General features: G+C 35.0%; 1 pseudogene; it reads left to right on the top strand.

The window, feature by feature from the left end:
- The first annotated feature begins 59,789 nt into the window (after nt 1–59,789).
- LOC149251588 (1-aminocyclopropane-1-carboxylate synthase 7-like) lies at nt 59,790–67,764 on the top strand (annotated as a pseudogene).
- The last annotated feature ends 4,325 nt before the right edge of the window (nt 67,765–72,089 follow it).

The following is a 72,089-nucleotide window of genomic DNA, read 5'->3' as shown; positions in this document are numbered from 1 at the left end:
CATGTGTGATTTCATCCATAGAATGTTTTTTTTCTTTGTTTTAAATGTAGACTACACATAGATAGGTCTAAATTCTTTTGGAGATGCTCTCTTTACAACTTCTTATAGACTAGTATAAAAATAGGAAGTGAATTTTATGGATTTGATTTTTTTCTTTTAAACTAGCAAGAGCATATTAAGAGAAATTCGCCATAACCAGCTCAAATTTAAATTGGAGGTTATTAGTATGAAGATTCCTAGCTAAATCTCCATGCAAATTAAAACTTAAACCATGAAAAGTAAAACAAGATGAGGTACTAGATACATGCTAAAGTACAACAAGATGAAGTACAGTCTTTGTGCTAAAGTGTTGTAATATTTTCAAAATTATAGCTTTTCAGCATGATAAGCTATTTGCTAGAGTGCCCAAATAAATTTTTTTAATTATTAAATTGGAGGGGATTATTACTTTAGAAATTACATATATATTTCCAAAATCTTAACCAAAAATAAACAAGAAAATTGTTTTGGCTATCTGTGTCAATTTTATCTCTTTCTCAAAATTTAGCCTCAAACAAGAAAGAGTCTAGAAACCAAAAATAAATAATAAATAAAAATTTGAAACTAAACAACAGCATGAAATTTCAGCCTTAGTCTTTAAAAAATAAAAATTAAATAAAAGTAGTAAAACAAATTACACTTATTCTAAGAACAAATTATCAAACACACACAAAGAATTCAAGATGGATCCAAAATCCTCATTCGTATATTAATGCACTAGCAAGCAGGTATGCCCATTAGGCCCTAGTGTTGTAGCTCGCATTCATACCATATGTAAGATCCCTCGACTGCCAACTAGGTCTATAACTAATTTTTCCCAAAATAGATGATTTTTTTAACTTAATGACAATTAATTTGTAGATAATTATATATATATATATATATATATATATATATATATATATATATATATATATATATATATATATATATAGATATATATATATATATATCTAATTAATATACGTAAGTTTTCAATTAAATCATATATTTCTTAAGAAATGTTTGAAGATATAACTAAATTGTCTCAAATCCACCTATAATATTAAATGTTAATTTTAAATCATAAAATATGACCTCACACATAAAACCCATCCATGTTTCATACAAACATTCAAAATAGATCCATATTATTTCTATATGTTAACAATACTCTATATAGACGTTGTATCATGCTTTGTCCTTTCATAATACATGAAAAGTAAAAACATTAATCCTCACTAAAATTATAAGTCTTTCAAAAATGAATAAGAACTCATCTATCCAAAAACATTCATTCCATGTAACATAAATTTTAGGTATTAACATTTAATCCATTCATTTGAAGAATCTTTCTTTGCAACAATAACCTATATTTTAAACATAAAATGTGCAATTTTAGAAATATTTGATACCATTATGAAACAATTAAATGATCACAACACGAAGATTCACTTCCATTTCCTCTTCTCAACAACTTACTTACTGGCATCATTGTCAGATATTTTTAGTCGCCATGGAAATTCTTTTGCCTCTTGATGCAGCCATATGACTGTCACACCCTAAACACCTTATTGGGACTATTTCACCCTTATAAGCTTTTAAAGCTCCAAGCCCACATATACATATCAGAAGCGTAGTTTGGTGCTTTTTATTTAAAATTTGGACCACTTATACTTATCGGGGCCATTACACTATCGGAAGTGTTTTATTATCTCTTTAGCCTTGAAAACCCCAAGAAAAACCTTTTATCAGATACACAGAAACATGAGAAAACCAAAGAAAACCCACTCTGAATGCTTTATCCAGATCTCAAATTTCATACATCCGCAACCATAAATATCGGCGGATCCATCTTTTGGTCCATCGCTCTTCTGTTGTCATTCCATATCTTTGATCTCCGATCCACTGATCTCCGTCGTCCGATTCTTCTCCAATATAACGGTCAACATTGATTCTGAACATTTAAACTGGTGCATCAATCCTCCATCGTAAATTTACGTGTAGTGGATCCGATGGTCCACATTTATTTCAGGCAAACAATTAACACAGGAATTAACTGCCTGATAAAGTGGTTTCCCTATTCACCCTCGTGCTACATGTCAAATGGTGAATGGGATCAGGGTCTAACCTTTGATATAGCTTACGGCCTTTCACTCACCCAAAGACCACTTCCACTATTGCGAAACTGCTTCCGTGATCTAACGGCTGTAATTTATTTACGATCCAATGACCATGATTGAATTGGACAATTGCAAGTCCACCTTCCAGGCTCCTTCTACTTCAATGCGCTGATCCAATCATTCCTATGGACCCGATATGGATATAAGCCACCCTTTATAAACTTTCAAGTCCGGATTTCAGATACGACTGTGTTTTGCGCTGATTCTTAGTGTAATTCGGGTTTTTCGCTTGCAGGACCAAAACTATGTAAATAGAATTCACCAACATGACATCAACAATGATATTTAAAATAAAGTCATGACTTTTATCAATCATACGATTTTGGTGTTAAACATAACAAAACAAAGGGATAATCACCCGGCCCAAAGAATCTGAAAGCATACAAGGGTTTTTGCAAGCTTGATAATCAATCATAAACATAGCATCATTCATCCACAAAAAAATAATTACAGAGGCTCAGCCTTGGCGTGATTACACAAATAAAGGACCTCTATTTCAAATACAATCCGCACACTATTATTGTTCTCACTAACTCACTTCCTCTCTTGAATCCTTCCTCTCTGGCCTAATTCTACAAATTAGTGGTCTCTATTCCTAATCTGCCCGTAGGCTTACAAGTCCATTGTGAATCCTATCTCTCTGTTCCTCCCCTTCAAAAAATAAAGGAAACACATATATGCTCTGTCTAACCATCTCCTTCCACAAATGAAGGACTTCACAATATTTTTAGAAATCACATCCTACTCTAACTAATCAATATAGCTAATTGGCTTGATCTCCACGCAGGGAGGATCACTTGCCATTTTATTCCCAATTCTATTCAGAATTAGGCAACAATTAACTACTTACATAATTTGAAATTAATACAAATTAAATAACCAATTCTTCCTCCAAACATTCATTAGCCACAACATGTGACCACACCATCACATTGCTGGCTAGGTCTATATGCTCCTACATCACTCATATGTTGTTGACCCAACTATAATACTTTCTCCTTAAATATGTTGTATTATAACTTGAATAATCTTTCTAATTTCGAATCCATTTATCTTACTTCCCCATTGGTTTCATATTTACCCCAAACACCCAAAATTAATCTATGTATGTACTCTAAGAATATTTCATCAATACCATAGCTTTACATGCAAAATACTACAAGGGATATATATATATATATATATATATATATATATATAAGAAAAATCCAACATAATTCTTATTTCAATTTTTAAAAAGTAAGATACAATTTCCAATACTTAATAAATCACATACGATTTTACCTTAATATTATGGTAAGATTCATATTACTTTAAAAGCATAAAAAGAATACGATGCCATCGAATCTCAAGATTAGTAAAATAAATCCAATTTAATATTCAAATAAAATCCACATCCCTATCAAGGAAGGATACTAGAGTATGGTGTCCATAATCGATTGGTCATAATTACCAAAATCTGTAACATTTGAACTAAATATCATTATTATGACAATTGCATTTTTCATGAGACAAAATAAAGGTTTATCTTTCAAACCTATAGAAAGACTCAGAAGTATTCATTTCAAAGAGTGTCTAAACAAACAAAACAGAGATTTCTTTCACATTGTGCAAACAGAATTACTCTGTGTGGAAGTTCATGTACTCATATCTGGTGTCATGTAGAGTGCAACATTAAAATAATAGTAAATGATTTAAAACCCTTTCTAAAATCAACTATTGGTAAAATAACCAAAGATCCTAGTGTATAAAACATTTAATAGTGAACATTGTAAAATATTACAAATCTTATCTGCAATCTAATATTTTTGACAAAATAAAAACTTTAAACTACATAATGCAAATGGATAAATCATAAAGTCTCACTTTCTAAGAATGCATATAAATATTACTAAGGTTATAAAAGATTACCAATATTATAAAATATTACCAAGGCTAACCTCCTCTAGAAACTAATAGTTTTGGTAATAATGAAAACTTCAAACAATATATTGCAAAGAGAAGAATCATAAACTTTTTATAGAAAAATTTACAGAGGACTACCGCACTAATTTATCTCGTAACATTTTCTAGTAAAAGTTACAAACACTACTCACTAATTTATGTTTACCAGTAAAAGGTACAAAGTTTACCACACTAATTTATCTCAAAAACTAGTAGATATATCACACATTGACAAAGGTAAATGTAACACACCAATATATACACCCATCAAACTAAAAGAAGTATCTACCATTGCATTTAATGATACGACGTTGTGAATTAGCACATTGACATTGATAAAAAAATGAATTAAGCATAGATATATGTACATTGATAAAAAAATGAATTAAGGAGAGATATATGTTTTTCTTTTCAGCGAAATGAATAAGCATTAAATTTCAAATAATGCTTAATTTTCTACAAAAATCATAAATTCTATATTTCAAGAGAGCATTCTTTCCTGGAAAAAGAATAAGGTTTATATTTCAAAGAAGACAAGCAAAAGCAATCTACATGGTGTCTTCAAGACAATTATTTCTAAACTCTAAAACAAGACTTATGCAGAACACTATTATTAGATAAAAGAAAAACATATAACCTTTAAGGAAACCAACTAACCAAAGGAGGATTCGATAGAATACGAATATGAAAATCATCTCTTCCAATTATAATTTACATGACATGGTTTGGTTTTCTTTTTTCTCCTAACATTTTGTTTCTCGAAGCCGTAAATTACAAGCTTAAATTGTAATCATTTTTCTTTCTTTCTCAACAAAAATTAGCAATAATAACTCGTCTTCAATATATTCTTTCATAACAAAAAATGTAAAATAAAGTAGAGAACTACAAACTAAAAATAACAATACTAAAATTGTAAAGGATAGAATACATAAGGACTACAATTAACACCACCATGTTGTAGGCTCACAACCCATTTAAATGAAATAATTACTAATTGGAGCCATTATTCACCCATTAGTTAAAACAAAAGCAATGATCAGATATTTTAGAATGACAAGAACTATTTAAAAGGTAAACTAGCTACATATTTATCCAAGAAAAGTTAATTAAAGAAAAATATAACAAAATGGAAATTTTACCTCCTATTGAGTTACCTGATTTGTTCAGCAGTTCTTCTTGCCAACACCAAGAGACCACATAGTTTGACCACCCAACCATATCAAAGGGAAACATTTTTCCCTAGAAACCCCAACATTTATGAGATCACAAATAGTACCAAATTCAACAATAGTGAGAAACATTGGGCAAACTAAGGAAGTTATCTTATCTTCCTCTCACACCACTAAGTTTCCATCAACAAGGAAAATGTATTGGTATTTTTAATTTAGGAATTATAGTCATTTTGACAACATCTCCCTACTCTTCATCGGATCACCCTCCATGGCAATTTTTTTTTCAATATTTATAAGCATTGACTGGAGCAACACCTCACCACCTTCATGCAAAAATTAACTTATTCTTAATTTATTATAATTCATATTATTCACCACCCTCTCTCAAGTGGAAATCTCTCATTTTTTCTTAATTATTTAGTTACTTTAATCATCTAATATTCATCCCCCCATGTGTCATTTCTAGAAAACTTCCTATTATTGATTTTTGAAAAATAAGGAATTAATATTTCAAAATAATTTTCATCCAAATGACCCTCCAAAGTGGGTAAATTGGAATTATTTCAAGTGAAATTTTAACTTAGATTAATTCCCCTAGTTGATGTACTCTCTTAAGTGGTGCTTATTTTCAGTCATAGAAAATGGGTCCCACACACCTATTGTTCATCTCTCTTAACTTGTTAAGACTCTGCATAATTTCCCTCTACCGAAGATTCCATGTCCTAGTAGAATCAAGACTCCACGGCTTGATCTATTGCAAATATTGAAGATTCCATTTCGTGGTCTTTCAGAAAGTTAGGACTCCACGCCCTAATCTTTTCCATATATTCAAATCTATGCTTATTTGAAGCTCCATGCTTTTCCTCAAGGTATTGGTTGTCCGCTCATATCCATTTGATGATCTATTGGCAAGGGCTTGTTTCCCCATACATGCATGCTTCATAACCTTGTTTATTAAACACAAAAACTAAAATTCATAATGAATCAATTCAACCACATTTTAACCAACCGTATACATGACCTCCATGGTGATTTGATATCTGAGCACAATTGTATACATACTTCCATGGTCATTTATTATCTAAGCATCCCTCTACACAAGTAACTAAGCTCCCTGCCAATTCTTGCTAAATACATGGTTAAGTATACATAATCATGTAATTCATAGATCATCGGCAAGATTATGCTCAGTTAACTATTCCACATAGTAGTGTTTTTTTCATGTGTCATAATCATATACCATCATTCATGTCATGTACCAAATTAAAAATAGGATTCCAAAAGAGAAACATGTATAATATGTACTTAACCAAAATACACAACCATAAATATTATCATAAGCATGAAAAAACCATGTGACTCAAACCAGATCTATAGTGTACAAACATATACATAACTCTGGCATATATAATATTTATACACTCCCTCAAAATAACCCGCCAAATTCACCAAAACTAACCAAGAAGGGACACTACATACTCCCCTTCTTCTACACAAGTAACTAAGCTCCCTGCCAATTCCTGTTAAATACATGGTTAAGTATACATAATCATGTAATTCATAGATCATCAACAAGATTATGCTTAGTTAACTACTCCACATAGTAGCGTTATTTTCATGTGTCACAATCATAAACCATCATTCATGCCATGTACCAAATTAAAAATAGGGTTCCAAAAGAGAAACATGTATAATATGCACTTAACCAAAATACAAAACCATAGATATTATCATAAGCATGCAAAATCCATGTGACTCAAACTAGGTCTATAGTGTACAAACATATACCTAAGTCTGACATATATAATCTATATACACTCCATCAAAATAACCCTCCAAATGTCACCATAACTAACCAAGAAGGGACACTACATACTCCCCCTCTTCGGCTAAACATGGCCCTAAGTTTTCCTACAATTATAAGATACGTCGTTATTTTTAATTCTCTTGTCATAAAGGTTTCAACCTTATGTATAAGTATTTGATATGTTTTTCTTCATGTCAGTTCATAACTCAATGCTTTGGTAAAGAGAAAGAATCTCCATGAAAACCAAAACATACAATTCTTAATCAAGCAAGAAATATATCCATACTATATTAGATATGTTTCAACATATAAAATGCCAAATATTTCTATATCAAAACCAACCGTACAATTTATAATACCATAACAAGATAAGATTTTATGTAATTGATATGGCATCTACTTAAGTTATCTATAATATCTTGACATTCCACATGTTTTTCTTCTCATAGTTCTCATTAATGCTTCATGTATCATATTTTTGGTTCTAAAGTATATTTATCTTTCCAAGCTATAAATAGCTCCGACATTAGTTGTATAAAAACATTGATGGTCCATCGTATCATATAATCAAACTTTCACGACAAGAGGTATCAAATCATACATATACAATTGCATGTAAATCTAGTTACCAAACATGATGTCATGTTTATAACTAATGACTTATGTTTTCTCACTCTAAATTTACCCTTTTCATTTCACAAGGCATAGATGCAATCACAAATCTTAGGAACCAATTACTATTTTTACCAAAATTTTAATGAAATATGTTTTCTCACTCTAAATTTACCCTTTTCATTTCACAAGACATAGATGCAATCACAAACCTTAGGAACCAATTACTATTTTTACCAAAATTTTAATCCTAAGAATAAAAACAATTTGCACCTAAAATCACAATTATTTAAACTTCTCAGGGTAAAGTTGTAACACCTACTTTGTGCCACTCACTTTTCTTTCAATTCCACAACCATTGATGTTATTCATTTTTGTTACTTGAGAACCATATCAATCTTGGTTTAGACAAATTTTATTCCAACATATCAATTTGCAACCTTTCAATCGAAGACAACTCATAAAGTAGGTTACCTATAACATTATATGAACACCCATTTCACAATTACTCATTATTTCTATTCAATAGCTAGTTAATTAATTTTGTTTTAGACCTTATTTATTAACATTAATACATAAAATAAAATAAAAAACTAAAACTAAAACTAAAAAACCTTAAACAAATCTATGTAAACCATACATTTCTCAAAATATGAATAATCATGTTAAATAATCATGTTGATTTTACAAAATATTTACACTACCACAATGGCATTTCTAGGCTTCATTTATTTTTTTATTTCTCTATTTGTTTTTTTTAAATAATAATTAGTAACCTCTTAACATATTAAAACCTTTTTCAAGGCTACTCACTACTCATACGACTATACATCCTTGAACAAATGCCTAAATCCAACAATTTCTTCCATTCCACATATAATACAATCATATTAGGCTTCTAAATCATGCAACAATTCCAATTCATCCAAAAATGTTATGAAACCAGCTCACAAAAGATAGAAAAGATAGATCAACGCCTTAGAATTCAACCTCTTTGAGGGGGAAACCTCCTTTACGTTACATAAATGAACATTCTTGGATGACTCAAATGACAAAACCTCCTTTCTATATATAGGATTCCAAGGGGTCACAATATAACCAAGCCGACCTAATAATAATAATATAAAGGCACTAAAATAACAATAGAGGGATTCTATGGGGCATAGTAATAACAATATGGGGACAATAGGGGCATAACAATATTAATAAGGGATACAACTACGATAGTAATGGGGGCATCATTAGTATTTTAAGGACCTAACATGCCCCTCTCCTTCAAAAAATTGTTGTCCTCAATGCTTGAGTAGTTCTGGATGATTCTTTATAAAATTCTCATCCTCCCATGTGGAATCTTCAGCGGATAAGTTCTTCCACTTGATGAGATACTCCGAAATGGATCGATTACGTAGTTGTCGAGTTCTTGTTTCCATGACTACTTCCAATTCCAATATAATTTTTCCTTCCTCATCAAGTTCTAGCAATATTGTTTGAACTAGGAGCTTGTCGCCTATAACCTTCTTTAAACATGAAACATGGAAAACTGGGTGCACTCGAGAAGCTACAGGAAGCTCCAATTTGTATGCCATAGTACCAATCTTTTGCAACACCTTATACGAACCATAATACTTTGGTGATAATTTATTATCCCTCTTAACTTGCTTGAGGGACATTTGTTTATATGGTTGTAGCCGGAGGAATACCCAGTCACCTACATCAAAGCTTCTTTCACTGCGATGTTGATCTGCTTGTTGCTTCAATCTACTCTGCATAAACACGAGGTTATCCTTTAAGAGTTGGAGAACCTGTTGTTGATGCTCGATGTGATGTTCCACTGCTTGAACCTTAGAATTTTCTCTTAAATATGATGTGATGGATGGTGGCTGATATCCATAAAGTGCCATTAATGGGGTCAATTTTGTTGCAGTATGGAAGGAAGTGTTATACCACCATTCAACCAGAGGCAACCATTTGACACATTGTGTCTGCTTATCAGATAGAAAGCAACAAAGATATCCTTCCAAACCTTTGTTTACTATCTCAGTTTGTCCATCATATTGAGGATGATAATATGAGCTATGAGCTAACTGAGTACCAAGACAAGAAAATAATTCTGTCAAAAAATTTCCTATAAAAATGGGATCTCTGTCACTTACAATAATCTTTGGGTTTCCATGTAGCTTTTGAATTGTTTCCATAAATGCAGTAGAAACTGTACTGGCTTTAAATGGATGTGATAATGCACAAAAGTGTGCATGCTTGGTAAGTCTGTCAACTACAACCATGATGACACTCTTTCCCTCAGACTTGGGTAAACCTATGATAAAATCCATTCAAACCTCCTCCCGACGTTGTCTTGGAATGGATAAAGGTTGTAATAGACCTGGTGTCTTAATTGTTTCAGCTTTATTTTGTTGGCAAACCAAACATTCTATCACAAACTTTTGAATATCTGATTTAAGGCCCTCCCAAAAAAATTCCTTCTTAACCTTGTGGTGAGTTTTTAAAAATCCTGAGTGCCCTCCTTGGGGAGAAGCATGCAATTCTAGAAGAATCTTTTGTTTGAGTTGGGAATTCTTATAGAGGTATAAGCGATCTTTGTACCATAACAAATCAATTTTCCAGCTAAATGTCTCAGATGTACTGGAATTGTGTTGTAACTTTTGAATAAGTGCCCACACTTTTTTGTCATTCTTCAATTCCCTCTTTGCTTCATTTGTTCAATCTGGTTGGATAATAGAAATGGCACACAACAATGCTTCCACATCCTCATCCTTTCTTGAGAGTGCATCTGCCACAACATTTTTCTTCCCCTTTTTGTAGATAATTTCAAAGTCATAACCCAACATCTTTGTGACCCATTTTTGTTGTTCTTCAGAGGATAATCTTTGTTCTAAAAAGTATTTAAGGCTATCATGATCCATTTTTACCTTAAAGTGTTTTCCCATTAGGTAGGGTCGCAATTTCTTAAGTGCATGTAGTATTGCCAACCTTTCCTTCCCATAAATAGCTTTGTGTAAATACTTTCCCTTGATTGGACGACTATTGAAAGCAATGGGTCTTTCAACTTGCATTAAAACAGCACCAATTCCATTTCTTGAAGTATCACATTCCACAATAAAGGTTTTTGTGAAGTCTAGTGTAGCTAAGACTGGTGCTTGGCGCATTGCCTCTTTAAGATGTTCGGAGGCCTTTGTTGCTTCTGGAGTCCATGAAAATGCATCTTTCTTCAATAATGTTGTTAGAGGTGCTGTTATTTTCTGATAATTCTTAACAAACTTTCGATAATACCCTGTCAACCTGAGAAATCCTCGCAAATGCTTTATGGATGTGGGGATTTTCCATTCCTTAATGGATTTAATTTTGCTAGGGTCTACCTTAACTCCTTCATGCGATATAATATGACCTAGATATTCCACCTCTTGTACTCCAAAGAAACATTTGGATCTTTTTGTATATAATTGTTTCTCCTCCAATAGTTGTAGCACCCTATCAACATGTTCAACATGATCCTTCCAATACTTGTTGTAGATTATTATATCATCAAAAATACTAACACAAATTTTCTAAGGAAGGGTTTGAAAATGGAATTCATCAAACCTTGAAATGTAGAAGGTGCATTGGTAAGGCCAAAAGGCATGACCAAAAATTCATTGTGACCATCATGAGTTCTAAATGCTATTTTCGGAATGTCTTCAATATTCATTCTCATTTGATGATATCCTGAATGAAGGTCCAACTTGGTGAAGTAAATTGATCTATGCAATTCATCCAATAATTTGTCAATGACAGGAATGGGAAACTTATCATTAATAGTGAGCTTATTGAGCTCCCTATAATCTATACACATGTGCCATGATCCATCCTTCTTGTGCACTAATACTACTGGAGTAGAGAAAGAACTTTGGCTAGGTTGAATTATACCAGCCTCTAGCATTTCTACAACCATACATTCAATTTCACTCTTTTGGGAATAGGGATATCTTTACGGCCTCATGTTTGGAGGAACACTTCCTAGAATCAAATGAATAGCATGACCGTGATCATCAATAGGTGGAAGAACTTTGGGAGTCTCAAATACCTTGGAATGATTGTCGAAGACTTTTTGGAGATCTAGAGAAATAGATGATTTCAATGTGGAAACATCTAGCGAACATAATTATGCAATTACACCTCGTTGTCCCAATTTTAGAATCTTTGTCATACCATTAGAGCTGATTATCTTTCCTAGTTTCCCTGCAATACCCCTTAATTAAACTTCCTTTCCTTCCGCATAAAATTTCATGAAAAGTTCTTGAAAGTTAAAAGCTATTGTACCCAAGGATTGTAGCCATTGAACTCCTAGTACAACATCAACACCTCCCATTGGAATGGAAAGCATTGGGCTATTCAATATATATTCTCCCATGGATAGCTTGATATTATGGCACCTTCCAGAGTAATTTATCATTCCTCCACTTCCAACCATCACTTGACACTCTGGTGGTGGATATAGGAATCAATTCAATTCTTTTGCTATCTTACAATGAATAAAATTTTGGGTACTTCTTGAATCAATCAACACTATTACCTTTTTATTCTTGATATGTCCTTCTATCTTGATGGTTTGAAGAGTGGTAATTCCAGCCAATACATTACAAGATATGGTCGGATTCATTTCTTCTTTATCTAGGCTTTGTTCCTGGAGTATATCCTCTTGTTTTAACCTTTCTTGTTCCCTTTCTTCTTCCTCTTCACAATCTATGTAGAATAATTTCTTCTCAACACACATATGACCATTAGTGTATTTTCTATCACAACTGTAACAAAGCCCTTTTGCTCTTTTTTCTTCCAATTGTTGTGGTGTGAACCTTATAGGTTGTGGAAGGCTATGGGAAACAACACTTCCATCTTTATAGTTGTGAGTGGTAGGCTTCGTGGTTGCCACAATTTTTCTTTCCATTTTTCTTGCTAACCTAAATACCTTCTCCAATGAATTAGGTTCCCAAAGGTGAACATCATGTTCGATATTCTCCTTTAAAGTCCCTATGAACACATCAATCCTATGCTCCTCTGGAATATCTTTTAACCTTATGTTCAATTTTTGGAATTCCTCAATGTGCTCCATCATTGAACCCTTTTGTTTGAGACTTATCAATTGGCTAAAAAAGGTGTTTCTTTTTGTATCCTCATAATCTGCTATCATTTCTTCTGTAAAAATTGCCCAAGTGACAATTTGTTTACAAGAGCAAAGCCATTCATACCATACAAACTGATTTGGTTCCAAATATAAAGTTGCAATACGTACCTTTTTTGTGTTTTGCACATTATTGAGATCGAAAAATTGCTCCATTTGTAGTATCCATGTTACGGGATCCTTGCCATCAAACTTCCTCATATCGATTTTTGGAATATGGTGGGTCTTCGATCCAACATTAGAGTCTATGAGATCATGATTAACATTTCTATTGTTCTCATCATGAGTTTCCTTTACTACCCTTTCACCATTAGTGACCATTTCTTGTAGCAACTTATTCAAATTTATCTTCAATTCTTCTATCTTATCGTCCATGCCATTCATCTTAGTGTCCATGCCATTCATCTTAGTGTCCATGCCATTCATCTTAGCTTCCATCTTAGTGTCTGTGCCATCCATCTTAGCATCCATTGCATTCGTTTTAGCTTCCATGCCATTGATCTTAGTTTCCACACCATTCATCTTAGCTTCCACATGATTCATCTTAGCTTCCATGCCTTTTATCTTAGATTCCATGCCATTTATCTTAGCTTCTATTAGCTTTTGTGAGAGTGACATTTGTTGCACTTGGTCTCGTAATTTTGATATATCGTGTAGCATTTCTTCCTCTTCTTCATGAGTGATGCTAGAGCTTTCAGGTTGTTTACTAGGTGTTTCCATTTTCTTTCTTTGAGGCATCAATTACCGATAATAATGCTTCATTATTCCCTTTGAATTCCTTCAAACTAATTTTTCAAACCAAGCTTATGAAAATATTTTAAAAAATACACACCTTTTTTCACTTTCTAGGTGCTCGATATTGAATCTGATGTTTCTCTGTAATTTCAAATCTTCCATATCTAAAACTGCAACTTGTAGTAGCCCTCTATGTCCTCTTTCCAATGCCACTAGTCTGATCGAGTTTAGATTCTCCAAGAAAGAGTTATGCATAATCTCCCAAGATAGCCTGATTATATACCTTTTCAGAAGAGCAAACTTGTATGAAGTGCCACGTGTCACTGTTTTGACCTTCGGGTCTAAAAAATATACACAATAAACTATAGTCTGTCCTCTTTCTGTAACTTCTTACAAAATTACAATCTGATGCTCAAAACAAAAGTTATGGCGATTTTCCCAAGGTCACCTCTTTGGAATGTAATTCAGGAGTCTGCAAAAAGACCAACTTCCTCAGATCATATCTCCGCAAATATAGCGAAAAAAATCTGAAATTTGGATCCGAGGTTCGGCGCGATTTTGTCTCAAATGGGTTTTTTTTCGCTTCTAAAACGTCGCAGAAAAAAAGTTATAGTGAAAATGCCACGATGACCTATTTGGTGCAGTGAAACCCTAGAATCCAAAGCTCTGATAGCAAATGTTATGAAACCAGCTCACAAAAGATAGAAAATATAGATCAACACCTTAGCATTCAGCCTCTTCAAGGGGGCAACCTCCTTTACATTACATAAATGAACAATTCTTGGATGATTCAAATGACAAAACCTGTTTTCTATATATAGGAGTCTAAGGGGTCACAATATAACCAAGCCGATCTATCAATAACAATATAACGGCATAAAAATAACAATAGAGGGATTCTATGGGGCATAGTAATAACAATATATTAATAAGGGATACAACTACAATAGTAATGGTGGCATCATTAGTATTATAGGGACCTAACAAAATGTCATTTCAATCTTCTTCAAATTTTCCCTCAAAAATATCACAAGCACATATTCTTGTAAAATAAGAACTCAAATCAACTTGTTAGTAATCTCATACCTTATTCTTTAATATTAAATAATAATGAAAAATTCAATCAGTAAAAAAGGTTTATCTCTAAACATATTGTTCTCTTAACCATTACATGCTAATCAAATTTCAGGAAAGTAATTCATCGTGTTCATAAACAACATGAATTTTAAATATATCAACTAACTAAAAATAGGTTTGAGAAGTTTATGAGTTAAATCCTCATAAGTTCTGTAATTAATTCAGTTAAATACAATTCAATCAATATGCAATCCATAAATTAATTAAAGAGACTATTATGAATTTCTTAGGCACAATAATATGAAATCTTCTTTAAATATGCTAGATTTCATTTTTCATAAGCAAACAAAAAATATATTTCATCAACGTGTTACAATAATATCTTTCTACATTTTCAAACATTTAAAAATCAATTTAACCCTACCTCAATCAAGCACATACAAAAAGAATTACAATACTCGAGTATTAATACCTAGTCCACATTTGACTACATATATCAAGATAAGCTATTATAGAAATTCTAAACCACCTAATGGTGTACACAATACGAATATTCTTTTATTCATTTGTAATCAAAGGAAAATAATTCATTTAAATCTCAATCAAATTCTTGTTACAAACATTTGTTCCACTAAATTCAAAGTATGCATAATCAACCCTTCTTAATCATGTCATTGAGATTTCCTCAAAATCAATTCTTAATTATATACACAAATAATTAATTAACTTATAGACATAAGTTAATATACATTCTACCCTCATACATATCAAATAAATTAAATCCTTCAACATTCCCTAAAATGGTTTCCATAACCATTCACACGTACAAGTCTTTGGAGCCCATTCTTTATTAGGCATGGCGTACCTCAACCTAGTCCTACAATAATTTCAAGTTATCTCATGAAGAAAAACAACCCATAATCAACACTCAACAATATCACAAATTATATAAAAAAAACCACAAAAACTTCATTATTAACCATTAAGAAGGTCTTCATAAAACATATTTTAACTCTCTAATGTCTGTGCATTAGTTATGAACTGACGTTCAAGTTTAAAATGACTTGTTGTGGATAAATTACATTGAGTTCTAATTATTGTTGATAATTTCATACTCAAGATTAGTATGATGAACTCAATCATTACAGTAATGAAATTTCTGCCTGATACTTCTTACACAATACCAATCCATACACACTAAGTCTCCAATCCATACTAAGGCATATTTTTTCTTGGCATGTGTGATTTCATCCATAAAATGTGGTTTTTTTTTGTTTTTTTTTTAAATGTAGTCTACACAGATAGGTCTAAATTCTTCTGCAGATGATATCTTTCCAACTTCTTATAGACTAGTATAAAAATAGGAAGTGAACTTTATGGATTTCATTTTTTTCTTTTATACTAGAGAGAGCATATTAAGAGAAATTCACCATTACTAGCTCAAATTTAACTTCAAGGCTATTAATTTGAAGATTACAAGTTAAATCTCCATGCAAACTAAAACTCAAGCCATGAAAAGCACAACAAGATGAGGTACTAGCTTAATGCTAAAGTACAACAAGATGACATACTAGCTCAATGAAAAAGTACAACAAGATGAAGTACAATCTTTGTGTTAAAGTGTGTAATATTTTTAAAATTATAGCTTTTTAGCAAGATAAACTATTTGCTAGAGTGCCCTACCATTTTTTTTGTAAGTATTAAATTGGAGGGGATTATTATTTTAGACATTACCTATATATTTCCAAAGTCTTAACCAAAAATAAACAAAAAAATTATTTGGAAGGTCTGTGTCAATTTTATCTCTTTCTCAAAATTTAGCCTCAAACAAGAAAGAGTCTTGCAAGCTAAAATAAATAAAAACTAAACAGCAACATGAAATTTCAACCTTAACCTTTAAAAATAAAAATAAAATAAAAATAGTAAAACAAATTACACTTATTCTAAGAACAAATTATCAAACACACACATAACAATTCAACGTGGATCCAAAATCCTCATTCATATATTAATACACTAGTAAGCAATTATTCTCATTAGGCCCTAGTGTTGTAGCCCATATGTAAGATCCCTCAACTGCCAACTAGATCTATAACTAATATTTCCCAAAATAGGAGATTTTTTTTTCAACTCCAATTCAATTAATTTGTATATATATATATATTCATAAGTACACCATATATATATCTAATTAATATATGTAAGTTTTCAATTAAATCATATAAATTCTTAAGAAATGTTTGAAGATATAATTAAATTGTCTCAAATCCACCTATAATATTAAATATTAATTTTAAATCATAAAATATGACTTCATACATAAAACCAATTCATGTTTCATACAAACATTGAAAATAGATTCATATTATTTCTATATGTTAATAATACTCTATATAGACTTTATATCATGCTTTGGTCTTTCTTAATATATGAGAACTAAAGACATTAATCCTCAGTAAAATTATAAGTCCTCCAAAAATGAAAAAGAACTCATCTATCGAAAAACATTCATTCCATCTAACATAAAGTTTATATATTAACATTTGATCCATTCATTTGAAGAATCTTTCTTTGCAACAATACCCTATATTTTAAATATAAAATCTGTCATTTTAGAAATATTTGACACCATTATGAGACCATTAAATGATCACAACATGAGGATTCATTTCCATTTCCTCTTCTCAATAACTTACTTACTCACATCATTGTCAGTCGTGATGGAAATTATTTTGGCTCATATGTTGTTGACCCAACTATAAAACTTTGTCCTTAAATATCAAGTATTATAACGTGAACAATCTTTCTAATTTCAAATCCATTTATCTTAATTCCCAATTTGTTTTCATATTTACCCCAAACACCTAAAATTAATCTCTTTATTTACTCTAAGAATCTTTCATCAATACCATAGCATCAATATCATAGCTTTACATGCAAAATATTACAAGGATATTTTATATATATATATATATATATATATATATATATATATATATATATATAGATATATATATTCTAAAAGGAAAAATCCGACATAATTCTAATTTCAGAGTAAGATACAATTTCCAATACTTAATAAATCACATATGATTTCAATCACTTAATATTATGGTAGTTTATATTACTTTAAAAGAATAAAAAAGAAGATTATGTCAGTAAATCTCAAGCTTAGTAAAATAAATCCAATTTAATATTCAAATAGCATCCACATCCCTGTTAAGGAAGGATAGCAAAGTATGGTGTCCATAATTGATTGGTCATAATTACCAAAATACCATTTTAACTAAAGATCCTTATTATTACAATTGCATGTTACATTAGACAAAATCAAAGTTTATATTTCCAACCTATAGAAAGACTTAGAATTATTCATTTCAATGAGTGTCTAAATAAACAAAACAGAGTTTTCTTTCACATTGTCCAAACAAATTTACTCTGTGTGGAAGTTCACGTACTCATATTTCGTTTCATGTAGAGTGAAAGATTAAAATAATAATAAATGATTTAAAATCCTTTCCAAAATAAAATATTGGTAAAATAACCAAAGATCCTAGTGTATAAAAGATTTAATAGTAAATGCTGTAAAATATTACCAAGTTTAGCTGCAGTTGAAAAAATAAAAACTTTAAAATACATAATGCAAATGGATAAATCATAAAGTCTCATTTTCCAAGAATGCATATAAATATTACTAAGGCTATAAAATATTACCAAGGTTAACCTCTATCAGAAGCTAATACTTTTGGCAATAATGAAAACTTCAAACTATATATTGAAAAAGGATGAATCATAAAAATTTTATATAAAAGTTACATAGGATTACCACACTAATTTATCTTGTAACATTTTCTAGTAAAATTTAAAAAGATTACTGCACTAATTTATGTTTTCTAGTAAAAGTTACAAACTTTACCACACTAATTGATCTCACAAACTAGTAGGTATATCACACATTGATAAGGAAAATGTGACACACAATTATATACACCCATCAAACTAAAATCAGTATCCACCATTGCATTTAATGATACGATGCTGTGAATTAGCACATTGACATTGGTAAAAAAAGGAATTAAACAAAGATATATGTTTTTATTTTCAGCAAAATGAATAAGCGTTAAATTTCAAATAATGCTTTCTTTTCTACAAAAAGGATAAATACTATATTTCAAGAGAACTGTATTCTGTGCAAAAAGAATAATTGTTATATTTCAAAGAAAACAAGCAGAAACAAATTGCATGGTGTCTTCAAAACAATGACTTATAAACTCTGAAACAAGACTTTTGCATAACACTATTATGAGATAAAATATAAACATATAACCTTTAAGGAAACCAACTAACTAGAGGATGATTCCATAGAATACGAATATGAAAACCATCTCTTTCAATTATAATTTACATGACATGGTTTGTTTGTCTCTTTTCTGCTACCTTTTTTTTCTCAGCGTGGTAAATTACAAGCTTAAATTGTAGTCCTTTTTCTTTCTTTCTCAACAAAATTAACAATAATAAATCGTCTTCAATATATGCTTTCATAAAAAAAATGTACAAAAATCAGAGAACTACAAACTAAAAATAAGAACACTACACTTGTAAAGGATAGAATACATAGGGACTACAATTAACACTACCATGTTGTAGGCTCACAACCCATTTAAATGAAAGAATTACTAATTGGAGACATTGTCCACCCATTAGTTAAAACATAAAAATGATCAGATATTTTAGAATGACAAGAACTATTTAAAAGGTAAACTAGATACACCTTTATCCAAGAAAGGTTAATTAAAGAAAAATATAAGAAAAATGGAAATTTTAATTGATACTGAGTTACCTGATTTGATTTGTTCAACAGTTCCACTTGCCAACTCCAACAGACCAGTCAGTTTTACCACCCAACCATATCAAAGGGAAGCATTTTCCCTAGAACCCTCGAGCCTTATGAGCTCACAAACAGTACCAAATTCAGTAATAGTGAGAAACATTGTGAAAACTAAGGAAGTTATCTTATCTTCCTCTCACACTGCTAAGTTTCCATCAACAGGGAAAATGTACTGGTATTTTTAATTTAGGAGTTTAGTATTCATTTCGGCAGAATATCCCTACTCTTTTTCGGATCCCCCTCCATGGGGAAAATTTGTTTAATATTTATAAGAAATGAGTGGAACAACACCTCACCACCTTCATGCAAAAATTAACTTAATTTTAGTTTATTATAATTCATATTATTTACCACCATCTCTGAGGTGGAAAGCTCTCATTTTCTCTTAATTATATAATTACTTTAATTATATAATATTCATCCCCCCATGTGTCCTTTCTAAAAAACTTTCTATTATTGATTTTTCAAAAATAAGGAATTAATATTTTAAAATATTTTTTATTCAAATGACCCTCTAAAGTGGGTAAATTGGAATTAATTCAAGTGAAAGTTTAACTTAGATTAATTCACCTAGTCGATGTACTCACTTAGGTGATGCTTATTTTGAGTTATAGAATAGGGATTCCACACCCCTATTGTGCATCTCTCTCGACTTTTTAGGACTCTGCGTCCTTGCCCTATACCTAATATTCCACATCCTAGTAGAATCAAGACTCCATGCCTTGATCTATTGCAAACATCCAAGACTGCATGCCTTAAAGCTCCATGATTTTCCTCAAATTATTGATTGTGATCTCATATGCATCTGATGATCTATTGGCAGGGGCTTGTTTCCTAGGACCTTATTTATTAAACACAACAACTAAAATTTATAATGAATTAATTCAATCACATTCCAACCAACTGCATATATGACCTCGATGGTCATTTCTTATCTGAGCATAATTATATACATGACCTCCATGGTCGCTTATTATCTGAGCATCCTTCTCCACAAGTAACTAAGTTCCCTGCCAATTCCTCCTAAATACATAGTTTCTAAATAGATAGTTAAGCATACATAATCATGTAATTCATAGATCATCAACAAGATTATGCTTAGTTAAATACTCCACATAGTAGCATTTTTTTCATGTGTCGTAATCATAGACCATCATTCATGTCATGCACGAAATTCAAAATAAGATCCCAAAAGAGAAACATGTATAATATGCACTTAACCAAAATACACAACCATAGATATTATCATAAGCATGCAAAAACCATACCCAAACTAGGTCTATAGTGCACAAACATATACATAAGTCTGACATATATAATATTTATACAGTCCATCATAATAAGTCCATCATAATAACCCTCCAAGTGTCACCAAAACTAACCAAGAAGGGTCACTACATACTCCCCCTCTTCGGATAAACTTGGCCCTAATTTTTCCTACAGTTATAAGATACTTGGTTATTTTTAATTGTCCTGTCATAAAGGTTTTAACCTTATGTATAAGTATTTGATATATTTTTCTTCATTCCTTTTCACAACTCAATGCTTTGGTAAAGTGGAAGCATCTCCATGAAAACCAAAACATACCATTCTTAATCAAGAAGGAAATATATCCATACTAGATTAGATATGTTTCAATATATAAAATGCCAAATATTTCTATATAAAAACCAACCGTAAAATTTACAATACCATAACAAGATAAGATTTTATGTAATTGATATGACATCTACTTAAGTTATCTTTAATATCTTGACATTCCACATTTTTTTCTTCTCATAGTTCTCATTAATCCTTCATGTGTCATATTTTTGGTTCTAAAGTATATTGATCTTTCCAAGTTATAAACAGCTCTACATTAGTTGTATAAAACATTGATGGTCCATCCTATCATATAATCAAACTTGCACGACAAGAGGTATCAAATCATAAATATACAATTGCATGTCAATCTAGTTACCAAACATGATGTCGTATTTATAAGTAATGACTTATGTTTTCTCACTCTAAATTTACCCTTTTCATTTCACAAAGCATAGATGCAACCACAAATCTTAGGAACCAATTACTATTTTTACCAAAATTTTAATGACATGTGTTTTCTCACTCTAAATTTACCCTTTTTATTTTACAAGACATAGATGTAATCACAAATCTTAGGAACCAATTACTATTTTTACCAAAAGTTTAATCCTAAGAATAAAAACAATTTTCACCTAAAAGCAAAATTATTTAAACTTCTCACGATATAGTTGTAACACCTACTTTGTGCCACTCACTTTTCTTTGAATTCCACAACCATTGATGTTATTTACTTTCATTACTTTAGAACCAATTCAATCTTGGTTTAGATAGATTTTATTCCAACATATCAATTTACAATCTTTCAATCGAAGACAACTCGTAAAGTAAGTTACCTATAACATTATATCAACACCCATTTCACAATTACTCATGATTTTGATTCAATAGCTAAGTAATTCATTTGGTTTTAGACCTTATTTCTTAACATTAATACATAAGAAAAAAAGAAAAAAAACAAAACAAAAAAAAACAAAAAACCTTAAACAAATCTATGAAAACCATACATTTCTCAAACTATGAATAATCATGCTCATTTTGCGTAACATTTGCACTACCACGATGGCATTTCTAGCGTAAATCTAAGCTTCATTTGTTTTTTTACTTCTCTCTTTATTTTTTTTAAATAAGAATAAGTAACCTCTCAAATATTTGAACTTTTTCCAGGGCTATTCACTACTCCTGCAACTATACATCCTAGCAAAAATTCGTAAATCCAACAATTTCTTCCGTTCCGTATACAATACAATCATATTAGGTTTCTAAATCTTGCAACAATTCCAATTCATCCAAAAATGTGATCTCAATCTTCTTCAAATTTTCCCTTAAAAATATCACAAGAACATATTCTTGTAAAAAAAAAAACTCAAATCAACTTTTCGTTTATCTCATACCTTATCCTTTAATCTTAAATAATAATAAAAAATCCAATCGCAAGGTTTATCTCTAAACATGTTATTCTCTTAAAAATTACGTGCTAATCAAATTTCAAGAAATTAATTCATCGTGTTCATAAACAATATGAATTTTAAATATATCAACTAACTAAAAATAGGTTTGACAAGCTCATCAGTTAAATTCTCATAATTTCTCTAATTAATTTAGTTAAATACAATTCAATCAATATGCAATCCTTAAATTCATTAAGGAGACTATTATGAATATTTTAGGCACAACAATATGAAATCCTCTTTAGATATGCTAGACTTCATTTGTCTTAAGAAAACAAAAAAGAAATTTCATAAATTTATTACAATAATCTATTTCTACATTTAAAAACATTTAAAAATCAATTTAAGCCCACCTCAATCAAGCACATACAAAAAGAACGACAATACTCGAGTATAAATACCATGTCCACATTTGAATACATATATCAAGATAAGATATTACAAACATTCTAAACCACCTAATGGTGTACACTATACCAATCTTCCTTTCTTCATTTGTAATCAAAGGAAAATAATGCATTTAAATCTCAAACAAATACTTGTTATGAACATTTATTCCACTAAATTCAAAGTATGCATAATCAACCCTTCTTAATCATGTCCATGGGATTTCGTCAAAATCAATTCTTCATTATAAACACAAATAATTACTTGCCTTACATATATAAGTTAATATACATTCTACCCTCATACATAGCATAGAAAGTAAATCCTTCAACTTTCCCTTAAATGGTTTCCATAACCATTCTCACCTACAAGTCTTTTGAACCCCTTCTTTATTAGGCATGGCATACCTCAACCTAGTCCTAAAAATTCAAGTTGTGAATAATTTAAAGCTATCTCATGAAGAAAACAACCCATAATCAACATTTAAGAATATCACAAATTAGATAAAAGAAACCACGAAAAAATCATATTTAACCATTAAGAAGGTCTTCATAAAACGTACTTTAACTCTCTAATGGTTGTGCATTAGTTATGAACCTACATTCAAGTTAAAAATGACTTGTTGGGGATAAATTACATTGAGTTCTAATTAGCGTGGATAATTTCATAATCAGGATTAGTATTATGAACTCAATCATTACACTAATTAAATTTCTTCCTCATACATCTTATAGAATACCAACCCATACACACTAACTTTTGATTTCATCTGAAAAATGTGGTTTTTTTTTTTAAATGGAGACTACACACAGATGGGTCTAAATTCTTGTGCAAATGATCTCTTTACAACTTCTTATAGACTAGTATAAAAATAGGAAGTGAATTTTGTGGATTTCGTTCTTTCTTTTAAACTAGCCACAGCATATTAAGAGAAATTCACCCTAACTAGCTCAAATTTAACTTCTAGGTTATTAGTATGAATATTCCAAGCTAAATCTCCATGCAAATTAAAACTTAAACACTGAAAAGTACAACAAGATGACGTACTAGCTCAATGCTAAAGTACAACAAGATGAAGTACAAGCTTTGTGCTAAAGTGTTTTTACATTTTTAAAGTTATAGCTTTTAAGCACGATAAACTATTTGCTAGAGTGCCTTAACATTTTTTTTAATTATTAAACTGGAGGGGATTATTAGTTTAGAAATTACCTATATATTTTCAAAATCTTAACCAAAAATAAACAAGAAAACTATTTCGAAGGTTTGTATCAATTTTTTGTCTTTTTCTCAAATTTTAGACTCAAACCAGAAAGAGTCTAGAAATCAAAAAAAAATTGAAACTAAACAACAACATGAAATTTCAACCCTAAGACTTAAAAATAGATATAAAATATACATAGTAATCCAAATTACATTTATTCTAAGAACAAATAATCAAACACACACACAACAATTCAACATAGATCCCAAATCCTCATTCATATATTAATACACTAGCAAGAAAGTATTCCCATTAGGCCCAAGTGTTGTATCTCACTCTAGTGCCATATGTAAGATCCATCGGCTGCCAACTAGGTCTATAACTATTATTTCCCAAAATAGGTGATTTTTTTTAACTCCATTAAAATTAATTTGTATATATATTCATAAGTACACCACATATATATCTAATTAATATATGTAAGTTTTTAAATAAATCATATACATTCTTAAGAAACGTTTGAAGATATAATTAAATTGTCTCAAATCCAACTATAACATTAAATGTTAATTTTAAATCATAAAATATTACTTCACACATAGAACCCATCCATGTTTCATACAAACATTGAAAATAGATCCATATTATTCTATATGTTAACAACACTCTATATAGACTTTGTATTATGCTTTTTCCTTTCATAACACAAAAGAACTAAAAACATTAATCCTCACTAAAATTATAATTCTTCCAGAAATGAAGAAGAAATCATCTATCCAAAAACATTCATTCCATGTAACATAAAGTTGAGATATTAACATTTGATCCATTCATTTGAAGAATCTTTCTTTTCAACAATATCCTATATTTTAAATATAAGATAGCCCATTTTAGAAATATTTGATACCATTATGAAACCATTAAATGATCACAGCATGAGGATTCATTTTCATTTCCTCTTCTGAGTAACTTACTTACTAACATCATTGTCAGATATTTTTAGTCATGACATAATTTTTTTTAGCTCATATATTGTTGACCCCACAATAATACTTTGTCCTTAAATATCGAGTATTATAACTTGAATAATATTTCTAATTTCAAATCCATTTATCATACTTCCAAATTTGTTTTCATATTTACCCCAAACACCTAAAATTAATCTCTTTATGTGCTCTAAGAATATTTCATCAATACCATATATTTAATTGAATATATAGATATAGATATAGATATATATAGATATGAAAAATCCAACACAATTCTTATTTCAATTTTTGAAAAGTAAGATACAATTTCCAATACTTAATAAATCACATACAATTTCAATTACTTAATATTATGGTAATATTTGTATTACTTTAAGAGAATGAAAAAGAAGCCGATGTCATTGAACCTCAAGATTAGTAAAATAAATCCAATTTAATATTCAAATAACATCCACATGCATATCAAGGAAATATACCAAAGTATGGTATATATAATTGATTTTCATAATTACCAAAATCCGTACTATTTCATATACATATCCTTATTATTACAATTGCATGTTGAATGAGATAAAATCAAAGTATATCCTTCCAAACTACGAAAAGACTTAGAAGTATTCATTTCAATGAGAGTCTAAACGAAAAAAAACGAAGTTTTCTTTCATATTGTTTAAACAAAATTTCTCCGTGTGGAAGTTCACGTACTCAAATTTGGTGTCATGTAAAGTGCAACATTAAAATAATAATAAATTATTTAAAACCCATTCCAAAATCATCTATTGGTAAAATAACCAAATATCCTAGTGTATAAAACTTATAATAGTAAATGTTGTAAAATATCACAAAGCTTATGTGCAATCTAATATTTTTGACAAAATAAAAACTTTAAACTAAATAATGCAAATGGATAAATCATAGAGTCTCATTTTCCAGGAATGCATATAAATATTACTAAGCTTATAGAATATTACCAACATTATAAAATATTACCAAGGTTAACCTCTTTCAGAAACCAATACTTTTGGAAATTATGAAAACTTCAAACTATATATTGCAAAGGAAGGAATCATAAACTTTTTATAGTAAAAGATATAGAGGATTACCACACTAATTTGTCTCGTACCATTTTCTAGTAATAGTTACAAAGATTACCACACTAATTTATGTTTTCTATTAAAAGTTACAATGTGTACCACACTAATTTATCTCACAAACTAGCAAGTATATCACATAGTGAGCAAGGGAAACGTAACACACCAATATATACACCAATCAAACTAAAAGCGATATCCACCATTGCATAAAATGATACGACATTGTGAGTTAGCACATTGACATTGGTAAAAAAAAGAATTAAGCAGAGATATATGTTTTTGTTTTCAGCAAAATGAATAAGTATTAAATTTCAAATAATGATATATTTTCTACAAAAAAGGATAAATTCTATATTTCAAGAGAACTTTCTTTCCTGCAAAAAGACTAAGTGTTATATTTCAAAGAAAACAAGAAGAAACAATGTGTAGTGGTGTCTTCAAAATAATGACCTCTAATCTCTGAAACAAGACTTATGCATAACACTATTATTAGATAAAAGATAAACATATAACCTTTAAGGAAACCAACTAACCGAGGGAGGATTCCATAGAATACGAATATCAAAATCATCTCTTCCAACTATAATTTACATGACATGGTTTTGTTTTTTTTCTCCTACCTTTTTTTCTCTCAGAGGGGTAAATTACAAGCTTAAATTGTAATCCTTCTTCTTTCTTTCTCAACAAAAATTTACAATAATAGCTCTTCATCAATATAGTCGTTCATAAGAAAAAATGTGCAATAAAGCACAGAGATGCAAACTGAAAATAAGAACACTACACTTTTAATGGATAGAAGACATAGGGACTAGAATTAACACTACCAAGTTGTAGGATCAAAACCCATTTAAATGAAAGAAATACTAATTGGAGCCGTTATTCACCCATTAGTTAAAACAAAAACAATGATGAGATCTTTTAGAATGACAAGAACTATTTAAAAGGTAAATTAGCTACATCTTTATCCAAGAAAGGTTAATTAAAGCAAAATATAACAAAATGGAAATTTTACCTGATAATGAGTTACCTGATACTCAATCATCTTTGTTCAACAATTCTGCTTGCCAACTCCAATAGACCAGTCAGTTTTACCACCCAACCATATCCAAGGGAAACATTTTTCCTTGGAACCCCGAGCCTTATGAGCAGTACCAAATTAAGCAATAGTGAGAAACATTGGGCAAACTAAGGAAGTTATCTTATCTTCCTCTCACACCACTCAGTTTCCATCAACTAGGAAAATTTATTGGGATTTTTAATTTAGGAATTTAGTAGTCATTTCGGCAACATCTCCCTACTCTTCCTTGGATCCCCCTCCATACGGAAAATTCATTCAATATTTATAAGCATTGACTGGAGCAACACCTCATCACCTTCATGCAAAAATTAACTTAGTTTTAATTTATTGTAATTCATATTATTCACTACCCTCTATGAGGTGGAAAGCTCTCATTTTTTCTTAATTATTTAATTACTTTAATTATCTAATATTCATCCCCCCATGTTCCCTCTCTAGAAAATTTTATATTATTGATTTTTCAAAGATAAGGAATTAATATTTTAAAATATTTTTATTCAAATGACCCTCTAAAGTGGGTAAATTGGAATTAATTCAAGTGAAAGTTTAACTTAGATTAATTCACCTGGTTGATGTACTCCCTTAAGTGGTGTTTATTTTCAGTCAAAGAATAGGGATTCCACACCCCTATTGTGCACCTCTCTCGACTTGTTAGGATGACATGCCCTTTCCCTCCACCTAAGACTCCATGTCCTAGTAGAATCAACACTCCACGCCTTGATAATTTTCAAAGATCCAAGACTCTGCGGCTTTATCTTCCAAAAAGTTAGAATTCCATGCCCTAATATTTTCCATATATTCTCAACTATGCTTCTTTGAGGATCCATGCTTTTGCTGAAGGTATTGGTTGTGAGCTCATATGCATCTGATGATGTGTTGGCAAGGTATTGTTTTCCCATACCTACATGCATCATAACCTTGTTTATAAAACACAATAACTAAAATTCAAAATGAATTGATTCAATCACATTTTAACGAACTGTATAGATGACCTCCACAATCATTTATTATCTGAGCATAAATGTATACATGACCTCCATGTTCATTTATTATCTGAGCATCCTTCTCCATAAGTAACTAAGTTCCCTACCAATTCCTGCTAAATACATGGTTAAGCATACATAATCATGTAATTCATAGATCATCAACAAGATTATGCTCAGTTAACTACTCCACATAGTATCTTTTTTGCATGTGTCATAGTCATAAACCATCATTCATGTCATGCACCAAATTCAAAATAGGATGCCAAAAGAGAAACATTTATAATATGCACTTCACCAATATACATAGCCATAGATGTTATCATAAGCATGCAAAAACCATGTGACCCAAACCAGGTCTATAGTGTACAAACATATACATATGTCTGACATATATAATATTTATACACTCCATCAAAATCACCCTCTATCTATCACCAAAACTAACCAAGAAGGAACATTACAAAATGCATCTAACTTAAAAAAAAAAAAAAAAATGTTCAAATCATAGGAATAAAAAAGATTACCTCAAATTCTAGTCCATGTGGTTATACATAGTGACTCTCCTCCACATGATTGTTATGAGGTGGAGGTGGAGGTGGAGGAGAATCGATGAAAACATGCACTGGAAAAGGCTACTATAGTTGATCAACTTCCCCCTCAAATGACCTCAGAAGCTCATCCATGTAGTCGGGTTATGTATACATGTTATCATGAACTTATTAGTGTAAATGTAATCTAATACGAACTAAATTGATATAAATATTTATCTAGAATTTGACACTAAGAGTCAAAATTTTGGTATATATATACATGGTCAGTGTCACGTGGGCTATGCACCCTCCAAGTGTTATGAACTAAATTAATATAAATAATTATGTATAATTTGAAGCTAAGAGTATATATCTATATATATGTATATATATATATATATATATATATATATATATATATATATATATATATATATATATATATATATATATATATATATCCATCCATATATATATATATATATATATATATATATATATATATACATGGCCTATTTCATGCAGGCTATGCACCCTCCAAGTGTCACGGATGGCATCATGACACATACATGCATCTGACAAACGTTGGTCAATAGGAACTAGCATGTCACGAGCCAATAGTGGTGGTCGGCACACCTCTCCAAACAATGCGACATGTGCACTGGCCAATGTCATCCACATGTTATATGCAATGGTATGCTTGGTCTCAGCACCGAGTTATGATGAATCGTCTAGCTCTCTCAGTAATACCACACTTTGTGAGAGTAGTTGAAGCAATCTCAGAGGTGGTGGAACATGCCCTAGGTCCCTATGAGCCTTGACATGATCATATCTACAGCCCATATCAGGTCCATAAAACTGAGATCGGTGTTGGTGTGATTTATCCTCATATGTAGCACAAATTCCTGATATATATGTTTTGCAAAGTAAATGGGGATCTAATCATGGTGGGGAAACTGCCCCCAAGCTCCAATGTATTGATCATAAAAAAAGGGATCGCATCAACATTCTTAAAATATTTGAGTAGAATTGGAACTCGATGTCTTACATGGCATTCAGGAGGGATATTGAACAACTCACCACAATCATCAATTTCCTTGGTGGTGTATTTCATCACCTCCCAAGTATATGGGCCTCTAACCTCAATCCTCCTAATCCTTGTATGGAATGCAAGAGGTGGCCCTATGGGTCTTCCCTGTGGTATGTCTTGATCAACCTATTAATGTTGTTCAACATCAAAGTAAAACTACGCCTAGTAGACAAGATAGAAGGGATTTAACCTAGCTCTCATTTGATCCATGTATGTTAGTACCTAAAATCCTCTGGTGTGATATTGGCTATAGCATTCTCCCATGGAGGGATCAATGTTGCACTATGATCCTCAGCTTCGCCCTAATGAGAGTGTGCAAATAATAAACATAATTTAACATATATAATGTCAACTAAGAATAATAAAATATATATTAAATTCAAACACATCAATTAAAGATGAATTTAAAATGAAAGAAAATTTCAAGACATAAACACATAAAATCTAAAGAGGATTCAAAAATACACTTGTAGCAAGTGATGATGCTCAATTATCTAGAACATGATTGTCACATAAATAGAAACAATGCCCATGACACTCTAACTGGTGTCAGAGCTAGGATCTACAAGTTGAATGCACACTCTGGTTGGGCTACATGATCTATGACAAGCCCAACCATGTATAACATATACCCCCATACTCTGGCAACACGTGTTTGGGGGTTTTATAGCAGATGGTTGTGCATATTACATATAATATATATAACACACATAAACTAATCTAATAAAAAGATTTTGACTAAACTATTACATATAATACAAACCTATTACATATTATACATATAAACTAATCCAAGAAAAAAATGTTGACTTAGAAAGAATGTTGACAAGAAAACTATTTATAAACTCAAGTAGAATAATCTAACCTAAAGTCCTAAACTTTAGACTCCCCTTTTTTATAATTCATCAACAAAAATATTGATTTTCGTGTAAACACAATCAAAATAAGTGATCAAATCTACCTTCACGCTTTTTCCCTTTTCTAAATAATGCATTTGATTCATAGAACATAAATATGTAAATATATGTAAAAAACTGAAATAAAACTATTTGTAATACTAATAAAATCTCATGCCAATCAAATATTTTATCAGACTATAAGTTCTTATAATGTTTGAATTTCACACATGACATGTACTAGGTGCAAGCACATGAAGACAATATTTCTAGTATAATGCACTAAAAAATGAAACAATATGGTAAAAATTAGTAAAGAAGAAAAATGCTTTTATTTACTTTAAATGTACTTTTCATCATGGATTTAATATATGTAAATGATGCATTGTTGAAAATTGAATATATATATATATATATATATATATATATATATATATATATATAATCTAGTTATGTTAGGTTAAATGTTATATAAAACTATAATTAAATGTCATAGTTATAGTTATATTATGTTATAGTTACATGTTATGTTATGTTATGTTATGTTATGTTATATGTTTATAGTTATGTTGTAGTGGCTACAACCACCCTAAAAAATGTTGGCTCGCATGCAAATTTCAAAGACTACCCTGGATCCTATGATCGATCATCCTTGGTGACTTGTTGGTAAGTTGATGATTTCAAGCTCCTCTCCTTGATATTAAGAGTTTTCTATGTTCCCATCTTTATGCAACATGTTTCATATTTGGGCATAAGGATTGTTATTTGTCATGCAAAGGGAATGTTGTTTTGCTTCAAGGGAAAGCATGTGCACATGAGTGGCTTTCATCACATAGACATGTTTCACACTCACTTCATGCACTCTTGTCTCGAAAATTGTTGCATCAAGCAAAGTATGGCTTATGCATTCTAGACGGTCTACGTTGTGTCACTAAGTGTCCGTGTGTGATCAAAGTCAAGTCCTATCAATGTTTACATATGTTTCACTGGTATCACACTTCGCCACTTTCCTAAACAACCTAGCCTCATCCAGCTTCTTAGAACTATGTGCTTTGCTTCTACAACCATCAAGCTTCCTCCCTTGCCTATTGAAACACTACACTGTGTAGAGACCCTAGCCAATACTACTCTCCAAAAATGCACAGAGAAACATAGGCAGCCAGCACTGCTCTCCAAAAATGTACATAGCAGTCTGGTTGCACTACACTCAGAAATTGCGCAGAGGTTTCCTCCAAAGACCCCCATCCCATAGCAATGTCTTGTGCTTCAAAACTATGCAGTTTTTTCCAAGCTCCCCTATCTGTCTTGCATGCAGTAACTGCATAGATGGGCCTCCGAAGGCCTCATTCCAACAACATTCATTGTCCGTTGAAATTATGCAGATCTACCTCTCAGTGACTACAAAAAAAGGTGACATGTTGAGATCACTCCCAAGGAGTTGAGGAGAAGGACCAAGGAACCAAGTGATGGAAAAGATCAGGACCACATGTAAACTAAGTCAGATGCATGATCACTTGGAGGGTAAGTATGGTACGTAAAGAACACCTTTCGAAGTACACCTCTTAGTTAATTTTGTAGGACTACTTGTCATTATCATATCATCATGGGCTGAGTAACATGCATGTGTGCTAACACAAAGCATCATTTCATGTGTTTCCTCTACATGTCTCGCTTTCTTTTTGCTTGTTTTACCAACTGTTGTCTTCGGCATGTTGATTGTTATGTCATGCTTGCGACCTCATTTTGGTGATGTTGAATGTTATGTTTGCATTGTGTACGCTATGTAAACATCTATCACACTCACACACGATGTTGTAAGTACTTTCACACAAGTGTCATCACAGTCATCCAAATGTCTATCCGAAGTATCGCACTTATCGCTCTCACCATTAGACAGTCAAGGAGTCAGCCACACTAAGCATATCTTGTCTTGTTGGTTTGAGGTGTCTTATCGCCGAGTCATGTTGAGTGTGAAATTGCAAGGTCATGTATTCATGAATTCCCTCGCTCACATACTTAGTCATTTTGTTGAAACTTTGTCAACCAGATCACCCTCCAACAGTTGCCTCTCCATTAGGTTGTACTGCACAATCTCATCCCTTAGTGATCATGTACTCCTTCCCAGAATTAAGAAGATCTTGACATTGCCTCCCAGGCAGTCTGCAATGCGCAATCTTGGAATCAACCCAACTGACTGTCACCGAGAATAGTGCAAAAGTTTCTCAGCAAGTCATTGTTCGGTTGTGTTATATTCTTTCCATGACTAGCCCACGTAGTTAACCGGGGGGTTAGAAGGGGGGCGGAGCCCCCCTTTCATTGTGCCGATTGCGTAGCGGGGGGAGTCACTGGGGGTTTGAGGGGTGCAGGTAACCCCACTGTATGGGGTGTAGGGCAGCGTGCCATAAAATTTTGGTTTTGGACCCTATGTTAGGTTGGGCGAACCCACCTATGGTTTTGTGCATGATTTTAGCAAATGGTTTTGGATGCGATGGTTTTCGATCCATGGTTTTGGATATGATGGTTTTTCGGTCCATGGTATTAGATGCTTCTGCATGTATAAATATGTATTGTAACATTGAAAGGAACATAATGAAAAATCAAGCTGGTAGTCACGGTTTTGGGATCTAGGGGAAAATCTTTGTGTATATGTGTTCTATGTGTTATGCTCTCACATTGTTTATTTTCTGTGTTTTAGAATTCGTATGCAAGTAATTCCTATATGGGGTTAAAACCTACATTTGGTATTCGAGTTGTTTTGGCTTCAAGGGGACGCCTTTGTTGCTGAGGATTTTCGCTCGGGCCTGCTGTAGACCCTGTTCAGTGCGAGATCTGCAAGATCGATTCTAGTTGTGAAATAATATGGCGAGCAGTGGAAAGATAGAGATCGACAAATTTAATGGACAGAGTTTTGAGTTGTGGAAACTCAAGATGGAGGATCTTTTGGTGGATGAAGATCAGTGGATTGCGGTAGATCTGAGTACTAAGCCAACGGGAGTGTCCGATGAAGAATGGAAGAAGTTGGATCAGAAGGCAAAGAGCACAATACAATCGTGTGTCTCAGATTCAGTATTACTGAATGTATCAGGGGAAGCTACAATGAAGGATTTGTGGGACAAGCTAGGGACTTTGTACTAGTCTAAGTCTCTTGTGAATAAACTATTCCTACGGAAAAAGCTGTATAACCTGAGGATGAAAGATGGAGACTTGGTGACAAAGCATCTGAATGCATTGAATACTGTGGTAAGTAAGTTAGCATCTGTTGATATTAAAATTTTATATGAAGATAAGTGCATCAGTTTTTTGTGTTCTCTACTAGATTCGTGGGATAGACTGGTTATTGCAACAAGTAGCAATGCAAAGCCTTGCAGTTTGATGAAATAGTCTCATCCTTGTTGACAGAGGAGATGAGACGGAAAAATATGGAGAGCCGGAATGGTGATGCCTTGTCTGTATGAGGACGGTCCCAGAACAGAAACAAAAATAAGTCATCGAGTCGGAGATCTAAATCTAGAGGGAGATCTAAATCTCTAGGAAAAGTTGTAAAGGTGGTGTGCTGGAAATGCGGAAAGGAAGGGCACTACAAAAGGGACTGTAAATCTAAATCTCCTGATAAAGGAAAGGCATCTGATGATGCTCCTTCTGCAGAGGCGAAAGCCACCTCAGATGAAGGTGGGGATGTGTACTTGGCTTCTTCAAGTACACATGTAGATCATGAGGCATGGTTGATTGACTCAGGTGCATCCTTTCACTTCACTCCCCATAGAGAGTGGTTCTGCAAGTATGAGAAATATGATGGTGGTGATGTCTTCTTGGGGGATGATAGGAAGGCTAGAATCATTGGTGGCGCAAAATTAAAGTTGAAGTTGCAAGGTGGAAGGGTTTGAACACTTCCAGACGTTCTGCATATTCTTGCATTAGCCAGAAATCTGATTTCTGTAAGCAAGTTGGATGATGCAAGTGTAAAAACAGTGTTTGAGAAGGATACCTGTAAAATGGTTCGAGGAGCACTGGTATTGATGCGGGGAGTTTGGATTGGAACTCTGTACAAGCTACAAGGTAGCATTGTTATTGATGGGTGCAATAGTTCTGTGGTTCCTGAAAGTGGAGCAGAAAATCTAGTGGTCTCTGGGGAGAAGACCATGTTGTGCCATCACAGGCTTGGATATATTGGAGAAAAGGGCCTTCGAATACTTCAGAAAGGTTTAAGTAATAGCTCTCTGGATTTTGATTTTTGTGAAATAGATATTAGAGTTTTTGCACAGTGATGTGTTTGGACCTGTGAAGGTTCCATCACTAGGTAAGTTTGTGTAACTGTGTATCATTTATAGATGACTTCTCAAGGAATACATGGATATATTTCCTTAAGAAGAAATCTGAAGTCTTTGACAGGTTTAAATAATTTAAGGCTCTGTTAGAAAACCAAACAGAGAAGAAGATAAAGGTGTTGAGGACAGACAACGATGGAGATTTTTACAGTAAGGAATTTGAAGAATTCTATAAGAAGTGTGGTATAGCACAGCAGAAGACTACTCCATATACACCTCAGCAAAATGGAGTTGCAAAAAAAATGAACAAGACATTGATGGAAAGGGTAAGAAGCATGCTCAGTGGTGCCAGGTTAGGACAGGAATTTTGGGTAGAGGTGGTGGAGACAGCATGTTACTTGGTCAACAGATCACCTTCATCAGCGTTGGAGGATAAGACTCCATAAGAGGTATTGACTGGTAAGAAACCCTCTCTTTCACATCTGAGGGTATATGGATGTGATGCATATGTACATGTTCCAAAGGAGAAACAAACCAAGTTGGATACTAAATCTGAAAAGTGCATATTTATTGGGTATAAGGATGGTTTAAAGGGTTATAAGCTTTGGAACCCAGTAACAAGGAAGGTTGCATACAGTCGAGATGTGGTGTTCAGAGAGGTGAAATATGTTATTAGACATGAAGTCTAACCAAAGGAACCTGAGAAGATAGAGTTTGAGCGAAAGGAGGAAGAATCAAACTCTACAACGGAGGAGGAATCAGAAGATGAAAAGCCACAAACTCCATGTGTGAGAAGATCAGTTCGAGAAAGAAGGCAGCCAGAAAGGTATAGTCCATCTGCTTTCTATTCAAATTTTGCTTTATCTATTATTGATGATCCCAGAACTGTGAAGGAAGCATTAGATTCAGAGGATGGCAAACTCTGGAAAGAGGCCATGGTTGATGAAATGGCATCTTTGCACAAAAATGAGGCTTGGGATCTAGTGGAGTTGCCAGCTAGAAGGAAACCCATTGGCAGCAAATGGGTGTTCAAGAAGAAGACAAATGCAAAAGGGAAGGTGTTGGGAATTGATATTGGTGATATTTTTTCTCCTGTTGCCAAGGTAGCTTCTATTAGATTATTGTTATATGTTGTTGTTGCCTTTGATTATGAGGTAGAATAGATGGATGTGAAGACAGCATTTCTTCATGGGGATCTGGAAGAGGAGATCTATATGAAGCAACCTGAAGGTTTTGTGGTGAAGGGTAAGAAAGAATTGGTATGCAAGTTAAAGAAGTCTTTGTATGGTTTAAAACAATCACCAAGGATGTGGTATTAGAAATTTGATACATTTATATGGGGACTTGGCTTCACCAGAAGAAAATAGATCACTGTGTGTATTTTAAATTAATTGGTGACTGTGTTATTTATCTGGTCTTGTATGGGGATGATATGTTGCTGGTTGGAAATGACAAAGAAATTATCCAAGATTTGAAGACCCATTTTTCCTCCAAATTTGACATGAAAGATCTTGGTGTTGAAAACTATATTTTTGGCATGGAAATTAAAAGAGATCTGACAAAGAGGAAACTTTGGTTAAACCAAAGGAAGTATGTCGAGACAATATTGTGGAGGTTTAATATGCACGATAGTAAACCGGTGAAGGTTCCTATTCCTGTAGGTGTAAAGTTATCTGCTGAACAGTGTCCCAAGATACAAGAAGAGGAAGAGGACATGTATCGTGTTCCATATACAGGTGCAGTTGGTAGCTTGATGTATGTAATGGTCTGTACTAGACTAGACATTGCACATGCAGTGGGAGTATTGAGCAGGTTTATGTCAAAACCAGGAATGGAGCACTGGACAGTAGTGAAGTGGGTTTTTAGGTATTTTCATGGCACTAGTGATTATGGTTTGTGCTACCAAGGAAGACCAGGATTGGACAGAGTGTTGGATATTTGTGGTTTTTTTGATGCATACTAGGTTGGAGATCTGGATCAAAGAAGATCTACAAGTGGGTATGTGTTTAACCTCTTTGGAGATGCAGTCAGTTGGATGAGTAAGAAACAATCTGTAGTGGCACTATCAACTACAGAGGTAGAATACATGGCAGCCACTCATGCAAGCAAGGAAGTAGTTTCATTGCAGAGATTGTGTTCAAGTATGGGGTTAGTACAGGGAGCTATAAGGATATACTATGACAGCCAAAGTCCAATTTTCTTGGCAAATAACCCTACATATCATTCAAAGAAAAAGCACATTGATGTTCAGTATCAGTTTGTAAGGGATATGATAAAAGACAGAAAGGTGTAACTGGTAAAGGTGGACACTTTGAAGAATATTGCAGATGCATTGACAAAATCTATGAGCTTTGAGAAGTTCTCTTGGTGTAGAGAAACAATGTGTGTTGTAGGGCTGGACAAATCACTAAGCTCTCTTGTGGCCCCCTGTGGAAAGAAAACAACAAGTGGGAGAATGTTGGGTTGTGTTATATTCTTTCCACGACTAGCCCACATAGTTAACCGGGGGGTTAGAAGGGGGGTGGAGGCCCCCCTCATTGCACCGATTTCATAATGGGGGTAGTCACAAGGGGTTTGAGGGATGTAGATAACGCCACTCTATGGGTTTAGGGGCAGCGCCCCAGAAAATTTTGGTTTTGGACCCTATGTTAGGTTGGGCAAACCCACCTATGGTTTTGTGCATGATTTTCACACATGGTTTTGGACATGATGGTTTTCGGTCCATGGATATGGGCGGCATGGTTTTTCGATCCATGGTATTGGATGCTTCGGCATGTATAAATATGTATTGTAACATTGAAAGGAACATAATGAAAAATCAAGCTGGTAGTCCCAGTCTTAGGATCCAGGGGAAAATCTCTATGTATAAGTGTTTTATGTGTTATGCTCTTGCATTGTTTATTTTCTGTGTTTTAGAATTCGTATGCAGGTAATTTTTGTATGGGGTTAAAACCTACAGTCATCTCAATCTTCACTTCCCGTAAGCAAATGTATCAAGCTTCCCTCTGGTCAACAAGAGAGTTTGATCGAGTAGTGACCCCAGGTTTCACTCCTCTAGAAAATTGTGTAGAATCTACCAGCATGACCACTTACATTGACTGAATAAACTACGCAGACATGAAGTACAGTGGCCCACTGCCTATCACTACACTGTCCTTGAAATTCATGTAGTTCTGTCAGCTAGTGACCCTGTCAGGTAGCTTGTTGCTCCTCCTGAAAATTGTTCAGTTTTCATGGGATGTCCTCTAGCTACTCGACACCGCGCTCAACCCAAAAACTACATAGATATGTCCTACATGCCAGCCTCCCAGTTCTACGTAGTTTTGGAAACTAATCTCCCTCAGCCCTCTTCTAGCCTCCTTGGAGAATCTGTGCAGTTTTCACGCCAATTCCCTCCCTACTCCTTGTATCTCCTCGCTATGTTATTTACGTAGATCTGTCCTTCAACTAAGCCAGATCCTACAGATAGACACTGCTAATCCAGACTGCCCATCTCAACCTCCTAATGGCCTCTGCACAATTTTCCTAGATAGTTCCCGGAGCCTGTGTCCCGACGTGAAATGTGTTCTACGCATTTTTAGAGCCTTGTCCTATCTCCCAGCCACCTACACTCGAAAATGAAAGATGATGCATCATCGTAGACTGGGAGATTTTTGGATTTGATGTTTTCTCATCATGAGTGATTATAGATACAGGTACATGGGTGAGACATGCCACAACGAAGAATTGGATGAACAAGAAGCGCATGCTAGTAGACTTTTTCATGAATAGATGAACACATGAAGCATACCAAATAGCAAGCGAAGGAGACACATGCGCATGCATGAACTATCAAGTGAACACAAAGAACATCAAAGACTCCACACACCTTTCCATGCAGATTTGAAGCTATGATACACCAAGAGCACACTCATCACTCAGCAGCACTGTGGCTCGATATGGACACCACCATCAACATGAACATACCAACACCATCGAGTCAAGTCATGTCATGAGTCATCTCAGCCACATCACTAATGCGGGTCATATTGTTGTAATCAATGTAATGTAACGTGGAAGTCAAAGGGACCCACTTGTAAAGTTGAAGAGTCATGTAAGTCAAACAGTCATGAGGGAAGTTAAGGGTCACAAGGATAGGTTTCACCCTTAGCTATATATACCCTCATTTGGACATGTAAAGGACTTTTCACCTGGCCTCCTCCCACATAGCCATAAGAGTATGTAGTTTTTTCTTTGAGGAGAGAGCAGTAGATTACAGATTTGTCTTGGAACTTTCACTTAATTCAGAAGCCTGTTAAGAGACCAGCATGTTTTCATACATGTATTGTATTTGTTTGTAAGACTATTCTTTGAACGCTTGTAATGCATGTTTCTTTAACCTGTATTAAGACAGTTGAACTATTTAGGTTGTTTTAGTGCATATGTTGTTGGAAATGTGTTGTATCAATTGTTAACGATGTCTCATTAATGTGGACTATTCCACGCGATACTCGGCATATTCATTTTTGTAAACTTGTTATAACGATCGTCACACTCATGTGGATTATTTCGCTAGGTGTTATACGTGATAACTGTTCACCTTGTGTTTTTGATTGCCACATCTATGTGGAGTACTCCACTGGAAGTTGCACATGTCCAATTGTGTTGTGTGTCTCTAGCAGAGTTGGTACTATTCCCTTTCAACCTGAGACTCACTTCAAACCTTTCGACCTGCATTGAAATAACTTTGACACAAGTGACAGTAAGCACTCACCAGGCAAATGAACTGTGTTCCTTGAAGACAAAGAAAACCACTCTGATGTGCTGATAAGAAAGAGCTAAGGAAAATCTTTAAGATAATGGAAACCAAGCCATCATACCGAATGGGACTCCTACACCAATTGGTGTGAGGTCTAGTTGGGACATCATACCAGGGATATCCCCTGAATGTTGACGGGTCTAGTACTGTAAACATTTATGGTGCTAGAAGGACGGCTTGATGACAATCTGAGTCCTCACAATCTGTTTTTAATCTCCGCATACATATCATGACTAAACACATAATTTATCTTATGGAGTGTATGTCTTATGGAAACGACTTTGAAATCTCAGAAGAGCTCTGGAATAACTTGTGACGTAAAACATACGGTGGTGAAGGCCAAGTACACTAAGTTAGACACGTGATTGGCACTGTAGTCTCCTGTGAAGGGCATGAAACCTTTGAAGACTACATGACCTGCACATTGTTCACATACACATTTCGAGTGAACCCACTGCATTGGTGTTCCACGTTGCCCAAAAAATCTATTCACTCTTTTCATCATACGATCACAGAGATAGACCATTCTTTCAATCATTTTTACGGTAAAGCCCTCAATAAAGAAATTTTGAAATTATGGAAAGCACCTCATGAATCCGTTCAACAAGTTTACATGTAATTTCATAATATTTCATATCAATTTCCTGATGATGAAATTGATTGGGAATTCGTCAATGGAAGATTTAAGTACCTTGTGACATATATGAAAATCTGCAATTCTTATAATCATTCGAACCCCTCCCAGCATACCTCAATTTTAGAGTTGTCAAATATAAGACGAACGAGGTCACTGTCACAATGACTGTCCATCCTCTTCTCATCAAAGAGCTCTAGCTCCGTAGTGTGAGGTGGGAGAAAGTGCGCGCACATTGGTTCAACTATCACATCCTCCTACACCACCTTCTTTTGATATCTGTACAGATTTTTCTTGCAAGCTCGCTGGTTGTGACGTGAATTTGTTCCCTTGACCTTCATCCCCACGTTCCATTGATCCTCTAGATTGTACTATCTTTTAGAGTTTCATTCCGGACTCCACACTTGTTGTGAACAAGGATCAATTTGTCGACAAAGATGGTGTTGTGCGGCCAACCTACACTATCATTCATGATGAGTGTGTGTGGGAATCAAAAGAAGAACCCACGATGAAGGATGACTCCCTTCCATCTGTGCCTCATCCACTCGATCCTGACATCCCTTGTGATTCTGCCACTTTTGATCCTCCCTATGAAAACTCATTTCCATATGTTTCTACTTATGACCGTTCACAAGACACGCCAAATGTCAATCTGTCATTACATCATCAAGAGGACACATATTCCTCTGAAAATCTATCCCATATGTCATTTGTGATTTTTGAAAACACAGAGGATGAACATTCTTGCTTCTCATCTACCCCTCTGCACGATTCATCAAATCATGAGGATGTTGACAAACATCCTGAATTTTCTTATCATGGTTTTCATGATCTTTATACTTCTTCATTTGATGATGATGTTGATTCACTTGTTGTTAATCTCTCTAAGCCACTAGTCTCCAATGATCTACTTATTGTTGGCGTGGAAACCTAGCAAGTTGTTGAGGCACTTCAACCTGGGTTGATGGTTATGTCCAGCCCTCATTGTCCTGAGGTTAGTTCCACTTCTAATCAAAAGAATTTGAAAAACGAAAGGCTACTCATCACGCTCTACTTCACATTGAAGATCAACCAAACACACAAATTTCACTTTCTCCACTCGAATCACATGACCCCATTGCTTATGCACTAGAGTAATCATACACAATGAGCACACTTGCAAGGCATAAGTTGTCCCTCTTTCTCATGTTTGCATGTTTGTCACAGTCGAGAGACTGTGTATGTTTACCGTCTGAATGCAGTGTGTCACGGCACCATGTCATTTCTGCAGAATGTTTGTATTATGCATTCCCTCTTTTATTTTATGTGGATGTTTTAGAGCTCAAATCTTGTTGGCCTTCATTGATAAGTCTTTTTGGTTTACTGGTTTACATGCATATTTTTCATGCCTTCACCAACATCGGCCAACTAATGCGCCGATGGATGCATTGGAAATATCACTTCACGTGAGTAGGCCCATGCACTATTTAGCATAGGAGTAGTAGTATTCTTTGCTTCTTTCTTTTCTTTGCTTTCTGGTTTTCATTTATGTTTGCTTGCTAACTTGATTTCGTTTGCTTTCTTTCCTTCTTTTCTTACTTTCTTTTCTTTCACTTTACTTTTTCATTTTTCTTTTTTCTTTATTTTCTTGCTTGTACCCATAGGTTAGCATCTCATGAAACCATGTTTGGCTCTCAAGACAAGCTAGGAAAATCTAAGAGGACTTGTACATATATCAACATCTAGTTATTTGTTGTCCTCTCTCTTTATGAATAACTTGTTGTCTTTTGTTGATGATGCCTTGATGAAAAATATGCTCTGTTCAGAGTGAGTCTTGGTTAAAACACAAAGTTTGCACTGTTAACTAGTATCGCCTACACTAATCAATTATTTTGGGTTAATCTTTGTCAGATCAGCCAACTAGAGTAAGCTGAGGGGGAAAAACCTTAACAAGTATGTCAGAGGTATATATAACATACTTCTTTGAAGTGACAACCTTGCTTTCTTTAAATAATTCGAGATCCCTCTTCCACCTCTAAAATAAATAAGTCCCTATGCACAGTTCTTTGAAAAAAAAAGTGAAAAATGAATAAGGTGAAAGAAGAGAAAGGTTTCCTTTGTAGAGAGCTAATACAAGTAACTTTGTCAATGTACTGACCAGGCTCACTGGTAGCGAAGCGATGCTTGTGTTGCTACATGGCTCCACCATGGCATTGTGCAGGCCTGCTGGGAGCGAAGCAGCACTAGAGATGAAACTTAAACACTGACAATCATATTACTTGTGTACCAATATATCCCTCATCTCCAATCGAAAAAACTGAGTTGACTAGGCTTGGAATGTGTGCTGACCGATTAGGAGCATGGAAGGTGCTACATATTTCAATCAAGCTAGTGTCGAAACCACGATGATCAAACAATCAAGCAATACTTCTGGAAGAGTTAGACTCGCTTTTCATGAAACAAGGTCCATTCAGAGAGCTGGAGTTCTACCAATGTGTCACCAAGTGTTGTAGTGGCTACAACCACCCTGCAAAATTTTGCCTCGCTTGAAAATTTTATATCCTACCTTAGATCCTGCAATCGGTCATCCTTGGTCACTTGTTTCTAAGCTAATTATTTCAAGCTCCCCAACTTTATCTTAAGAGTTGTCTGCATTCCCATCTTTATGCAGCATGTGTCATCTTTGGGCATAGGGGTTTTTTTCATGCAAAGGGAATGTTTTTTTTATTCAAGGCAAAGCATGTGCACATGAGTGGTTTTCATCACATAGACGTGTTTCACACTCACTTCATGCACTCTTGTCACGAAGGTTGTTGCATCAAGCACACTATGGCTTATGCATTCTGGATGGTCTACGTTGTGTCACTAAGTTTCCATGTGTGATCAAAGTCAAGTCCTATTCACGTTGATCTCACGCTTAGCCATTTTCCTGAACAACCTAGCCCCGTCTAGCTTCCCGGAACTATGTGCTTTGCTTCTACAACCATCAAGCTTCCTCCCTTGCCTCCTAAAACCTCACAGTGCACAGAGACCCCAGACAACACTACTCTCTAGAAATGCACAAAGAAGTTACGGATCTAGCACTGATCTCTAAAAATGCACAGAGCAAACTTGTTGCACTGCACTCAAAAACTATATAGAGGTGTCCTCTTAGGACCCCCATCCCGTAGCAATGTATTATGCTTCAAAACTGCGCAGTTTTGTTCAAGTTTCCATTTCTGTCTTGCATGCATAAACTGTGCGGATGGGCCTCCCAAGGCCGCATTCTGGTAGCAGTCATTGTTCGCTAAAATTGTACAGATCTACCTCTCAGTGACTACAGGAAAAGGTGACATGCTGACATCACTCCCAAGGAGTTAAGGAGAAGGACCAAGGAATGAAGTGATGGAAAATATCAGGACCACATTCAAACTGTGTTGGATGCTTGATCATCTGGAGGGTAAGTATGGTAAGTACATAACACCTTTCGAAGTATACCTCTTAGTTAAGTTTGCAGGACTTCTTGTAATTGTCATATCATCATGTCCTTAGTAACATGCATGTGTGAAAACACAAAGGGTCATTTCATGTGTTTCCTCTACATGTCTTGCTTTCTTTTCACTTGTTTGACCAACTATCGTCTTCAACCTGTTGATCGCTATGTCATGCTTGGGACCTTGTTCTCACGATGTTGAATGTTGTGTTTTAGTTGTGTTGACTATATAAACATCTATCTCACTCACACACGATGCTATAAGTACTTTCGCACAATTGTCATCATGATCATCCGAATGTCTATCTGAAGTACCACATTTTTCGCTCTCACCATTAGATAGTCCCACAGTTAGTCACATTGAGCAAATGTTTTCTTGTTTGTTTGAGGTGTCTTATTGCCAAGTCATGTTGAGTTTGTGTTCACAAGGTTAGGCATTCGTGAGTTCACTTGCTCACACACTTAGTCATTTTCCTGAAACTCTGCCGACCGGATCACCCTCCAACAACCGGACCTCCGCTGAGCTGCACTATGTAGTCTCAGCCCTCAGTGATCATGCACTACTACCCATAACTGTGCATACCTTAAGGCTTCCTCCTAGGTATTCTGCACTACACAATCCTAGAATCAACTCGTCTGACTGTCACCCAGAACAACTCAAAAGTTTCTCATCAATTCATCTCAATCTGCCCTGCTCACAAGAAAATTTATCAAGCTTCCCATTGCTCAACTGAAGAGTTTGACTGACCAGTTACCCCAGGCTTCACTCCTCCAGAAAATTATAGAGAAATTGTCATCATGCCCACTTTCGCTGATTGAAGAAATTGTGCAGACATGAAGGATAGGTGTTCGCTACCTCTCACCGCGCAGTCCTCAAAATTTGTGCAGTTCTTGTCAGCCAGTCACCCTGTTAGTTGGCATGCTTCTCCTCTTGAAAACTGCACAGTTTTCATGGGTTTTCCTCCAACTACTCCACACACCTCTCAGCCCAAAAACTATGTAGAGATGTCCTTTAGTCCAGCCTCCCAATTCTGCACAATTTTGGCCAACAAGCTCCTGCTGCCCCTTGCCAACCTCCTCAGAGAATCTGCGCAATTTTCACTACCACTGTCTTCCCTGCTACGTACACTACCTCCCTGGAAAATTTGCGCAGATCTGCCCTTCAGCCGAGCCAGATCCTATAGGAAGTCCCTACTGATCTAGACAACCCATCTCAACCTCCCAATGTCCTTTCTGTAATTTTCCTTGACAGTGCCCGGAGCCTGCATCCTTACCTAAAATGTGCTCTACGTAGTTTTAGATCCTTCTCCTATCTCCCAGTCACCTGCACCTAAAAAGGAAAAATGATGCATCACAGTATACTAGGAAATTTTTTCTTTTGGTGTCATCTTGGCATGAGTGATTGCAGATATAGGTACATGGATCATACATACTGCGACGATGAATAGGATGAACAAGGAGTGCGTGCAAGGAGACTTGTTTGCGAAAAGATGAACACACGAAGCATACCAAGTAGCAAGCAAAAGAGACACATGTGCATGTGTGAACTATTAGTGAACACCAAGAACACGAAGACTCTGCACACCTTGCCATGTGGAAGTGAAGTTATCATACACCAAGAGCACACTCATCACTGAGCATCATTATGGCTTGACATGGGCACCACCATCATCATGAACATACGAGCACTAGCGTGTTGAGTCATGTAATGAGTCATCTTGGCCACATCACTACTGTGGGCCATACTATTGTAATCAATGTAATATAATGTGGAAATCCAAGATACCCACAACTAAATTTGAAGATTCATGTAAGTCAAACAGTAATGATGAAATTTGAATAGTCATAAGGGTCAGTTTCACCCTTGGCTATATATACCCCTCATTTGTACATCTAAAGGAATTTTCGCCTTGGATCCTCCCACATAACATTGAGAGTCTGTAATCTTTTCTTTGAGGAGCGAGTAGTGGTTCCAACGCCCCGCTATCAGGGTTAGTGATTTAATGGTGTACGAATGTGTCTTGGAACTTTTGTTTAACTCAGAAGTATTTTAATAGGCCAACACATTTTCATACATGTATTGTATTCGTTTGTAAGACTATTCTTTGGATGCTTGTAATGCATGTTGCTTTAACCTGTATTAAGATAGTTGAAATATTTCAGTTGCTTTAGTGCATATGTTGTTGGAAATGTGTTTTATCAGTTGTTAATGTTGTCTCGCCTATGTGCACTATTCTGCCAAACACTCGACAGATTCATTCTTGTAAACTTGTTATAACAACCATCACACTCGTGTGGACTATTCCACTGGTTGTTGTACATGCTATTTGTTCACCTTATGTTTGGGACTATCACATCCATGTGGACTACTCTGCTGGAAGTTGCAAATGTCCTATTGTGTTGTGTGTCTCTAGCAAAGTTGAGACTATTTCCTTTCAACCTAAAACTCACTTCAACCCTCTCCCTTGGCAGTGAAAGAACTTTGACACAAGCAACACTAATCACTCACCAAACACGTGAACCTTGTTGTTTGAAGACAAAGTAAACCACTCTCATGTGCTTACAAGCAAGAGCTAAAGAAAACTTTAAGATAATGGGAACCCGACCATCATACCTGATGAAATTCCTACACAAAACAGTGTGAGGTCTAGTTGGGACTTCATACCCGAGAGATCCCCTAAATGTTGGTGGGTCCAACACCATCAACAAGTTATTTATAGTCATATTACATAGTTAAAAATATAATTATATATTTAACTTTATGTTATATAGTATGTTATATAGTTGTATAATGATGTATATAGTTGTGTTATATATGTGCGTGTTAAGTAGTTATAGATCTATGTTATATTATATGTTATATATAGTAATGTGATGTTATAGTTATAATATTTAAATACATATAATTATAGAGTTATATTATGAACAACATTATAGTTATGTTACATGCTATGCTCTATATATATATATATATATATATATATATATATATAGAGAGAGAGAGAGAGAGAGAGAGAGAGAGAGAGAGAGAGCAAAAGTTAATTAAATAACAAAATTTTCTAGTTTTCGGACTTTTAATTTAAATAGTATTTTTTTTAAGTAATTAATTTTTTAAAGATAATTGTATTATATTTATTATTAAAAAATATTTAAAATATAAATTAATTTAAATTTAAAATAAAAAAGTGAAATAAAATTTCTTATTTGATAAATAGAGGTTCAATATGAGAAACCATATTCATTATGTCAATCTCAAGCTCCTAATTTGTTATTTATTGGTTATAGTTTGGTGGTTTATGTTTTGGAGTGTTTTCGGCATATTTTTGTCAAATTTGTTAAAACTTCAAGACATAAAATGATTACAAAATAAAGTTTTTACCATTCAAAATCACAAAAAAATCATAATAAACATGTTACCATTACAATTATTAAAAACTTATGCCATGAAATGAAAAGAAAATTAAAACTTAAATTATCTAGTTTTTTTTTGTGGTCTCTAAGGGTTTTCTTAGTCTTTTTTGCGGCTTTCTAGGTTGTTCTTTTCTTTTTCAAGGGTTTTCTTGATAGTTTTTTGTGGTCTTCTAGGTTTTTTTTGTTTTCAAGGATTTTCTTGGTGGTTTTCATTGTTTTTGTATGATGGGTTTTTATTTCAAATTTATTTATTTATTTTCAAAAAAATAATTCAAATAGAGAAAAAATGATAGGAAACCTACCTTGGCCTCCAAACGGTGATTGGTTTGATCTCTGAGGATGTTGGTGGGGGTGTTGTGTAGCTAGATCAAGCTCCTTCATCTCCCAAACCCTTTTGGAGCTTTGAAAACCTCAGTCGAGTTGCTTTTTCCCTCAGGGTCTGCAAAAGATAACTTGCACATACCACGATCGTGGCTTTGTATGACAAATAGAGGCTTGATGGAGCCCTAAATCTCGTTCCAGTCTATAGCTCGATGAAGCCCTAGAGCTTGATTGATGTTATAACTCAATCGAGTTCATGTGTTAACTCGAGTTACATAGTATCTCGATCGAGGGTTTGTTTAAACACATGAACAAGCCATCTCTAAGCCCTTCAGTAGATCAATCAAGTGCTTAAAAATTGTTCAATTGAGCACTTAAAATGATTCGATCAAGCTACCTTTTTTCAAGAAATGCATCCTTGCTTTGTAAAAAATTGTAACCCAACTCCATGCATAGACCTAATTACTACTAAAATATTCTAGAATATTTGGTGGAAGTTAGATCCCTACCATCTAATAAATTATTGATAACTAAATTTTTTAAAAATGATCCCTATTACAAAATAGACATGCCTATCCCCGTAATTACGACTTAGTGGAAAATAAAAATTATTGCAAAAATATATAGATGACATAAAAGACAAACCAACACAATGATATTAGCAATTGTTGTCAATACACATCAATCAACATCATTTTCCCGCTTTTATTAACCTATGTATCCCCATGATGACATCTAATATTGATAATTCGCATGGTAATTTCATAATTCTATTATGTAAATGTCAAAATGAAAACATGGATTTAGAGATGCAAGATAGTATGTACTTGAGACCTCAACCATAGATGTAGAGGAGACAATAGAAATATGCCTACATCTTTCATTTATGACCATAAGATAACTAATAGAGCCATATAATATAAATTGAATGATTGGTAAACACCCAAATAAATCTATCCATAATAAATATCAAAACAATTACCTCATTATACATCACATTACTAAAATTTAAGAAAATCATAAAAACTAGAAAATTTATAAGTTTATTTTAAATTATTATTTTTATTATGTTCAGAAGTATTCCCTAGCCCACTATAGAAAATAAGTGATGCTATGCTATGTTATGTAAACAAAAACAATAAAATAATAACAATAAACCGAAGTTTTTTTTTTGTAAGCTAAGGTGGAACCATTTCTATTATAACGGGTTAAAACCAGTGCATACATACGATGGCCTCAACCCGCCCCGTAGGGAAACCAGGTCTGTTGGCCATCTAAAGTTCTTAATAGCCATCCAAAAACAAAATTTAACTAGTCTTCTTGTCCATGTTATATAAACTATCCATTCAAAAAAACTACCACTATTTACTAGCTGCATTATGAAAATTAAACAAAGGGTGGTGAGCTTTTCTACTTCCTAACTAAAGAAGAGATAGACATATCTTGAAAAAGTCATTCTTCCATTGTGCTCAGCTAATGTTCCTCCTCTTTAACCTCCTGAGCAAGCTTCTTGAGCTGCTATTGTATCTCGTCGAGCTTGCCATCTTGCATCATGATGGTTATCTGCAGCTTGTTTACCTCCTTCTTCAGATTAGGAATACCTTGGGCTAGTTCGGCCATCTCCATGGCTACCTGCTCCATAGCGTTAGCTAGCAATCGCTTCATGACCCAACACACATGTAAGGCCTATTTATACAGAGACATGCAACCTCTGGTATTGCTAGGGTCTGGTAACAAGTACTCCCAATCCTCAATCTCAGATTCGGACTGCTCCTGGGTCGCTTCCTCTTCCAGGTGTTGAATTATTCTCCTAATGTCTGCATTCATGTCTTTGCAATATGCCCTCTCTGCATACTGCACTTGGCGGCTTATCGTTTTCCTTCCTCGTTTGGGTCCTACTGTCCTAGTTCATCCCTGATCCAGTCGACCTGCTTGCCACTGTCCCCTTCTCCCCCTGCAGCCCCTTCCTCTTCCTGCTCTTCCTGCATTGTATTCCCTTGCTTCGTTGCCTTGACCTACTTCTCTGGTTGGTGCTCCCTTGTCAGCTTCCTCTTCTCGGTCTCTGTCTTTCCTTTCTCCTATATCCTCCGCTGCCTGTCGTGTATTCTCCTGAATTCTCCCTTTACCTCTATCACTTCTCCTTACCTGTTGTTGCCTATCCCGTTCCAGGTCAAGTGTTTCCTCTGTGTTTGCGTAGGTCTGTTCCTCTTCTTTCCATTGTTCTACCTTGGAACCTTCTGCTCGTGCAGGTCTGTCTCCCATGTTTCCCTGCATTGTAGTCCTCATACCGTCCTCAATTTTCCTGCTCTGAGTTTTCCCCAGCTCCAGAGGTCGATCTTGAGTAATTACACCTCCTCTGTCTACCACCTTCCCTTTCCTTCCTCCGTTCACCTCGAGAGCGCTCCTTACATGCTTCCCCTTATGCCTCCACCCGTATCTATTTCTGCTTACCTGCCACCCTCCTCTGATCTGTTGTACCACCTTTCTCTGCCGCCTGCATTCACCATAAGAGCTCACTTCTCCTCTGCCATCCCTTGTGCGTCCTGGTCCTTGTCCCATCACCGTTCCACCGTCACCTCCACCACCTCCGTGTTTGAGTTTATTCCTCTGTCTACAATTTATCATGATGCCCAGTCCACCTACCTTGTCATCCACCTACCACGAGCTCCTGTTGTAAGGTGGCTCATAATTGCCACCCCACGTCCCTGTGCTGCCTTCCTGTCTCATCATATTAACCACCCCGATCGGGGGAACAATAAACCAAAGTTAAAATAAAAATAACTTCCAACCAAAATAATGAAAATATAATTTTTAATTATTATTATTATTATTGATTAATAAAATATTGTAACACAATTTTGAAAATATTAAAATTGTATATGGTTATGTGAATATCTTATCAGTTATATTTTTAATATTAATTATATTAATAGGATTATAAATATATAATCACTCTAGATCCATTTTAACTCTGGATGTATCAAAGTGCCAAGAGGGTTCACATTATTTAATGTGAAACCATTTCTTTTAATCCAAAATTTAAGAGAATTGATCCCTCTCTACCCTTGATAGATCCAAAGTTAATATTCATATAAGTTGGTTTCATTATAGATCCAAAGTTGGTTTAGTAAAATGACATTATAGTTGCATGTTATAAATGTTCTTTTTCATGACCATTTTTCTCGTTAATCGTGTAATCTAACTTATAGAGGAAATCACATTTTTCCCTGGAATTCACCACATGGAACAGATTTTGAACAATGGAGATTTGTATTATCACTTTATGATGGAGACTTCTAATCTGTAAATAGACTTTGTTATAATATCAAGGACCAATACCATTGTTTATCAATACCACATCCCAAAAAATCATATTTGTATATACTACTATGAAATATTTTGTGGAATTTAATTCTCTACCATCTCATAATAATTATTGATAATTAAACTAAAGTTATAAAAATCATATTCCAAAACAAACATATCTCTTAACATAAATATTTGAGGAAAGCTTCTTATTTCAACTTAAGGTGGATGTGGATCTATTGACTTTTTTAGGTTTTTAATTGAATGCCTTGTTTGATTCTCAAGGGAATATGCTCAACATATGCTTAGCCTTAATGCTTATCGAACATTGTAGTGTGTTACAGAGTCTGTTAGGTTGCATTGATTTTTAATAAATTTAAAAATTTAGATTCATGTCGATGTTACCACCAATTTCCTAGTGATTTGAAATTATTCCAATTCTAATAGGTTCATATTCTAATTAGATGGGGAAATTAATATATAAGCAAATTTTATTAAGCAAAATGGTCTACTTTACAATAAGATGTGTAATTCCTTTTTTTTCTCTCTCAAATTAAATTATATTTGTGCCACATGGCTCCCCACCCACCAATTTCAGATTATTCCAATTCTAATAAGTTCATATTCTAATTAGATGGGGAAATCAATATATAAACAAATTTTATTTAGCAAAATTGTCCATTTTACAATAAGATGCGTGGTTCTTTTTTTTCAAGTTAAAGTTGAACTATAACCTTTTTTTACATAGTTAATGAGATAAATGTATACATTAATAAGACATTCTTCTTACAATATTTTTTTTTTGCAATAATTTTTTTTTATATTTATAAAACTTTAGATTATATCAACCACATTAATATTTTTCATATGATTATTATAATTAAATTAAAAACAAAATTAATATAACTATGTAAACTAAAAATATACGGATTCATATAAATATTATTTTATTTTATTTTCAATAATAATAATAATAATAAAATTCTACAAATTCTGTTTTGTTCACTGTTAAAAAAAAAAACAACTATGACATGGAATAGTTACAAATGAAGTGGCATAGTTTTTTTCGGTTTATACCCAGCTCTAAAGGCCCCTCACACATTCTAAACGCATTAAAGAGATGAGATCCTTTGTCTTTGGTGCACAACTTTTTGCCACTGCTTTTAAATTATATGGATTCGTATTATATAATAAAAAAAATTCTCAATGAAACTTTTCATTAGTCAAGATAAACTATATAAAACTAAAGCATAATGCCTTTCCATATTATATATACAACAAATCCGTTTCACTCATAAATTTGATTATGCTGACAGCGATATCACTAAGCATTTTCTGTGTATATGAGGAATCTGATTAAGAAAAACAGCAAATACGTTTGCCAACTTGCCTCAATAGTCCATCTCTCGTCAGTTTTGACGGGTACACACTGCACTTAATTTCAAATTCCAAGTCTGACCACATGTGTGTTTTAAACTGTCAAGAATGTACGCTAGTTGTGATTGTCCAACTGCATGGTGGACATTTAATATGGTGACACTTCGGGGAATTTTCCCACCTTTGAAGATAGAGAGGGAATAGAATTCTATCTAGTCTCATTGGAATATTGTCTTTTCTCTACGTTGAATATAGAGAGGAATTAGAATTCTATCGGAATATTGTCTTTTCTCTAGGTTGAATATAGAGAGGGAATTGATAGAAAATATTGCCTTTTCTCTACGTTGAATATAGAGAGGCAACTATATTCGTTGAATATAGAGAGGCAACATAATATAGGGAGAGAATAGATAGAAAATATTGCTTTTTCTAGAGAGGCAATATAATTCTATCCATAGGGTTGTTTATAGATCTCACAAATTCCAGCGGTTTTTCTTGAAAATGTTGGAGTGTTTGAATAGTTTTATATAGCGGAAATGAAAACTTTTATTTTATATGGTGGTAATGAAAACTTTGGCGGGCACGTGGAGTGTTTGAATAGTTTTATATAGCGGAAATGAAAACTTTTATTTTATAGGGTGGTAATGAAAACTTTTGGGGCACGTGATAAAGGAAAAATTAAAATGCTGTAGTATTTGAATGGTTTTATATGTTGGAGATGAAGACTACGCTTTCTATTTTCCACTAACATTTTGTGTAATATTGTTTTAAAAGTCGATCATTTAACTGGGCCGTTCGCACGTCCATCCGTTTTTCAACCGCCTCCGCTGAATTGGACTTTTCAAATGCATGCATATTTCCAATTTCTAGTCTTTCCTTAATTGCGGTCTTTTTTTATCTTCAAATCTCCAGCCGTCATATATTAGACATTGAGTTCTCTACACGGCATTCATGACATCAAAAATGTAATAGCTCCCCTTCCATACACACAAACACGGCCCTTCTAAAAGCTATAATCGCCCCTTGTGTATATTTCATTCGAAAACAAAGGAATCACCCAGAGCCTGTAATTGGGATATATTTTCCATAGAGCCAACAAGAATTGCAAATTGAGATTTTCAGGTAAAGATATCTATGGACAGCTCAACTTCACAACAGCAACAACAAGCTCCTGTTGGGTATTTTTAATGGGGAAAATACCAAAACCAAATATTCAAACACACAGAGGCAATGCTCTGTTTCTTTTGCTCCAGGATCTTTTGTGCACACAGAAGACTTAAAAAAAATTCACTGAGGAACAGAGGATTTCACCATAAAATATTTCTATTCATTAAAACAAAAAAAACATTCACTGTGTCTCCATATGAGAATTTACACTGCTGGAAAAATTCCCATTAACATTTACTGCTGTAAAACCTCCATTCACATTTACTGGTGTAAAACAATTTTACATACTGCTGTAAAAGCAAAACTTACACAGGCTTACAAAATTCGCTCCACCATTTTCTTTATGCATTTGCAAAACCACACATGGTTTTTCTTACACCTCTGTTTTACTATGCCTCACAAAAACATTACAAAAGACATTTGTGCACTGCTGTGCATACAGCCTCTGGTTCTTCTTTTCGCTGCTGCGAACACATTCCATTTACCTCCCGTGTGCCATACAAAAAAAAAGTCAACACACTCAACAAAACAAATATATGACCTCCCTCTTTTAAATATTACATTACATAAAAACGACCATACCTCTCTTTAAATGTGCCATTCCTTTTTTACATACAAAACTTACGTGCCCATAACATTATTAAAAGCATCTACCTAAAAACTACGAACAGCACATAAATTCATTAAATTCTTTCATTCGGCGGTCAAACCATAAGTCTTTTACTCCACGCAAAACATTGAATTGATGTGGGTCCGTATGCAGCTCCAGGTGATCAACGACGGAGGAAAGTGAAGCAGATCCGACGGTGGATAACCATATCGGAAGACCAACAAGTGCTGAACGTTAACCTCCGAGAAAATGACGTTGCGTTACGTCAGGGCTGAACCACGTGTCAGCTCCACATTTTCTCGGGCCCTTGTGTACGAAAACCATTCTCTGCAGGTAGGCGGTCCGAGAAATCTTTAAACCGGTTTGTGGTTTTTGCTGGCGGTTTTGGGGAGCGTACGGCTGCGTTGAAATTAGATTTCAACACTCCCCTTTAATTTCAACAGCTGGGCATTCGGTCATACCGAGACACTTTCTCAAAAATTCAAAGCTTTTCTGATCCAATGGCTTTGTCAAGATGTCTGCTACCTGTTCCTGAGTCCTGCAATGTTCTAGGACAATTTCTCCATTGTTCACCAATTCTCTGATGTAGTGAAACCTGGTATCAATGTGTTTCATTCTCTTATGAAACACTGAATTCTTTGACAATGCAATAGCTGAGCTATTGTCACAAAAGATCACTGTCGCTTTTGCCTGCTCTTGGCCTAAGCTTCTCAACATTCTTCTCATCCACACTGCTTGACATGCTGCTGCTGTAGCTGCCACATATTCAGCCTCTGTTGTAGACAATGCTACAATGGACTGCTTCTTAGAAGCCCATGAAATGGCTCCTGAACCCATATTAAAAACATAACCGGAAGTGCTCTTCCGATCATCTACACTTCCAGCCCAATCGCTGTCTGTGTATCCAACCAAATCTAAATGTTCTGAGGCATGATATAAAATTCCAAACATTTTGGTGCCTTTGACATACCTCAAAATTCTCTTTGCTGCCTGCCAATGTGCCTCCTTTGGCCTCTCCATGAACCTGGAAATTAAACTAACAGCATACATTAAATCAGGCCTAGTAGCTGTTAAGTACATGAGGCTGCCTACAATACTCTTGTACAAACTAGGATCAAAATCCTTGCTGCTGTCCTCTCTGCTGAGCTTTAATCCCATTACTGTGGGAGTGATGGCTGCCTTGCATTCTTCCATCTTAAATCTGCTCAAAATTTGATTTACATATCTTGCTTGAGATATAAAAATTCCTTTTTCATTTTGATCTACTTCTATGCCTAAGAAGTATCTCAAGAAACCCATGTCAGTCATTTCAAATTCATCTTTCATGACTGATTTAAAATTCTCAATGAGCTGATCATCATTACCTGTGAAAATCACATCATCAACATACAAGACAACAATTAAAATTTTACCATCTTTTTCTTTGATGTAGACGGTGGGTTCTCCTTCACACTTGTCGAATTCATTATCCAATAGATATGAATCTATCCTGCTGTACCATGCTCTTGGCGCTTGCTTCAGCCCATAAAGAGCTTTCTTCAATTTGCACACTTTGTGCTCTTCACCTTTCTTCTCATATCCGAGAGGCTGTTCCACATAAACCTCTTCCATTAACACTCCATTTAGGAATGCTGATTTCACATCCATTTGGTAGACTTTCCATTTGTTTTGAGCTGCTATGGACAGCACTGCTCTCACGGTTTCCATTCTTGCAACCGGGGCGAAAGTCTCCTCATAATCTCTTCCATACTGCTGCTTGTAGCCTTTGACAACCAGCCTTGCCTTGTGCCTTTCTATCTTGCCTTCAGCATTGCTCTTGGTCTTATAAACCCATTTCACACCAATGACTTCTTTGCCTTTTGGTAACTCAACCAAATCCCATGTTTTGTTTCTCTCTATGGCATTCATCTCCTCATCCATAGCTTCTATCCATTTCCTATCTTTGATTGCATCTTCGAAATGAATAGGATCATCAACATGACAAAATAAGGCAAATAAGGAATTCATTCCTTCTTCATAAATGTCACTTAGATTTCTAAATTTCTTACCTCTTTCACTTGGTGTGCAAGTGCTTGAAGATGCACTTGAATTTCCTCCTTGTGGTGTGCTTGGAGAAGCACTCTCATTTATCCTCAATGGTGTCCCTTGCTGTCCTTGTGTTGGCGCTGCTGTTTGGGGATGCATTTCAGCCACCTCCTCTTCATCTTCATCATGAGACAAACAGTGTTTAACATTAACTGTCTTCTCTATGCTTCCATCCCAAGCTTCCTCTTCGATGAATTGAACATCTCTGCTGACAAAAAACTTCTTGGTAGATGGGATATACAACCTGTATGCCTTGGATTCCTCACTGTATCCAATGAAAAGACATTTCTCCCCTTTGCTGTCCAACTTCCTCCTTAGCTGATCCGGAATGTGTGCATAGGCCACACACCCAAAAACTCTCATGTGGGTGACACTTTGCTTTCTCCCACTCCATGCCTCTTCTGGCACTTTGTTCATGACTGCTTTTGTAGGACACCTGTTCAATATATAAACTGCACAATGTACAGCTTCAGCCCAATAGTCATTTCCCAAATGCTTTGCCTTTAGCATGCTCCTCGCCATATCCATGATGGTCCTGTTCTTCCTTTCAGCAACTCCATTTTGCTGCGGAGTGTACCTTGTTGTAAACTGTTTGTGAATTCCATTTTCTCTACAAAATCTTAGGAATTCCTTGGAGATATACTCACCTCCTCTATCAGTTCTCAAAACTTTTATATGCAGCCCGCTTTGGTTTTCAACAAATGCCTTGAAATTTTGGAATTTCTCAAACACTTCACTTTTGTTTTTAAGGAAATATATCCAAGTCTTTCTTGTACAGTCATCAATGAATGTTAAGAAATATAGGCTGCCAGCTAATGATGGAGCTTGCATTGGTCCACACAAATCTGAGTGGATAATCTCTAAGGGTGCCTTTGCCCTTATACTTTTCCCTGATGGAAAACTCTCTCTATGTTGTTTTCCCAAAATGCAGCCTTCACATATGCTGTCTGGTTTCTCTATCAATGGTAATCCTCTTACCATTCCTTTCCTGCTCAACAAGCTTAGACCTCCAAAATTTAGATGCCCGAATCTCAAGTGCCACAACCAATTTTCATCCTTTGGCACGCTTTGGAAGGCCTCTTGGGTAACTGCTGCAATTTCATTTTTGTTTTTCAAATCTGCCCTGATCCTCAAAGGGAACATCCTGTTCCTTGTCATCTTCACTTCAGCAATGCATCTTTTGCTGGGTGGTATGTCCATGATGGTGCACACATCATTTTTAAAGAAAACATTGTAGCCCTTATGGACAAGCTGTCCAATACTCAAGAGATTACATCTCATTCCGGGGACATAGTATACATCTGCTATGGTTTTCCTTTCTCCTTGCTTTGAAAGTATTTTTATTTCTCCTCTTCCCATAACGGACACTTTACTATCAGTTCCTAGTGTGACTTCTGATTTCACATTTTTATCTAGGGCAGAAAAGAAGGCTATGTTTCCGGTCATATGGTTGCTGCAACCTGAGTCTAAAAACCATATGTCCTCACTATGTGTTTCAGCCATGTTACAAGCTAACAGGACATTTTCTTGACTGTTGTTTTCTCTTGTAACATTTGCATTTTGTCTGTTGTTCATATCATGTTGTTTCTTTCTACAATCACTAGCATAATGTCCATACTTTTTGCAATAATAGCATTGAACATTAGATTTATCATACCTTTGTCCTTGAGCATGATGTTGTCCTCCTTGTTGGCTGCTGCCTTGGCCTTGCTTCTGATTTGGATTGTTGCTTCTTCCTTGTGCATTTGATGAGTTGTTCCTTCCACCTCTATTCTGGCTTCTGCCTCTTCCTCTTTTGTTTCCTCTGCCTTGACCTCTGCCTCTTCCAAAGGACATCTGGGTCTTGAAGGCTTGCTCAAGAGATGAGTTTTCATTCCTACTCAACCTCTGCTCATGTGTTATCAGTAATGCATGTAGCTCATCAACTGAATAACTTGAGAGATCCTTTGTCTCTTCGATGGTGGTGACTATGGCATCAAACTTTGAGGGTAAGACCCTCAATATTTTCTCCACAATCCTTCTATCTTCAATAGTTTCTCCATGAGTTCTCATTTGTGTGATTACACCAATCACATGAGTGAAGAATGAGTCAATGTTATCTGACTCCTTCATGTTCAAGTTCTCAAAATCCTTTCTCAGCAGTTGTAGTTTTGCTGTCTTCACTCTTTCCATGCCTTGATAGGCTGTCTTAAGGGTTTGCCATGCTTCATTTGCTGTCTTAGCTGCTGCTAACCTTGGAAACACACTCTGGTCTACTGCTAGATACAACAACATACGGGCTTTTGAGTCCTTCTTCCTATTGCTCTTCAGCTGATCTCTCTCTCCCTGAGTTAGTGCATTGAACTCAGTTTCATCTGCTGGTTCTTCAAAACCTTCTTCAACTATTTCCCATAAATCTTGGGAAGCAAGTAGGGCTGTCATAGTTATTGACCAGTAGTCATAGTTCTTCCCATTAAACTGTGGGAGCTGGGTGTTAAACAAACCCATACCAGTGCTTGTGCTAGCCATTCCTTGTATTCTGATCTATGTCTCTAAATCCTTGACTGTGTGTTTAAAACAGCTGACTGTTTCTTCAGCAACACAAAAAAAACTTTTGAAATACCTGAATCCTTTGATGTCTGAGTCTTCTGTCTGCCTGAGAAGTTTTGCTGCAGCTACAAACCTTCTCCCTTCAGCTTCTTTGTCTCCTTCAAAGAGCCTAAGCCTGCTCTGATACCACTGTTGGGTATTTTTAATGGGGAAAATACCAAAAACCAAATATTCAAACACACAGAGGCAATGCTCTGTTTCTTTTGCTCCAGGATCTTTTGTGCACACAGAAGACTTAAAAAAAATTCACTGAGGAACAGAGGATTTCACCATAAAATATTTCTATTCATTAAAACAAAAAAAACATTCACTGTGTCTCCATATGAGAATTTACACTGCTGGAAAAATTCCCATTAACATTTACTGCTGTAAAACCTCCATTCACATTTACTGGTGTAAAACAATTTTACATACTGCTGTAAAAGCAAAACTTACACAGGCTTACAAAATTCGCTCCACCATTTTCTTTATGCATTTGCAAAACCACACATGGTTTTTCTTACACCTCTGTTTTACTATGCCTCACAAAAACATTACAAAAGACATTTGTGCACTGCTGTGCATACAGCCTCTGGTTCTTCTTTTCGCTGCTGCGAACACATTCCATTTACCTCCCGTGTGCCATACCAAAAAAAAGTCAACACTCTCAACAAAACAAATATATGACCTCCCTCTTTTAAATATTACATTACATAAAAACGACCATACCTCTCTTTAAATGTGCCATTCCTTTTTTACATACAAAACTTACGTGCCCATAACATTATTAAAAGCATCTACCTAAAAACTACGAACAGCACATAAATTCATTAAATTCTTTCATTCGGCGGTCAAACCATAAGTCTTTTACTCCACGCAAAACATTGAATTGATGTGGGTCCGTATGCAGCTCCAGGTGATCAACGACGGAGGAAAGTGAAGCAGATCCGACGGTGGATAACCATATCGGAAGACCAACAAGTGCTGAACGTTAACCTCCGAGAAAATGACGTTGCGTTATGTCAGGGCTGAACCACGTGTCAGCTCCACATTTTCTCGGGCCCTTGTGTACGAAAACCATTCTCTGCAGGTAGGCGGTCCGAGAAATCTTTAAACCGGTTTGTGGTTTTTGCTGGCGGTTTTGGGGAGCGTACGGCTGCGTTGAAATTAGATTTCAACAGCTCCTAAGAGATTGTCTGCAAGGGGAACCCGCCTTTCATCGTTGGCTACGTCTAATGCCCATGGGAAACTCTCCTTACTTTGATGGCTAGAAGGAGTATGACTCTAATCCCTACCATACAACAAAAACCCATCTGGAATTATCCAAATGGGCTTAGCAGAGACTCAGGTAGATAACATAACATCCCTATTTATATTCTATCATTTCTCACACACATCTCTGCTGGAAAATACTTTATACTTAGCAAGTTTGAAATTACATGCAGCCGTCATTCGATTTGCTGGAAAGTTGGTTACTTGCGCATCCGAAGGCATCGATCTGCGCCGAGCAGGGCGTGTCAAGTGTTAAGGAAATCGCTCTCTATCAAGATTACCATGGCCTCCCTGATTGCAGAAAGGTACAGAATTGTAACTCGTTTACAAACTTCACATGTTCCCAACTGAGCTTGAATTTCTTTCCTGTTAATCAAACCGTACATGTGAAATGGGACCCTGTGAAAAAAATGTAATTAACTGAATGCCAGTGTCCCTGCAGCGGAGTTAATGCTTATTGACTGACACAGGCAATTGCTATGGTTATGGAAGAAGTCGGATGAAGAAAAGCGAAGTTTGAAGGAGATAGAATTGTTCTCACTGCAGGAGCAACTGCAGCCCACGAGGTCTTGACATTCTGTCTAGCTGATCCTGGGGAAGCCTTTCTAGTACCAACGCCGTATTACCCAGGGTAAGCTGTGATAATGAAATATGATTTTAGTGCTGCCATGCTGGTATAAAATTATGGATGTATGTCGGCACAAAATATTTCTCTTCAACACCACATTACACCATAAAAATGGCAAAATATTTTGAATTGTCCCTTCAATAATCATTGCGTGCTAGCATTTCAAAAGCATGACTGAATGAATGATTTTGTTTCTGCAGTTTTGACAGAGATCTAAAATGGCGGACAGGGGTCGAGCTCATACCTGGCCACTGTAGCAGTGATAACGATTTCCAGATAATGGTACCTGCCCTTGAAGCAGCATATCAGCAGGCCAGGGCTCAGAATATACAAGTAAAGGGCCTTTTGATAACAAATCCTTCAAACCCATTAGGAACCAATATGGAGGCTACCACTCTAAGAAAGTTGCTTTCTTTTGTGTCAGAGAAGAACATTCACCTTGTTTGCGACGAGATCTGTTCGGGATCGGTCTTTTCAACTCCAGAATTCACAAGCATTGCAGAGATTTTGGTCACTGAAAATATTTCCCACAGAGATAGTGTTCACAATTTTTTACAGTCTGTCGAAAGACCTAGGACTGTCGGGCTTCCGAGTCGGAGTAATTTACTCTTACAACGACACGGTGGTTACGGCTGCTCGTAGAATGTCCAGTTTTTCGTTGGTTTCTTCACAGACACAACACCTGATCGCTTCAATGCTATCGGACACGGAATTTGTAAGAAAATATTTAGCAGAGAATAGTAAGAGGCTACGAAAGAGACAGGAAATGTTCGTCTCTAGATTGCGTGAAGCTGGCATCGATGTTGGGTATTTTTAAATGGACAAATACCAAAACCAAAATAAAATTCACCACAGAGACAATGCTCTGTTTACTTTGTCCAGGATCTTTTGCAGACAACCTCTTAAAACTAAAATGACTCAGAAGACACCATTACACAGTCACAACACATTTCTATTAATTTAAAACAAGCATTCTGTTACATATTTCTTCCTCTGTGCAAAGAGGGAATTACAAAAAAAAACTCTGTTGCTGTAGATATTACATAAACAGCTTCAAAACATTCTTGTGTTTTTCATTTTTCAGACAAACACTACAGCACTGGTGTGCATAAAAAAAATCACTCACCCTCGTGCGTAGCCACTCCACTCACAACATAAAAAAAACTACGGTGCACACTAGCACGACACACTGTTTTTATAAAACATATATCCAAAAAAAACGACACTCAACTACCACACGTAGTCTCTTTACTACATCATAAAAAAAATATATATAAAAAGCATATATTAAAATATGCCCCATAACCATATTAAACACATGGGACGTATGCCCATCCCTACATTAAAACATATGCCCATGACTAAAATTTACGCCTCCACCTAATATCTACGACCAACCAATAAAACCATTAATTCTTCCTACGGCGGTCAACCTTTTACTCCACGCAGAAACTTGATTTGACGTGAGCGGAGGGCAACTTCGGAGAGTCAACGGCTGAGATCACGCGCCCAGATCACTTGGCTGATCCAACGTGGTTCGCACACCCTCCTCCGGCAAACCAAACGACTTTTACCGTCCGGGGAAAGTGGTTTTTGGGCGTTCGTACATGGGACGCGTGGCGGCAAGTGAATGTGTTCGGAGCCTTCCTTACGGAAACAACCTTCTCGGAAAAGCGGTGCGATATCCCTTCAGCCGGTTTGTGGTTTTGTTTGGTGGTTTTCGGCTGCGTTGAAATTACACATTTAACACTCCCCTTTAATTTCAACAGCTGGGCATTCGGTCATACCCAGACACTTCCTCAAAAATTCAAAGCTTTTCTGATCCAGCGGCTTTGTCAAGATGTCCGCAACCTGTTCTTGGGTCCTGCAATGTTCTAGGACAATTTCTCCATTGTTCACTAACTCTCTGATGTAGTGAAACCTTGTGTCGATGTGTTTCGTTCTCTTATGAAACACTGAATTCTTTGACAAAGCAATAGCAGAGCTATTGTCACAGAAGACCACTGTCGCTTTTGCCTGCTCCTGGCCTAAGCTTCTCAACATCCTTCTCATCCATACTGCCTGACATGCTGCTGCTGTCGCTGCCACATATTCTGTCTCTGCTGTAGATAATGCTACAATGGATTGCTTCTTAGAAGCCCATGAGATGGCACCTGAACCCATATTAAAAACATAACCGGAAGTGTTCTTCCGATCATCTACACTTCCAGCCCAATCGCTATCTGTGTACCCAACCAAATCTGAATGTTCTGAGGCATGATATAGAATTCCAAACATTTTGGTACCTTTGACATACCTCAAAATTCTCTTTGCTGCCTGCCAATGTGCCTCCTTTGGCCTCTCCATAAATCTGGGAATCAAACTAACAGCATACATAATATCAGGCCTAGTTGCTGTTAAATACATAAGGCTGCCTACAACACTTTTGTACAAACTAGGATCAAAATCCTTGCTGCTGTCCTCTCTGCTGAGCTTTAATCCCATCACTGTGGGAGTGATTGCTGCCTTGCATTCTTCCATCTTAAATCTGCTCAAAACTTGATTTACATATCTTGCTTGAGATATAAAAATTCCTTTTTCATTTTGATCTACTTCTATGCCTAAGAAGTATCTCAACAAACCCATGTCAGTCATTTCAAATTCATTCTTCATGAATGATTTAAAATTCTCAATAAGATACATATCATTTCCAGTGAAAATAACATCATCTACATACAAGACAACAATTAAAATTTTACCATCCTTTTCCTTGATGTAGACTGTGGGTTCTCCTTCACATTTGTCAAATTCATTATCCAAGAGATATGAATCTATCCGGCTGTACCATGCTCTTGGCGCTTGCTTCATCCCATAAAGAGCTTTCTTCAATCTGCACACTTTGTGCTCTTCACCTTTCTTCTCATATCCGAGAGGCTGTTCCAGATAGACCTCTTCCATTAACACTTCATTTAGGAATGCTGATTTCACATCCATTTGGTAGACTTTCCATTTGTTTTGTGCTGCTATGGACAGCACTGCTCTCACGGTTTCCATTCTTGCAACTGGGGCGAAAGTCTCTTCATAATCTCTCCCATACTGCTGCTTGTAGCCTTTGACAACTAGCCTTGCTTTATGCCTTTCAATCTTGCCTTCAGCATTGTTCTTGGTCTTGTAGACCCATTTCACACCAATGACTTCTTTGCCTTTTGGTAGCTCAACCAAATCCCATGTTTTGTTTCTCTCTATGGCATTGATTTCCTCATCCATAGCTTCTATCCATTTCCTATCTTTAATTGCTTCTTCGAAATGAATAGGATCATCAACATGACAAAACAAGGCAAATAAGGAATTCATTCCTTCATCATATATGTCACTTAGATTTCTAAATTTCTTACCTCTTTCACTTGGTGTGCAAGTGCTTGAAGATGCACTTGAATTTCCTCCTTGTGGTGTGCTTGGAGAAGCACTCTCATTGATCCTCAATGGTGTACCTTGCTGTTCTTGTGTTGGTGCTGCTGTTTGGGGATTCATTTCAGCCACCTCCTCTTCATCCTCATCATGAGACAAACAATTTTTAACATTCACTGTTTTCTCTATGCTTCCATCCCAAGCTTCCTCTTCAATGAATTGAACATCCCTGCTGACAAAGAACTTCTTGGTATATGGAATGTACAGCCTGTAGGCTTTGGATTCATCACTGTATCCAATGAAGATGCATTTCTCCCCTTTGCTGTCCAACTTCCTCCTTAGTTTATCTGGAATGTGTGCATAGGCCACACACCCAAAAACTCTCATGTGGGTGACTACTTGCTTTCTCCCACTACATGCCTCTTCTGGCACCTTGTTCATCACTGCTTTTGTAGGACACCTGTTCAGAATATACACTGCACAATGTACAGCTTCAGCCCAATACTCATTTGGCAAATGCTTTGCCTTCAACATGCTCCTTGCCATATCCATGATGGTCCTGTTCTTCCTTTCAGCAACTCCATTTTGTTGTGGGGTGTACCGTGTTGTAAACTGTTTATGAATTCCATTTTCTCTACAAAACTTAAGGAATTCATTGGAGATATACTCACCTCCTCTATCAGTTCTCAATACTTTTATGTGCAGCCCGCTTTGGTTCTCCACAAGTACTTTGAAGTTTTGGAATTTCTCAAAGACTTCACTTTTGTTCTTGAGGAAATATATCCAAGTCTTTCTTGTAAAATCATCAATGAATGTCAAGAAATATAGGCTGCCTGCTAATGATGGAGCTTGCATTGGTCCACATAAATCTGAGTGGATGATCTCTAAGGGTGCCTTTGCCCTTATACTTTTCCCTGATGGAAAACTCTCTCTATGTTGTTTTCCCAATATACAACCTTCACATAGGCTGTCCGATTTCTCTATCAATGGTAATCCCTTTACCATTCCTTTTCTGCTTAATAGGTTTAGACCTCCAAAATTTAGATGCCCGAATCTCAAGTGCCATAACCAGTTCTCATCCTTTGGCACGCTTTGGAAGGCCTCTTGGGTGACTGCTGCCATTTCCCTTTTGTTCTTCAACTCTGCCCTGATCCGGAGAGGGAACATCCGGTTCCTTGTCATCTTCACTTCAGCAATGCATCTTTTGCTGGGTGGTATGTCCATGATGGTGCACACATCATTTACAAAGTAAACATTGTAACCCTTTTGGATAAGTTGTCCAACACTTAATAGGTTACATCTCATTCCAGGGACATAGTAGACATCTGCTATGGTTTTCCTTTCTCCTTGCTTTGTAAATGTTTTTACCTCCCCTTTTCCCATAACAGACACTTTACTATCAGTTCCTAGTGTGACCTCTGATTTCAAATTCTGATTTAAGGCTGAAAAGAGGGCTATATTCCCTGTCATATGGTTGCTGCAACTTGTGTCTAAAAACCATATGTCTTCACTATGTGTTTCAGCCATGTTACAAGCTAACAGGACATTTTCTTGACTGTTGTTTTCTCTTGTAACATTTGCATTTTGTCTGCTGTTCATATCATGCTGTTTCTTTCTACAATCACTAGCATAATGTCCATATTTTTTGCAATAATAGCATTGAACATTAGATTTATCATACCTTTGTCCTTGAGCACGATACTGTTCTCTTTGTTGGCTGCTGCCTTGGTCTTGGTTCTGATTTGGATTGCTGCCTCTTCCTTGTGCATTTGATGGGCTGTTCCTTCCACCTCTATTCTGGTTTCTGCCTCTTCCTCTTCGGTTTCCTCTTCCTTGACCTCTTCCTCTTCCAAAGGACATCTGGGTCTTGAAGGCTTGCTCTAGAGATGAGTTTTCATTCCTACTCAACCTCTGCTCATGTGTTATCAGTGATGCATGTAGCTCATCAAATGAATAATTTGAGAGATCCTTTGTCTCTTCAATGGTGGTGACTATGGCATCGAACCTTGAGGGTAAGACCCTCAATATTTTCTCCACTATTCTTCTATCTTCAATTGTTTCTCCATGAGTTCTCAGTTGTGTGATTACACCAATCACATGAGTGAAGAATGATTCAATGTTGTCTGACTCCTTCATGTTCAAGTTCTCAAAATCCTTTCTCAGCATTTGCAATTTTGCTGTCTTCACTCTCTCCATGCCTTGATAGGCTGTCTTGAGGGTTTGCCATGCTTCATTTGATGTTTTAGCTGCCGCTATCCTTGGAAATATACTCTGGTCTACTGCTAGATGCAACAATAAAATGGCCTTTGCATCCTTCTTCCTATTGCTCTTCAGGAGATCTCTCTCTCCCTGAGTTAATGCATTGAACTCAGTTTCATCTGCTGGTTATTCAAAACCTTCCTCAACTATTTCCCATAAATCTTGAGAGGCAAACAGGGCTCTCATAGTTATTGACCAGTAGTCATAGTTCTTCCCATTAAACTGTGGTAGCTGGGTGTTGAACATACCCATGCTTGTGCTTGCCATTCCTTGACTGTGTATTTTTTTAAAACAACTAACTATCTTCTGCAATAACAAAAGAAATGCTTTTGAAGAATACCTGAATCCTGAGCTGTCTGAGTCTTCTGTCTGCCTGAGAAGTTTTGCTGCAGCAACAACCTTCTCCCTTCAGCTTCTTTGTCTCCTACAAAGAGCCTAAAACTTGCTCCGATACCACTGTTGGGTATTTTTAAATGGACAAATACCAAAACCAAAATAAAATTCACCACAGAGACAATGCTTTGTTTACTCTGTCCAGTATCTTTTGCAGACAACCTCTTAAAACTAAAATGACTCAGAAGACACCATTACACAGTCACAACACATTTCTATTAATTTAAAACAAGCATTCTGTTACATATTTCTTCCTCTGTGCAAAGAGGGAATTACAAAAAAAAACTCTGTTGCAGACACAAATTTTCCACTGCTGTGGATATTACATAAACAGCTTCAAAACATTCTTGTGTTTTTCATTTTCAGACAAACACTACAGCACTGCTGTGCATAAAAAAAATCACTCACCCTCGTGCGTAGCCACTCCACTCACAACATAAAAAAAAACTACAGTGCACACTAGCACGACACACTCTTTTTATAAAACATATATCCAAAAAAAACGACACTCAACTACCACACGTAGTCTCTTTACTACATCATAAAAAATATATATATAAAAAGCATATATCGATTGCCTAAAGAGCAACGCAGGTTTGTTCTGTTGGGTGGATCTCATACATCTTCTGCAATCCCGTAGGAAAGAAGGAGAGATTATACGGTGGAAGATAATCTTAGAGGAGATTGGGTTGAATGTTTCTCCCGCTTCTTCTTGTCATTGCAGTGAGCCCGGCTGTTTAGGTTCTGCTTTGCGAATATGACCGATCAGACGGTGCAAGAATCGTTGAATCGGATTGAGTTCTTTATATGTCGCGGGAGATCGAATGAGCGATATAATGAGGAGGGCACGTATCAGAAAAACCAATTGCATGCAGATGACGTTAACCAGAAATTCCGTTGGGTCAAGCATACTCGCTCACTGATGCTTATTGTTCGCTGATAGAGGCTGGTTGTTCAGTGAGATTGATGGACGTCCATTCCAATAACAGATGCCTACGGCCGGAAGAAGTAACCAACCTGGATGTCACACAACGCAATTTCAAAGTTGGGGGCTATGAACCATATTTTCATATGATTTTTATTGTAATCCTAATACGCCAGCCCATTGGTGGGTTACCCAGTCTATGATGAGTTGTATGACGATGTCATCGCTACTATTCTTTAGATTTTAGTAAGATCTAAAATTCTTTTATTCTTTGTAATTATTCTTCTAATTAAATTGAAAATCTAGCCGGGAATTTGTATCTTAATCACTCAACTTGCTTTCATCTCTAAAAGTTTGTTGAACCAATGTTTGAAACAATTGTGGTGTAGACCAATTGGGACAATTCTTTGCATTACCCTCGCAATATCTTGACGGTAACTTCCTGTGAAGAAAAGCTGCACTGAGGAAAGAGCGTAGGCCTTCAATTAACAACTACAATGTAAGAAAAACCAAGTTTGTTGAGATATTGTTGTTCTTTTTATGATTATTTTTAACGCCTAAATAGGTTTAATAAGTTCAGCTTTTTTGGAAATTTTTGGGCACTCTAATGTCGAGTTTACATATCCAAATTGTAATTTTTTAAATTTCTTCTCGAAATTAAAACAAATTTATCAAAATATTTAGTTAAAAGAATTTCCAGCATTTAAAATAATTAAATTAATACTATAAGGAAAAAATGATAATAAATATAAATAAATTTATATCGATAAAATTCAAACTGGACTTGTGGCTAGAAGAAAATATTGGTTAGGTTTTTACGAAAACTTCCACTATGCTATTGTTACAACATCTATTAAGGGAGTTGGGGTTCCTTACGCCCGGACGGACCTCGGAATATGCAATATTCTCTTCTTTCTGTTGGGATTTAGTCGACCAAACAGAGATAGAATAACTGTATATCTCCTTCACTTGTAGTAATTTATCATTCGATGAATGAATAAAGAATAGGTAGGTTGTTTTCTCCGACCGAAACAATTGAAATAGAATAATAAAGTGTTTTCCGTGTTCAGGAATTAGCTATTCCTCCCCTTCATTCTTCTCCTGGTGCGAGACTTCCGATTTCTTATTTTTAGGTTTGGTTTCTATTTATTTATATATATATATATATTTATTTATATATATAGGTGTGTGTGTTTGATGTTATAGGCAATTGAGGAAACATAAAATTGAAATGCATCCTCCAACATAAATTTATATGTCTCATTTAAAATATACTACCACAATCACATTAAAAATATTAATATGGTTGATATAGCTTAAAGCCTCATTTGTATCTACCACACAAGCCATTGATAAATATATAATTATAAAATTTATATTACAATAAGAATACTATTATTATTATAAATAATAAAATTAATTAAATATTTTTTTTAAATTAATTTAAATAATAATATTAAAAATTAAATACTTTAAAAATAATTAATAATTAAATAATAATACTAATGATGATGATGATTAACGTCTACTAAGATCAATATGGTCAATCACACCTTAAGAGAGAAGCGATTAATTGAGATTTGTTTTTAAATTATTTCTGTGATTAAAAAGGAGAGAAAGAAACATTCTAAGGTCAATGTAGCTTTGCTCACTAAAGAAGTCAAGGAGGTTGGTAGTGAGGCAAATATTTTGGAAATGAGAATGGATGTGAGTAAGGGTGAGACAATCCAAGAGAAAGTGTTTTTCATCTTCGACTCGCAAAGGAGACATATTCTTTCATCTCAAGGTATCTTGGGAATAGACCAACATTCGGTATCACTCCCAAGTTCATGAGAATTAGTTCAAAATCCTTGAAATACTCATTCTCTTCTCAGCAGTGGTTAAGACAGAAAGGTAATTATGGTTAGCAAGTGTGGGGTTGTTTACCTCTTTATAGTATCTTAACTTTATTTTCCCCTCTAACTCCTTATCACTCCACAACTTATCCTTAAATTTGGAAGTAATTATATTTTTAATATTATCCTTATTCCCTGAGATGAACTCCTCGTTTATCTCCCAATGGTCTAGCCAAAATTTGGCATCTTTAAGTCACCCTCGCTTGAGTGGAAGGTAGTTTTGACTCATGTTAGAAGTAATTTCTTGGTGTCTCTTGGCTTCCATGGTGTACAACTTCTTCTTATACATAAAATACCTAAACATAGTCATGCATTCAATGTGGGGGATATTAGCTTCAATCAAGAGAATAGGGTAGACAATTTTTCCTTTAATCTTGACGTTGTAGGTTAGGAATTACTTTTGGATAATTTCAATCCTTCTCCATGAATCTCTAGATAGAATGCAACCCCACACCTCACATTCATATAAAATAACAGGGGTGACGGGAGTCTCGAATAGGAACTTTTTTTTGCTCCAAGCTCATCTTACAATTGTTTTCAAGCTCATAGTAAGTTTTCCTACCTCCTACAATCCTTTTCTCAATGCTATATTTCGAGTTGATTTAATGGTGAATTTCAATACCTAAATATTTGTAAGAAGAAACATTCTCTAAGTAACTATTATCATAAATGAAATTATCATAGGTGACGTTTTTGGATTTAAAATTCATAACTTTAGTATTGTCACTATTAACAGTCATACCCATCTTGGAACAGTAATCATGGAGGATTTTAAGTGTCTTGTCAAGATTTTCACAACTCCTAGCAAGATATTGTTACTAAAATTGTTTATTAATTAATAATTTAAATATATACTAACAATAAATAATGAATATTAAATAATTATTTTTTTATATTAAAAAACAAACATAATCATAATTATTTAACTATTTTTTTATATTAAATAATTGATTAATAAATTTTATAAACCCTTGGGATTAATATTATAAATGTAAGCGAGTATTAATATCATAAACCCAAGCCGTCAATAAACTCAAGGAATTTATATTATAAACCCTAGGAATATGAACCCCTACATTAATAAACCCAAGGGATTGATAATATAAACCCAATGAAACAATATTAAATGCAAAGGATTAATACTAAAAACCCAAGGGAGTAATATTAAATTTGTTATCACTCAGATTTTCCTTGAAGTCGTTAGAAGAAGGGGTCTGAGGTAACCACAAACCAATCTTTTAAGTATAGAATCTAGCCAATCTGTACTCAGAGAGGGCTCTCTCTTTATGATTTAGCTTTGATTATGGGATATTAGGCTAGTTATGAAAGCTTGGGTGGGTTTGATTTTGTTTGGTGGTGGAATTTAGGAGCAGATGGATAGAACAAGGTATTTCAAGCCATTGGGCTATGGATTCAACTGAAGATGGCTTAACTGGATCAGGTTGATTTAACAAAGGAGAAATTTCACAGGACAAGGTAGCTAAACAAAAGACAAATGATAGCTCAAAATGGGTGGAATGGTCTTGAACAGGAAGGAAGGGCAATCAAGAATCCTTCAACAAAATCTAAGATGAAAGAAAGAGGGTGCTCATTAACAAAAAGCCATTAAGTATTTTTTGTTAAATGGTCATAGTGATAAACTATGAAAGAAATGAGCAGTTAAGAATTCCCTACCTATAATAGCTTGGAAGAAAACATGAAGAAAATAAACGATTTTAAAGACAAAATGCAGTAAAGCTCTTTCTGAAATATAACTTTTCGTTTATCATTCAAATATGAAATACATATGAATATTTATTGAACCAGAAAAAATGCAAAAACACAAGATATAGAATACTTATTTGTTTCTTGTTTGACATAGGTGTCGTGTAAAAGTCCTTTGCTTGATTACTTTGTTCCAGCCAGCCATACAAAAGTTTTTCAATAGCACTTCAATTCCATAAGTAAATTGTCTACAGAAATGTCTAAGAATCCACCCTCAGTACTTCGAATAAGGAAGTACTTATACAAAATTAACATCAAAATATCTCCTAACTAAGAGAGACACATTCTAGGAAAACTAAATATCTGTTACATGAATATAGAGACAGATGGTCTCGAAAGTAGAAACTGAATGTGAACTACTTGTTGTTGTCCCTATTTTTGTTGAAGGAGCTGGAGGCAGGTCCTATGAATATGCATATTGTTGTCTTGCTCGTAATTCTGTACTAGATGATTGAATTTAGCTTTTCACTGATACTCTTTTACCTGTGACTGATTTTTTTACCAAAATTGACTATGGTAAATACTTCAATTTACTTCACTTTTTACCATGGTAAATCATAAGATGTCTATCATGCTAGTACACCAATCATCTCTCAGTATTCTTGCCTTTGTCAGTTTTCTGTAGATTTCATCTGCTTCTATATATTTTACAAAATTTGGTTGCACTGGAAATAAGTGCTT

Source organism: Pinus tabuliformis, chromosome 7 (genome assembly GCF_031772625.1).
Source record: "Pinus tabuliformis cultivar Carrire ecotype Pingquan chromosome 7, CPIR1, whole genome shotgun sequence".
NCBI classification, from domain to species: Eukaryota; Viridiplantae; Streptophyta; class Pinopsida; order Pinales; family Pinaceae; genus Pinus; species Pinus tabuliformis.
Note: the sequence above shows the minus strand (reverse complement) of the source record. Positions and strands in the feature narration are given on the sequence as shown.